At 38.4% G+C, this 53901-nt stretch overlaps 2 protein-coding genes and 1 long non-coding RNA gene across 7 annotated transcripts in view; 2 read left to right on the top strand and 1 right to left on the bottom strand.

Moving 5' to 3' along the window:
• The window catches only part of LOC131975220 (interleukin-8), a 6686-nt gene extending 1743 nt beyond the window's left edge, over positions 1 to 4943 (top strand). The window contains exons 2-4 of the mRNA XM_059337823.1: positions 307 to 424; positions 3365 to 3445; positions 4398 to 4943. Of these exons, the coding sequence (XP_059193806.1) occupies positions 307 to 424; positions 3365 to 3445; positions 4398 to 4458 (260 nt within the window). The 3' untranslated portion in view covers positions 4459 to 4943. The remainder of the gene's footprint in view (positions 1 to 306; positions 425 to 3364; positions 3446 to 4397) is intronic.
• A 10547-nt stretch (positions 4944 to 15490) lies between these two features.
• LOC131975223 (uncharacterized) lies at positions 15491 to 16485 on the top strand. 5 transcript variants are annotated; one of them, XR_009394707.1, is made up of 3 exons: positions 15491 to 15946; positions 16063 to 16300; positions 16409 to 16485. It is a non-coding gene; the product is annotated as an uncharacterized LOC131975223 (long non-coding RNA). The 5 variants fall into 5 exon arrangements; XR_009394706.1 differs by having other exon boundaries at positions 16363 to 16474; XR_009394704.1 differs by lacking the exon at positions 16409 to 16485 and having other exon boundaries at positions 15491 to 15800; positions 15847 to 15946; positions 16063 to 16387.
• cnot6l (CCR4-NOT transcription complex, subunit 6-like) lies at positions 16446 to 52945 on the bottom strand. Its single transcript, XM_059337819.1, has 12 exons — positions 52853 to 52945; positions 43993 to 44114; positions 41981 to 42167; positions 38648 to 38733; positions 37991 to 38080; positions 36916 to 36984; positions 35533 to 35690; positions 33510 to 33664; positions 30952 to 31103; positions 27043 to 27270; positions 23745 to 23947; positions 16446 to 20588 (listed from the first exon to the last, which is right to left on the bottom strand). The coding sequence occupies exons 2-12, from the start codon at positions 44102 to 44104 to the stop codon at positions 20364 to 20366; spliced, it is 1665 nt and encodes a 554-aa protein (XP_059193802.1). The 5' UTR covers positions 44105 to 44114; positions 52853 to 52945; the 3' UTR covers positions 16446 to 20363.
• Between the last annotated feature and the right edge of the window lie 956 nt (positions 52946 to 53901).

Genomic DNA, 53901 nt, shown 5'->3' with positions numbered 1-53901 from the left:
TTAGTTAATGAAACAATCAGGTGTCGTCTGTATAGAATGATAACTTAAGCTCTTTATGTTCCTCACAACTTTTTTAAAGATTAAAACCTCTTTTGTTGTTGTAATAATTGTCACATTTTGTTATTTAAATGTGTTTCATTGTAAAACACATCAACTTTTTTTTACAAGTTGTGTTTTAAAGGTGAAAGTAAACGTTAATGTTCATCCGTCAAAGTTTCTCAGGGCTCATTTGAAGTTGTTAACTTGTTATTAACAGACTGAAATAATGATGAAACTTAATAATGAAGCTTTATAAATGTCCGGCAGCTCGTCCGAGGCAGTCCTGTATGTGCCTGCGGACCCTCTCCAACCCGATCCCTGTCCGGATCATCAAGGACATTAAAGTGGTTCCTATCTCAGGACACTGCCGCCGCGTTGAAATGATGTGAGTATTCAAGAGATTATTGAGCTCTTTCATTACATTCTTCCTCCTTTTTTAGATGTGGATAGAGTCAGGCTTTCCCCTGCTTCTAGTCTTTATGCTAAGCTAACTGGGGGTCATCCCTATGTTCCCCGTTTTCCCCAAAAAGGATCTTACGTTCCCTGCAATCTATCAATCTTTCCGGTAGACTCTCTAAATCAGGGGTCTCAAACTCGCGGCACGCGGGCCAATTGTGGCCCTCGTGATGATATTTTGTGGCCCCCACCTTGATATGAAAGTTTAATGTGAGTTTCATATGAATGGCACTTTACCGTGTTGTGTGTGGAAGGTCCCTTTGGTTACGTTTTTTAGGTAATTTTGTGTCTTTTTTTAGTAATTTTGTGTCTTTTGGTCATTTTGTGTCTTTTTTTGTGTCATTTTGTGTCATTTTAAAATAATTTTGTGTCCTGTTTGTTTCTTTTTTAAGTAATTTAGTTATTTTTCTGTCATTTTGTGTCTCTTTTGGTCATTTTGTGTCTTTTTTTTTTAAATAATTGTGTCTTTTTTGCTAATTATGTGTATTTTTTGTCATTTTGTGTCTTTTGTAAGTAATTTTGTGTCTTTTTCAGTAATTTTGTGTCTTTTTTGTCATTTTGTGGGCTTTTTTTTTGGTAATTTTGTGTCTTTTTTTTGTAATTTTGTGTCTTTTGGTCATTTTGTGTCTTTTTTTGTCTCATTTTGTGTCATTTTAAAATAATTTTGTGTCCTGTTTGTTTCTTTTTTAAGTAATTTAGTTATTTTTCTGTCATTTTGTGTCTCTTTTGGTCATTTTGTGTCTTTTTTAAAAACAATTGTGTCTTTTTTGCTAATTATGTGTATTTTTTGTCATTTTGTGTCTTTTGTAAGTAATTTTGTGTCTTTTTCAGTAATTTTGTGTCTTTTTTGTCATTTTGTGGGCTTTTTTTTGGTAATTTTGTGTCTTTTTTTAATTTATTTATTTAGTAATTTTGTGTCTATTTTTGGTCATTTTGATACTGCCTCCAGCGGCCCCCGGGTAATTTGAGTTTGAGACCCCTGCTCTAAATGATCACAGCAGCTACTTTCTGGTTACTTTGCAGTTCATTTTTTGGCTTTTTAAATCTAGAATTACTCACGTTTGTATATTCCCCCTCATCATATTGTCTTGCATCGAGGCTTAGCCTTTTCCTTTTAGGGTTCGGTTAGGTTTGGATTAAAACGCAGCACTCTTAGAGAGAGCTATAGATAAAACCTTTTTTAGAGGTTCCTTCATGAAGGAGACTTTCTTGAATAAAAGCTCTTAAAAAGGTGTCTCTTATCTAGAAAATAGTTAAAAGAGTGACTTTAAAAGATGGAGGCCGGAGATCCGGGCGGAGGTTGAGGGAGTGATTCATTTCTTTTGGTCAATTAAAATTAATTTAAAATTAAATAATAAAAGTGAAGTTTTTTTCGGGCTGTTCCGGTTAGTTACCCGGAGGAGATCAAAAGGTATAGAAATGGAGTAAAACCAGTTAAAAAAACGTTTTTACCATGTAAAAAATAAATAAATAAATAAATGGGGTAACTATAAAGATATAAAAGAAGTTCAATTAGAATTTTGATAAATACTATATGTTTTAGAGCAGGGGTCTCAAACTTAAATTACCTGGGGGCCGCTGGAGGCAGTATCAAAACGACCCAAAAAACACAGAATAACCAAAAAAGACACAAAATTATTTAAGAAAAGACACAAAATTATTTTAAAAAAGACACAAAATTCTTAAAAAAGACACACAAATTACTTAAAAAAGACACAAAATTATTTTTAAAAAGACCCAAATTGACCCAAAAAAGACACAAAATTATTAAAAAAGACACAAAATTACCATAAAAGACACAAAATTACCAAAAAAGACACAAAATTATTAAAAAAGACACAAAATTACCATAAAAAACACAAAATTATTAAAAAAGACACAAAATGACCAAAAAAAGACACAAAATTACTAAAAAAAGACACAAAATTACCAAAAAAGACACAAAATTATTAAAAAGAAGTAATTAAAGGGACCTTCCACACACAACACGGTAAAGTGTCATTCATATAAAACTCACATTAAACTTTCATATCAAGGTGGGGGCCACAAAATATCATCACGAGGGCCGCAATTGGGCCGCGGGCCGCCAGTTTGAGACCCCTGTTTTAGAGTTAGGGTTAAAATGCAGCACAGGATTATATTACAGATAAAATATTTTAGGGTTATGGTTATGTTGGGCCTATTTGACATGGAATTTGGCAGTAATGGTGGAAAAACTAACAGACTGGGGAACATAGACGCGCTCCCGCTAATCGCTGGTTGGTATTTGTACGCATAAATGCAGTATTTTAATAAACGTACTCTATAAACTTTCCATCATGTCAGAGAAGAGATGAGCAGTTTTGTTTTGAACTGAGCCATGTTGGTTTTAAAAAGGGCTGGTCAGCAATGACTCAACTTGGATTAGCACACAGATAAATGTTTATTAACTAATAGTAGAACTCAGAGCAAAACTGAAAGTACTGTAGTAAAAGTACATCATTGCAGTGAATGGAACATTTAGGCTATTGTACATATTCTACTTCTGTAGTGAGACTTGACTTCCCTCTCACAGGTTTGATCAAACACTGAGTCCAGAGTGACAATGTTATTTATATTTGTTATTGTTTTTATTGTATTCATGCATATTTTATTTTGTGCGGGCAGTACATTTTATATTTTATTTAATTTATTTTTATCCCATTTTTAATTTATTGCATCTTACTGATCTATTGTTTACTACATCTCTTTGTATTGTGTTATGTATTTATTGTTTGTGCAGCACTTTGGAAACCTTGTGTTTGCTAAAATTGTGCTCTATAAATAAAGGGGATTGGATTTGGATTGGATGTTATAATAATAATAATAAAAAGCTTTTCTGTCCCCACAGAGTGACCAGGAGGAACGGTTCCCAGGTTTGTGTCGACCCAGCAGCAAAGTGGATCAACGACCTGCTCAGAAACCTGCAGAAGTAATTACCTTTTATTTTTGGCTTTTGTTTAATTCTTCTTTATTAGATTAACAACAATAACTTCTCAAATGTGAGGATTTTAAATCATTATAAATGATAGATTAGAAAGTATGTTGACAGTGTCGGTGGTGGTCATGGAGACGCGTCATTAGTGTATTTAATTTAGTTTCCACACTTTTGAAACATTTTCAACAGATTCTAGCTGTTTGAAACCTTTAAATATCAACAGAAGTAGACAAAAAGCTGCTCTGTGTGTATTTACTGGTATTTTATTGTGTCTGAAGGAGGAACTGTAACAAACGAAGGGCTTCCTCTTGTCTTGGTCACCAGTTATTGTGATAATGGTAATAAAACTTTACCAGTATTTATATGATATTCTATATTTTCCTGCTCAGAAATCATCCCTGATCACCAGCCAACACGCAGCTCAGGATCTGATTTTGCTCTCTGAATTATTGAGCTCTTTGATTACATTCTTCCTCCTTTTTTAAAATGTGGATATAGTCAGGCTTTCCCTGCTTCTAGTCTTTATGCTAAGCTAACTGCTGGTTGGTATTTGTAAACATAAGTGCATTACTTTAACCCTTTGATGCCCAACATGGTCTAAAGTGACTCGACAGAGTTTTTATCTTCTATATCTTTGCAATAAATTCATTTCATCATTCAGTATTCACGATTTTCCTCAATTAGTTTGTTTTTGATCATCATACATCCTCATTTCATGTTTTCATTTATTTAAAAAAAAAATAACTAAGTTATTGGCCAAACATTTAGCTAAGTGGCTTGCTAAACTAACTACTTAGCTACATTTTTGGCTAAGTATTTATTTCAGTAGCTTGCTAAGCTAACTACTTAGCTAACTTCTTGGCTAAGTAGCTTGTGTCTGTTTTTTGAACTGTGTCTTGCTCCAGTTGTCTAATGGATTCTTGTCCTTCTCTTGTTGTATTTGCAGTAAACAGCAGACCTCCAGCTCGACCACCGTGACCCCGACCGGTTCCACTCTTAACTTCTGATCCCATTTATTAATGTCATCATGGCTTCATTCAAATTGATCAAACTGTGAATTAACTGTTGGCAGGCTGAGCTGCATTCAAATATTGTAATTCAAACAATTGGACTTTCTGGCGTTACCCTTTTGGAAAAATGCTGATAATTCTACAACAATACTGTCTCAGTGCTTCCTTGTACGCCTGAAGAACTGTGATATGATAGTAATAAGCTTTAACGGTGCTGTTTTATGTATAAAATCTGTTATTGGGGAATTCCTTATTGCTGTATGGATACTTAGATTCTGATATAAAATGTTTAATCGTGCCATTTTATTGCCAAAAGGCACACATGTGCTCTGTGAAGTAAATTGATGTATATTTGTGATGTGCTGGTGTTGTATCCACGACGTAAAGAATAAAAGACTCAGACAAAAAGTTAAACAAGGATGAATGTTTATTGCCTACAGCAGTAGTTCTCAACCTTTTTGAGTCGCGACCCCCAATTTAACATGCATGTTGTCCGCGACCCCCACTCACTGAACACAATCTCACACGCACAGTTCAGTTCAAAAATGATCAAAAAAAGACAGAAAATGATCAAAAAAAGGCAGAAAATGATCAAAAAAGGCAGAAAATGACCAAAAAAGACAGAAAATGACCAAAAAAAGACACAAAATGACCAAAAAAGACACAAAATGACCAAAAAAAAGACACAAAATGACCAGAAAAGACACAAAATGACCAAAAAAGGAAACAAAATGACCAAAAAAGACACAAATTGTCCACAAAATGATCAAAAAAAGACACAAAATGATCAAAAAAAGACACCAAATGACCAAAAAAGACACAAAATGACCAAAAAAAGACATTAAGTGACCAAAAAGACTAAAACACATTAACACATGAACACTTTAACACAGTGGAGACAGAGCTGACTTCCAAAATGATTTGGCGACCCCCAGAAATCATCTCGCGACCCCAATTGGGGTCCCGACCCCAAGGTTGAGAACAGCTGTTCTAGAGGAGGTGGAGATGAGACAGAGCTGTTTGGTTTTAACTGCTCATATATTAAACACAGCTGTAGTCTTTGTAGAAGTCCTCTGTTCATTCATGTCAATATGATTCAATATGGGAATAAACTCTATTTCTATGCAGACGATACAGCCCTACAGAGTCTAACTTCAGCAAAGGTTTAAACTGATAAAAACTGCTCTAAAAAGTTTTTTAACATGTTTTAACTGGTCAGCTCAATCTGTTACATGTACTGAAAAAAAAAAAAAAAAACTGTTGTTTTTAGGGTAAAAACCAGCAGCTGTGGTTGCCAGAACTTTACCGTAATAAATACGGTGCAACTTTTTCTAATATTACGGTAAAATGACATCAGCACTGTTGATTTCACCTTTAAGATTGCCATTTTATTCCATTTTTTACTGTATGAATACATTTTTTCCATCAAAAGAAACGCTGTTCTGCCATATAATTGACAAGAAAATACTTTATAAATGAAAATGCATAAAAATTAAAGATTTTACCATTAAATATTACAGTATATTTCTGTTAGAGATATGGTGTTTAGTACATTTAACAGTGAGAAAAAGGATTTTTTACAAAAAATAAATGCTAAAATTACAGTGATGCTTGTATATATATTACATTAAATACATATTACAGAGTATTTTACAGTGGAGTAATATATTTTTCAAAAAACTATAAAAAAATACTGTTTTGGCATATATTTAATTTACAGTGTTTCATTGTTACTGAAACTGAATTAACTCATTTATCATTTTACGTCTTTTACTGTCATGATTTAGCAGATTTTCACCCTAAAATCTACAGACATTTTTTACAGTGTGACGTTCTTCCTCTGAATTAGTTGATTTGATCAAACTTCAGAGAACCAAATACCAGATTTATACACTTTTTCACAGGTTGACTAGTAAAGTGAACTAAAGCGATGCTTATTTTTATTAAAACCTATATCAAAGCATGAAAATGCCTAAATTTAGAAGAGGTCTTTGTCCAAAGTTCATGAAATGTCCTGTTGTCGTTCCTATTTTCAAGATATATATTTGTCATCCTGTTATAACGTTAAATAAGAAAACAAAGGTCATTTAGTGCCTTTTACACTGATAAAAAGGTCTAAAACCAGATCAAACAGTAAATCTAAAGGTCTAAAACCAGATCAAACAGTAAATCTAAAGGTCTAAAACCAGATCAAACAGTAAATCTAAAGGTCTAAAACCAGATCAAACAGTAAATCTAAAGGTCTAAAACCAGATCAAACAGTAAATCTAAAGGTCTAAAACCAGATCAAACAGTAAATCTAAAGGTCTAAAACCAGATCAAACAGTAAATCTAAAGGTCTAAAACCAGATCAAACAGTAAATCTAAAGGTCTAAAACCAGATCAAACAGAAAATCTAAAGGTCTAAAACCAGATCAGACAGTAAATCTAAAGGTCTAAAACCAGATCAAACAGTAAATCTAAAGGTCTAAAACCAGATCAAACAGTAAATCTAAAGGTCTAAAACCAGATCAAACAGTAAATCTAAAGGTCTAAAACCAGATCAAACAGTAAATCTAAAGGTCTAAAACCAGATCAAACAGTAAATCTAAAGGTCTAAAACCAGATCAAACAGTAAATCTAAAGGTCTAAAACCAGATCAAACAGTAAATCTAAAGGTCTAAAACCAGATCAAACAGTAAATCTAAAGGTCTAAAACCAGATCAAACAGTAAATCTGCTGCATGGACAGATAATTTACCTTGACAAGATTTATTAAATTCAGAATTCATTAAATCTAGAAATAATCATGTTGAACACTTAAAATACTAAATGAACTCTTAAAACCAGATAAAGTAAAGCTGCCAGCAGTGATGAACTGGCCCGAGCAGAGTGACCTGATGATTATTTGGTTCTTACCAAGATAAAAAAAAACTTTAGATTTAGAAGTGTTAGATCATTTATCTGGTTTTAAGAGTTCATTTATTATTTTAAGTGTTCAACATGCTTATTTCTAGATGTAATAATCTTAATTTAAGAAATCTCTTGGTTTTATGTTGTTTTATTCTGGTTTTATGCGATTTTATTCTGGATTTGTGTGGTTTTATGTGTTTTTGTTCTGGTTTTAACTGGTTTTATTCTGTTTTTTACATTACATTACATTACATGTCATTTAGCAGATGCTTTTGTCCGAAGCGACTTACAATAAGTGCATTCAACCTGATGGTACTAGACATAGACCACAGGAATCAAGTAAGTTTAAACTGGTTTTATTCTGTTTTTATGTGGTTTTATTCTGGCTTAATACTCTGGTTTTTAGAGTTAATTTATTATTTTAAGTGTTCAACATGCTTATTTCTAGATGTAATAATCTTTATTTAAGAAATCTCTTGGTTTTATGTGATTTTATTCTGGTTTTATGTTGTTTTATTCTGGTTTTAACTGGTTGTATTCTGGTTTTATGCGATTTTATTCTGGATTTATGTGGTTTTATGTGATTTTATTCCGGTTTTATTCTGGATTTGTGTGGTTTTATGTGTTTTTGTTCTGGTTTTAACTGGTTTTATTCAGTTTTTTACATTACATTACATTACATGTCATTTAGCAGACGCTTTTGTCCGAAGCGACTTACAATAAGTGCATTCAACCTGATGGTACTAGACATAGACCACAGGAATCAAGTAAGTTTTAACTGGTTTTATTCTGTTTTTACGTGGTTTTATTCTGGTTTAATACTCTTGTTTTAAGAGTTAATTTATTATTTTAAGTGTTCTACATGCTTATTTCTAGATGTAATAATCTTAATTTAAGAAATCTCTTGGTTTTATGTGATTTTATTCTGGTTTTATGTGATTTTATTCTGGTTTTATGTTGTTTTATTCTGGTTTAACTGGTTGTATTCTGGTTTTATGCGATTTTATTCTGGATTTATGTGGTTTTATGTGATTTTATTCCGGTTTTAACTGGCTTTATTCTGGTTTTGTGTGGTTTTATGTGTTTTTGTTCTGGTTTTAACTGGTTTTATTCTGTTTTTATGTGGTTTTATTCTGGTTTAATACTCTTGTTTTAAGAGTTAATTTCTTATTTTAAGTGTTCAACATGCTTATTTCTAGATTTAATAATCTTAATTCAATAAATCTTGTCAAGGTAAATGATCTGTCCATGCAGCAGATTTACTGTTTGATCTGGTTTTTAACACCTCTTTACAGTGCAGTATCGTTTCTTCCTTTAACGTATAGCGTTATTAATTTGTGGATTGGTGGGGGTTGGCGTGGGAGGTGATTTCCAGCGGGCCTTCATGTCTGTAGAGAACAAAACGTTTCATGTTCCAGCTGCAGTGAGCTGCTGGAACTTTCACAACTAACAGAAGAAAGGACCGGTACGAAGACGAGATGTGTTTTTAGTGTCAGAGGAAGGAAAACCACGCTGCTCTGACACCTACCAGACAAACTTCCATCGTCCTCGCAGGCCAACAGGAACTTCTGTCACATTTATTTATCAGACATGAATGTGGCTCTCCGCCACAAAGATCAACGTTTTCCTTCCAAACAACACTGCACAAAGCCACCTCACAAAAACAAGGAAAACGTACAAAAAATAGCTTTATTTTTGCTTAAAAATAGCAAAATGATCTGCCAATGGAAGAATAAAATGTGTCTTGTCAAGACTTTCCAAAACCAGTAAAAATATCTAATCTAATGAAGCACAAATACCTTAGAATTAGTTTATTCTGACTGATAACAGGTGACTTTTTATTGATTCTAATGAAATACACGTGACCTATTTTATCAATATGTTGAGAAATATTGTTGAATTAATAATCAGTAAATGCTAGAGCCATCATCTGGACATAATGATATGATAGGCATTATATTTATAGAAACCAGCAAAGTCACACTAAATACTAAAAACTATAATTTGTGTCCTTTTTTTGTTCATTTTGTGTCTTTTTTGCCATTTTCTGGTCAATTTGTGTATATTTTTGGTCATTTGGTCTCTTCTTTTGATCATTTTGTGGGTTTTTTTTTGGTCAATTTGTGTCTATTTTTGGTCATTTGGCGTCTTTTGATCATTTTGTGGCTTTTTTTGGTCATTTTCTTGATACAGCTACAAAGATTTTTATCTGGATGTAGAATATTTTTCTTAAATTAAGCAAAAGCCGTGAAATCTTCATATCGAACAAGTGAAACAGTCTAAAATAAAAACAGCTGACTAAGAAGAACTGTCTGATCAGACACAAAATGAGCAGATATCCTCTTGATCTGAGATATTTACTCTGACTAGAGTTCACTCTTTGCAGTGAAACTCTCACTGGCTGCTTCCTCTTGTTGCAGTGGAAGTTGCTTGGACTGAAAACCGATGTGGTGAAGAGTTGCTCGTCTGAAATCTGATAACAGAAACTTAACACGTCGTTACATTCAACAGGCTGAAGTGCAGTTCTTCAAAATCTTCTTGAGAAATAATGTAGCACCTGTTGTTGGCGGCTGAGGATCCTCGCCCACTTTCACTTCACACAAATCAAAAATATCTGCTGAAAGCTGCTGAAAAGGCAGCAACTTTCCAAGGAAATACATAGTTTGTTCCGAGGAAATAACAGCCTTGCATTTTTTGTTTCTGTCACTCTTTGACACACAATTGACCCACGCCTACTGCAACTTATTCTGAAACTATCAAACCAACTGACTGGGGAGGACTTTTTAAAAAGCGTTTTGACACTGAAGTTGCTGCTTTTGGTCCAGTTTGTTTTCCAAATCTTTCATTTTATCATCTGACAGCAAATGAACCAGTGCATTAACCTGTGACAGGCAAATATCCATGATATAACACGCATTGGAAATGTTTCTATCCACTCAAATTGTGCATAATCAATTTTTTCCCCTCCTATCTTTTCCTCCTTTTCCAACACTGCAAACAGCAACTGACAAAAAAATTAGAAATAAAGAACTAGAATGAAGCAAAAACATGCTGGAAACAAGTCAAATTATCTGCCAGTGCAGTAAGTTAATGTCTCTTTGTAAGAATTCTTTAAATAAGTAAAAAATATCTAGAAACTGGAAAAACAATGATGTCTTAAAATAAATCCTAATATACTTATTTTGAGCAATCATGGCTTGAAAAACCTGACTGTAGTAACATTAAAATAAGCAGAAATACTTGAAACTAGCATGTTTTTTCCTCATTTCAGTATCTGTGGGTAGATACTGGTGGTAGAAAATACTTTTTAAATAACATTTAAACTTCATGCAACTAAAACTCTCAACTGGAGCCAATATTTGAGGTAAAAACTCACCATATTCAACAGTTGAAGAGATTGAAAAGCATGAAAAAGCTCACAATGTCAATCCTAAAAACAAGTCTTTACACAAGACTGAAATCCCTGTGAAGAGGGGTTACTCACCCTGTGAAGAGGGGTTACTCACCCTGTGAAGAGGGGTTACTCACCCTGTGAAGAGGGGTTACTGACCCTGTGTAGAGGGGTTATTCACCCTGTGAAGAGGGGTTACTCACCCTGTGTAGAGGGGTTATTCACCCTGTGTAGAGGGGTTACTCACCCTGTGAAGAGGGGTTACTGACCCTGTGTAGAGGGGTTACTCACCCTGTGAAGAGGGGTTACTCACCCTGTGAAGAGGGGTTACTGACCCTGTGAAGAGGGATTATTCACCCTGTGTAGAGGGGTTATTCACCCTGTGTAGAGGGGTTACTCGCCCTGTGAAGAGGGGTTATTCACCCTGTGAAGAGGGGTTACTCACCCTGTGAAGAGGGGTTATTTACCCTGTGTAGAGGGGTTATTCACCCTGTGAAGAGGGGTTATTTACCCTGTGTAGAGGGGTTACTCGCCCTGTGTAGAGGGGTTACTCGCCCTGTGAAGAGGGGTTATTCACCCTGTGAAGAGGGGTTATTTACCCTGTGTAGAGGGGTTATTCACCCTGTGAAGAGGGGTTATTTACCCTGTGTAGAGGGGTTATTTACCCTGTGAAGAGGGGTTATTCACCCTGTGTAGAGGGGTTACTCACCCTGTGAAGAGGGGTTATTCACCCTGTGTAGAGGGGTTACTCGCCCTGTGTAGAGGGGTTATTCACCCTGTGTAGAGGGGTTATTCGCCCTGTGAAGAGGGGTTACTCGCCCTGTGTAGAGGGGTTACTCGCCCTGTGTAGAGGGGTTATTCACCCTGTGTAGAGGGGTTATTCACCCTGTGAAGAGGGGTTACTCGCCCTGTGTAGAGGGGTTATTCACCCTGTGAAGAGGGGTTACTCACCCTGTGTAGAGGGGTTACTCACCCTATGTAGAGGGGTTACTCGCCCTGTGTAGAGGGGTTACTCGCCCTGTGTAGAGGGGTTACTCGCCCTGTGTAGAGGGGTTATTCACCCTGTGAAGAGGGGTTACTCGCCCTGTGTAGAGGGGTTACTCGCCCTGTGTAGAGGGGTTATTCACCCTGTGAAGAGGGGTACTCGCCCTGTGAAGAGGGGTTACTCACCCTGTGTAGAGGGGTTACTCACCCTGTGTAGAGGGGTTACTCACCCTGTGAAGAGGGGTTACTCACCCTGTGTAGAGGGGTTACTCACCCTATGTAGAGGGGTTACTCACCCTGTGAAGAGGGGTTACTCACTTTTTTTTTTTTTTTTTAGGTTTTATCAACTATACAAGACAAAAAAGACATGTTCTTAAAATAAGAACATGAAGCTATGGTTAGTAGGTAAATTATACTCAAAACAAGTTAATTAAGATACTATTGCTAAATATAAGAAGAAACATTTTTTTTGCAGTGAAGGAGGTTCTGTTTTCTGTTCAGCAGAATTACAGAAAAAGAACTCTCCCGATCTTGACATCGTGGCATTGACCGTGGAGGAACACAATCCAGTTTGGAGCAGATCACAACCACACAAAACGCATTGCATTTTCCAAGAGTCCTTAAGAAGACTTATTTGGCATTTCTCTTGTTTCGAATTCCTTCTGAAGCCCGTTATTTACAGGTTAATACACTGGGCAGAAACATTTATGAAGTCCATGCTCCCCAGTTTAGATGTAGCGACCGAGCCTAGTTCAGGGGTCGGCAACCTTTATGGGCAAAAGAGCCACTATTGGCAGAAAAAAGGGGAAAAAGTCAACAATGGAGCCTCAAACCTTATTTCAAGCCTTACAATGACGATAAAACAGCCCACTAAGTCTAAACGAGCCTACCAGCTTTACTAATGGGTCATAATGAGCATTTATCAAGAGGATTTTGTCAGATAGCAGCAAGGACCAAGGAGGGGAGGAGCAAGAATCTAAATTTATCCATCCATCCATTCTTGTCCACTTATCCGGGGCCGGGTCGCGGGGGCAGCAGGCTAAGCAGGGCGTTCCAGACGTCCCTCTCCCAGCCACAACGTCCAGCTCCTCCTGGACCCCGAGGCGTTCCCAGGCCAGGAGAGAGATATAATCCCTCCACCGTGTTCTGGGTCTTCCCCGGGGCCTCCTACCAGTTGGACCTGGACCTCCTCTAACGGGAGGCGCCCGGGAGGATCCTTACCAGATGCCCAAACCTCCTCAGCTGGCTCCTTTAGAGGAGAAGGAGCAGCGGCTCTACTCCGAGCTCCCTCCGGATGTCTGAGCTCCTCCCCCTATCTCTAAGGCTGAGCCCAGCCACCCTACGGAGGAAGCTCATTTCAGCCGCTTGTATCCATGATCTTGTTCTTTGGTCTCTACCCAAAGTTCATGACCATAGGTGAGGGTTGGAACGTAGATGGAGCGGTACGGTCCCTTTTTAAAATGGGGACCACCACCCCGGTCTGCCACTCCACTGGCACTGTCCCAGACCTCCACGAGACACTGAAGAGGCGTGTCAACCATGACAACCCAACAGAGTCCAGAGCCTTCAGCATCTCAGGGAGAATCTCATCCAACCCTGGAGCCTTGCTGCCGGGCAGCTTTTTAACTACCTCGGCAATCTAAATCTAGGGAAACTTAAAACTAGACTTGAAGTTGGCAAAATGTAGTACAGGGATGGGCAACCTAAATGCTGCAGGGGGCCACAATGTTTCATGTTCACCACCACAGGGCCACATATAGGAGCGTGCACTTAACCAGATATGATGAAACTGCAATCTTCAAGTGAGGGTGAGGGCCGTATGTGGCCCCCGGGCCTCCAGTTGCCCATCCCTGATGTAAAGGTTAAGGTGCCGTGCCGTAGATTTTGTAAGCTATGATGCACATTTAAGTTGACCAAAATAAAAAATAAAAAATAAAAAATGTTTTAATATAAGCGGCACATTTTTACAATCGAAGAATGCAAATTGCTTCGGGTCTACACCAATGTTGAATGAAAAATAAAACATAAACAAATAGCCATTTCATTTTGTATAAATGTTTTGTTCCCAGCCACAGGAGACACACACTGAAGAGCCTCATGTTGCTCAGGTTGCCGACCCCTGGACTAGTTAGTGGTCGTCACATTCAACATGTAAAAGCAGATTAAAGACAACAAACCCTTGTCAGATAATCCTCATGTGTCTTATCGGCCACCAAAGATTAAAACCTCATGTTCTGACTGCAGTCTTGTGAAATCAGCTTGAATGAAGTAAACAGTGGCAGAAAATAAAAACAGAACAGAGTCGGATATTGAACAACAGGATTTTTACATTCAGAAATCACATGTGATGATGGCGGTGATAATCCTGTGAGAGATACAGCTTTAAAGAGAAAAACAACACATGAGAGTGTTTATTTCTGTAGTTCTGGTAGAAATGATTAGTCCTCCATATAAAAAAACTGTTTGATTAAAAAAAACAGAAACCAGTCTGAGGGGAGCAACCACTCCTTAGTGATGGATGGATGGATGGATGGGTGGGTGGGTGGATGGATGGTTGGTTCTTGGTTGGTTGGTTGGATGGATGGATGGATGGATGGATGGAAGGATGGGTGGGTGGGTGGGTGGATGGATGGATGCTTGGTTGGTTGGATGGTTGGTGGATGGATGGATGGATGCTTGGTTGGACGGTTGGTGGATGGATGGATGGATGCTTGGATGGATGGATGGATGGATGGCTGGCTGGTTGGTTGGTTGGGTGGATGGAAGGATGGGTGGGTGGATGGATGGATGGCTGGCTGGTTGGTTGGATGGATGGTTGGTTCTTGGTTGGTTGGTTGGATGGATGGATGGATGGATGGATGGATGGATGGATGGATGGATGGATGGATGGTTGGTTCTTGGTTGGGTGGTTGGATGGATGGATGGATGGTTGGTTCTTGGTTGGTTGGTTGGATGAATGGATGGATGAATGGATGGATGGGTGGGTGGATGGATGGATGGATGGATGGATGGTTCTTGGTTGGTTGGATGGATGCTTGGTTGGTTGGTTGGTTGGTTGGTTGGATGGATGGATGGATGGATGGATGGATGGATGATGGATGATGGCGCTGGGCTAATCTCTGAGCGTCTTGGTCTCATGGGCAGTGCTGCTGTTGGAGAAATTGTACAAACTAGGCACGTTGTTTGTAGAAAAAGTATGTGAAGTGAGCTCTACAGAGACAAAGTAACAGGTAATGAAGGGTGGATATTATTGTGGAAAAAAGTAAAAGTGGCTGTGGATTTTGGATGATGTGTGTAAAGAGAGATGTGAAAGAGGGAAGAAATTAATTTTCAGTCAGCACCATCTCAGAGCAACAACAGCTTTGAGCGGATAACTAAAAGAGAAATAAAAGCCATCAAGACAGACTTGCTTTTAAACCTAGAACATTTATCTTCTTTTTCTCAAAAAGTTGTTAATACTGAATTGTACAAAGTACAAATTGAAAGACTGCATGTTTGTTGGAGACAGAAAATGCCCATAGTTCAAAAACAAAGTTGGACAGAGACCAGTTGTGTCTCTAACAGAGTATCAGAGACAGCTGGAGATGGTATTTTTCACATATGAGATCAAAGAAAATAAACACCAGGTACATCTCTGATTTACCCCTTAAACTGGAGAATGGTACATTCCCCTTACAGATGTGAAAGACGCCTCGTCTTCAAAGGCGATTTAATTTATGTACAGCTGGTGTACAAAATCAGAAAACCCTGTGAGGTGAGTTTAGGAGTGAAGTATAGGCCTCAAAATGCTCACAAATATCATCAACCCCATCAGAACTGGAGGTCAAATCATGTGCAAATGAAGCAGAACTGATCCGGTTTAAAGCTTTAAAGGTTTCAGGGTGCTGATACTGGACTGATCCGGTTTAAAGCTTTAAAGGTTTAAAAGTTTCAGGGTGCCGATACTGGACTGATCCGGTTTAAAGCTTTAAAAGTTTCAGGGTGCTGATACTGGACTGATCCGGTTTAAAGCTTTAAAGGTTTAAAAGTTTCAGGGCGCTGATACTGGACTGATCCGGTTTAAAGCTTTAAAGGTTTCAGGGTGCCGATACAGGACTGATCCGGTTTAAAGCTTTAAAGGTTCAAAAGTTTCAGGGTGCTGATACTGGACTGATCCGGTTTAAAGCTTTAAAGGTTTCAGGGTGCCGATACTGGACTGATCCGGTTTAAAGCTTTAAAGGTTTAAAAGTTTCAGGGTGCTGATACTGGACTGATCCGGTTTAAAGCTTTAAAGCTTTAAAGGTTTCAGGGTGCTGATACTGGACTGATCCGGTTTAAAGCTTTACAGCTTTAAAGGTTTCAGGGTGCTGATACTGGACTGATCCGGTTTAAAGCTTTAAAGGTTTCAGGGTGCTGATACTGGACTGATCCGGTTTAAAGCTTTAAAGGTTTCAGGGTGCCGATACTGGACTGATCCGGTTTAAAGCTTTAAAGGTTCAAAAGTTTCAGGGTGCTGATACTGGACTGATCCGGTTTAAAGCTTTAAAGGTTTCAGGGTGCTGATACTGGACTGATCCGGTTTAAAGCTTTAAAGGTTCAAAAGTTTCAGGGTGCTGATACTGGACTGATCCGGTTTAAAGCTTTAAAGCTTTAAAGGTTTCAGGGTTCTGATACTGGACTGATCCGGTTTAAAGCTTTAAAGGTTTCAGGGTGCCGATACTGGACTGATCCGGTTTAAAGCTTTAAAGGTTTCAGGGTGCCGATACTGGACTGATCCGGTTTAAAGCTTTAAAGGTTTCAGGGTGCCATGTTGTGCCGACAGCATTCATCCCAGAATTATGGCTTTTCTTTTCAAATACTGAACAGAGCAAAAGCTTTGACTAATTTCACTAAATTCAAAGAGTTTACTGGACACTACAGTGTGAAATGTGCCGGATCTGTTAAACACTGAGTGCATGTGCAGGTAGCTATTACTATTATATATTATATTATTATTATTATTATATAGAGTCCCTGCAGAGGTAGGGCTGGCTGTCAAACCTCAATATTTACTTTTTCCACCAATCGAGAAGTGTCAAAGTACAGCGACATGTCGGATAAAGTACGAAAACTGGCATGGAAACTGTTTCAACTGAGTCTCTAACCTGATTATTCTAAATTTGAACAAAAGATTTGGCCAATTTAACACGTCATTTTCTTTTTAACCCTTTAACTGCCTGCTCAACCACATGGTAGAGCACATTTAGAGTAACCAATGAGGTTTGTTTTTCTAAATAAATCTGCTGGATGTCTCTGTGTCTTTAAATAGTTAAATGCCTGTTAGCCCCGCCTCCAACCAGGAAATCAGAAACAAGAAAATCACTCCAGACATTTGTTCTGTTTTTAACGAAATTTTGAAAGGTAGGTAAATTTTTTTTACATATCCTCCTGTTAGACACCTTACTGAACAGAATAATGTTAAATGATTCCACAAAAAAACTGTAATGAATGTATAATCATTTTTTAAAAACTATCTCAACCAAACGGTTGATTTGGCGCTTTATGGTTAGCTTAGCGGTATTAAGCTAATGTCATTATAATGAATTATGTGCTATGAAATCATAACTTCATCATTCATTGCTGTAAATATGAAACATTTAATGTTATTCCATCATAAATATGCTGAAATAATTAATTAAGTATGTAGTTTTTGTCACTTTCTGAGACCAGTAAATATGGTAATTATATAGAATAAATATGTGGAAATCATGACTATAACAACTAATTCCATTTTTAACTAAATGAAAAAGCTGGTATAGTAATATTTTTACCATTGTCAGAGAATGTGGTTTGTAATTTTTTTGTTTTTGTTTTACAATTACTAAATGGATACAAAAGGAGGTTAAAGGGTTAAAATGTAACTGACATCTGATGCCAACTATTGAGGAGGGACAAAATAAATGCAAAGATCAGAAAAATAAAGGTGACAAAACAGAAAGATTTGTCTTGTTTGCTCCCCTGTGAATGAATCCTGACTCCACGTCTGGAGCCACTGGTTTAAACAATGGGAGGTCCCCATTGACCCCTATGGGGCCTTTTTCATAAAATAAAAAAAGAACTTCTCAAAATCTTGAAATACATTTTTTATTGGTACTAAAACTGGAGTTTTGATAGCCAGTCCTCGCCTGTTGTTTATCCTATTATTCCCACATTAATATTGAGCCAAATCAAACATGTGCAGTGGTATTTATCAATCAATATTTAGATTGATAAATAGCACTACAGGTGCTAAAAATGTGTATTTTTAATGTTTGGTCTGACTTCCAATTAAACCTACTGACGATGGTTTTAAAAAGTGTCTAAACCAAATTTATCAGAATTCTTTTTGCACCTTTTCACATTTAAACAATTTAGACTAAATTTCCCAAGTTATTATTTTTGGGCAATGGAGCAAAAGTGCAGCAGCAGTTTTATCAAAAAATGTACCAAGACGTGGGACTTGTACAACAACAACAACAACATACATTACCTGTGCTTTATAAAGTCTTTTAAACCAATAGCTTCCTGTTTGGTTTTAGGTCTTAGGACTCTGGGAGTCTTCAGTTTGAGAGGTACTGTTGGATGCATAGCTTCGCCCTGAGGTACACCTAACAGAAAGGGCTTTTACTTCTAATCATCTCACACAAATATAATACAAAGTCCACAGGAGCGTTACAGGCTCAGAGCAGATTCAGAGCGAGCCTTTGGTAAATACATTCAGCTCCTGCTCACCAGTCATTGGCACATTCTGCTCAGGAAGTTGTTGTTTTTCTGGCACCAATAAATAAATATGATCTTAATGTCGACAGAGTGAAAGTCATCGGTTGTGGGGATACTCTTTGGGGAACCAGGACGACACTCTTTAAGACCAGACGTGTTTTAAAGCTAGAAGTATAAACGGATTGTTGGTCAACGTCACGATTTGTTGCCAACATATTCCACGTCTTTTATTCACAGTAGAGCTGAAACAATTATTAGATTAATCAAACAATAACAGATTATTAAATGAATCGTCAACTATTTTGATAATCCAATAATTGGGTTGAGCAGCTTTTTTTTTTTAAGACAATAAGTCCAAATTCTCTGATTTCAGCTCAATATTTCTGGTTTCTTTGTTCCTTTATGACAATAAACTGAATATCTCTTTGGTTTGTGGACAAAACAAGAGATTTGAGGACGTCATCTTGTGGTTTGGGAACACTCATTGATATTTTTATACAGTTTATTCACCAAACAACTAATTGATGTAAGAATCGACTAATCGACTAAGCAAGTCAAAGAGTTTGGATTTTTTTCGGATTTAGGATCATTTTTTAGGATTTCAGCTCCTTTGGCCTGATTATTCTGTGGTAGTTTTCTACTCGTACTGAGCGTTTTCTGAACTTCAGTGAGCATTATGTAAAATATTTAGCAATGATCAAAGAGGGATTATTGAAGAAAAACTTGGTAGAAGTGAACGCAGCAGCTCAGTGACATTCACGCAGCGCTGCAAGGCGACTTACAGGTCGTTACCTGAGTCAGGTGACTTAATCCCAAATTATACGGAAATGTGATGAGAAAAAGTTTGACCTGATAAGTGTCTATGTGAAAGCCTGCTAAAACAATTCATCATCAATATCATCTGTCCTATTTAGTGATTCACAAGTAGCTTACACGACATGATTTCATATTTCATATTTCACACATGAAACGCACCAGTTTAGTCTCACAATGTCCTTAGATTACTTTAAAATCATCCAATCAGTACTTTTTAATCTTTAAAATAGCACCCGTCTTCTCCACATTTAATATTAAAGTATTTTGGTGTTTCCCGGTCGATCATATTTGAAAATATGGACTTGTGTTTACAAAAACTACAGCTGTAAACAAGTCTGTGACATGGTGGTAAACATTCCTAACTCGTAGTGTTTCTCCTTCCATTAAATTAAATTAAATTAAATTAAATACATGTCAGTTCATTTGGGAGTTGAAATCCAGCTAATCACTGCAGTTTGTGTCGTTTCTCTTTTTAAAAAGTGGATATTATTATTATTATTATTATTATTATTATGAGTTAAGGTTTGTTGATCATATCTAAGGCAGAAAAGGAAAACAAGTGACATTGGGGGGTTGCCATGGCAACCTCACTACCCCAAGAGAACAAGTGGCATTGGGGGGTTACTGCGGCAACCTCACTATCCCAAGAGAACAAGTAACATTGGGGGGGTTGCCGCGGCAACCTCACTACCCCCAAGAGAACAAGTGGCATTGGGGGGTTACCGTGGCAACCTCACTACCCCCAAGAGAACAAGTGGCATTGGGGGGTTGCCACGGCAACCTCACTACCCCAAGAGAACAAGTAACATTGGGGGGGTTGCCACGGCAACCTCACTACCCCAAGCCCAACATTTGGTATCAAGCCTTTTTTAAGGGGAGAAAAAAAAAGTATTAAAATAAACATTTACAGTGTGCAAAACAACCAAACAGAAAACGGAGCAACAAAGGGGCGAATACTTCACTCCTTTAGAGTAGGTGTGCCTCAGGGTCGGAGGGTCGGATGGTGTCTGAGTTCTAACATGATGGGTGGACTGTACAGGGTCCTGTATAAAGATGGAGGGCTGAGGAGGGGGACCGGACAGTGTTTTGTCTCTCAGGCTGCACTACCTGTGGACCGGCAGGTGCAGCCCGTTGAGGGGGTTGTTGAGTTGGTGGGCCGAGGGAGGCTGCAGCTCCAGCTGGGCCAGCAGGGAGAAGTGGTCCGAGGGGATGTGGGGGTGGGGGCAGCCGGTGATGCTGTTGTCCACCAGCCACTGGCTGTCCAGGGGTCCCAGCAGGCCCAGGACACTCATGTGGGTCTTAGAGAAGAAGATGTAGTCGATAACGCCCTGCAGACACAAAGACATCACGGCATTCACATCTGGGCCAATGACCTGATCTAACCCAGCGGTTCCCAACCTCTTCTGTGCCACGGCACATATTTTACATTAGAAAAATCACACGGCATACCACCAAACAAAAATGTCAAAAAGACAGTAAAAAACACCCAAAATATGTTTAGAACTCCATGTGTCTGTCACAATTCCAACCCTCCTCCTTTATCTGGCAACAGTGACCCAAAACAGACTGTAAGCCAGCCAGTGGCCACTTCGCACATGCAAGATTCATTTGCAGACTGGATGCTGAGGGGTTAACATCCCCTGCTGTGACTGCAGCTGGGAGAGACTGCTGCGGGAGGACTGGGCCGCTTGTGAGTGCTTTGGGACGTAGTTGGTTTTTACCTTAAAGTCGTACATGTATTTGTTTTTTACCTTAAAGTCGTAAGTGTAGTTGGTTTTTACCTTAAAGTCGTACGTGTAGTTGGTTTTTACCTTAAAGTCGTACGTGTAGTTGGTTTTTACCTTAAAGTCGTAAGTGTAGTTGGTTTTTACCTTAAAGTCGTACGTGTAGTTGGTTTTTACCTTAAAGTCGTAAATGTAGTTGGTTTTTGCCTTAAAGTCGTACATGTATTTGTTTTTTACCGTAAAGTCGTAAGTGTAGTTGGTTTTTACCTTAAAGTCGTACGTGTAGTTGGTTTTTACCTTAAAGTCGTACGTGTAGTTGGTTTTTACCTTAAAGTCGTAAGTGTAGTTGGTTGTTACCTTAAAGTCGTACGTGTAGTTGGTTTTTACCTTAAAGTCGTACGTGTAGTTGGTTTTTACCTTAAAGTCGTAAATGTAGTTGGTTTTTGCCTTAAAGTTGTACGTGTAGTTGGTTTTTGCCTTAAAGTCGTACATGTATTTGTTTTTTACCGTAAAGTCGTAAGTGTAGTTGGTTTTTACCTTAAAGTCGTACATGTAGTTGGTTTTTACCTTAAAGTCGTACGTGTAGTTGGTTTTTACCTTAAAGTCGTAAGTGTAGTTGGTTGTTACCTTAAAGTCGTACGTGTAGTTGGTTTTTACCTTAAAGTCGTACGTGTAGTTGGTTTTTACCTTAAAGTCGTACATGTCTTTGTTTTTTACCTTAAAGTCGTACGTGTAGTTGGTTTTTACCTTAAAGTCGTACGTGTAGTTGGTTTTTACCTTAAAGTCGTACGTGTATTTGTTTTTTACCTTAAAGTCGTACGTGTAGTTGGTTTTTACCTTAAAGTCGTACGTGTAGTTGGATTTTACCTGAAAGTCGTACGTGTAGTTGGTTTTTACCTGAAAGTCGTACGTGTAGTTGGTTTTTGCCTTAAAGTCGTACGTGTAGTTGGTTTTTGCCTTAAAGTTGTACGTGTAGTTGGTTTTTTACCTTAAAGTCGTACGTGTAGTTGGTTTTTACCTTAAAGTCGTAAGTGTAGTTGGTTTTTACCTTAAAGTCGTAAGTGTAGTTGGTTTTTACCTTAAAGTCGTACGTGTAGTTGGTTTTTACCTTAAAGTCGTAAGTGTAGTTGGTTGTTACCTTAAAGTCGTACGTGTAGTTGGTTTTTACCTTAAAGTCGTACGTGTAGTTGGTTTTTACCTTAAAGTCGTAAATGTAGTTGGTTTTTGCCTTAAAGTTGTACGTGTAGTTGGTTTTTACCTTAAAGTCGTACGTGTAGTTGGTTTTTACCTTAAAGTCGTACATGTCTTTGTTTTTTACCTTAAAGTCGTACATGTCTTTGTTTTTTACCTTAAAGTCGTACGTGTAGTTGGTTTTTACCTTAAAGTCGTACGTGTAGTTGGTTTTTACCTTAAAGTCGTACGTGTAGTTGGTTTTTACCTTAAAGTCGTACGTGTATTTGTTTTTTACCTTAAAGTCGTACGTGTAGTTGGTTTTTACCTTAAAGTCGTACGTGTAGTTGGATTTTACCTGAAAGTCGTACGTGTAGTTGGTTTTTACCTGAAAGTCGTACGTGTAGTTGGTTTTTGCCTTAAAGTCGTACGTGTAGTTGGTTTTTGCCTTAAAGTTGTACGTGTAGTTGGTTTTTTACCTTAAAGTCGTACGTGTAGTTGGTTTTTACCTTAAAGTCGTAAGTGTAGTTGGTTTTTACCTTAAAGTCGTAAGTGTAGTTGGTTTTTACCTTAAAGTCGTACGTGTAGTTGGTTTTTACCTTAAAGTCGTAAGTGTAGTTGGTTGTTACCTTAAAGTCGTACGTGTAGTTGGTTTTTACCTTAAAGTCGTACGTGTAGTTGGTTTTTACCTTAAAGTCGTAAATGTAGTTGGTTTTTGCCTTAAAGTTGTACGTGTAGTTGGTTTTTACCTTAAAGTCGTACGTGTAGTTGGTTTTTACCTTAAAGTCGTACATGTCTTTGTTTTTTACCTTAAAGTCGTACATGTCTTTGTTTTTTACCTTAAAGTCGTACGTGTAGTTGGTTTTTACCTTAAAGTCGTACGTGTAGTTGGTTTTTACCTTAAAGTCGTACGTGTATTTGTTTTTTACCTTAAAGTCGTACGTGTAGTTGGTTTTTACCTTAAAGTCGTACGTGTAGTTGGATTTTACCTTAAAGTCGTACGTGTAGTTGGATTTTACCTGAAAGTCGTACGTGTAGTTGGTTTTTACCTGAAAGTCGTACGTGTAGTTGGTTTTTGCCTTAAAGTCGTACGTGTAGTTGGTTTTTGCCTTAAAGTCGTACGTGTAGTTGGTTTTTTACCTTAAAGTCGTACGTGTAGTTGGTTTTTACCTTAAAGTCGTAAGTGTAGTTGGTTTTTACCTTAAAGTCGTAAGTGTAGTTGGTTTTTACCTTAAAGTCGTACGTGTAGTTGGTTTTTACCTTAAAGTCGTACGTGTAGTTGGTTTTTACCTTAAAGTCGTACGTGTAGTTGGTTTTTACCTTAAAGTCGTACGTGTAGTTGGTTTTTACCTTAAAGTCGTACGTGTAGTTGGTTTTTACCTTAAAGTCGTACGTGTAGTTGGTTTTTACCTTAAAGTCGTAAGTGTAGTTGGTTTTTACCTTAAAGTCGTACGTGTAGTTGGTTTTTACCTTAAAGTCGTACGTGTAGTTGGTTTTTACCTTAAAGTCGTACGTGTAGTTGGTTTTTACCTTAAAGTCGTACGTGTAGTTGGTTTTTACCTTAAAGTCGTACGTGTAGTTGGTTTTTACCTTAAAGTCGTACGTGTAGTTGGTGTAAGGCATCAGATTGCTGTCGTAGGCGCTCTTCAGCTGGAAGCTGTGTGTGATGCTCCCGTCTGAGTTGCCGTTCTTGCCGTTGCAGCTGAAGTTGGTCAAACATTCGTTGTAGCGTAGCTCTTTAAAGTCCTTGTGGTTCTCGGCCACTCCTCCGTTGCTCAGGTATTCCACCACACCTGGATCAAACCACACGTCAACTTTCTGTTGTAAAGGTGCAATGTGTTAATCTAGAACATCCCTTTGATTTTATAAAAGCCTAAAGTATTATTTCTTTCATTATGGAGATCAACATACCAATTAGGATTGAAAGGGTTTAACCCATAAGAACCCAGATCTTTTTATCCTTGAAGGAAACTTATGGGGGATATACCACACAGAACACATTTATGATGTTTGAAAAAAAATACTTCCCCTAAATGTCAAAGATCTGTGATGTGACATAAACGTTACATTGGGCGTTTATGAATTTATGTTTATGATATGTCTTATTTTAAAATAAATAAACTCAACAACGTAAGTCGCGAAAAACTGCCCCAAATTTTGCATTGAAGTGAATGGGACGGCCGAAAAAAAATGAGTGAAAAATAACAAAATTTGATATTTTTAAACGTCTACTTTTCCGGCATAATTTCACCTAGAGACTCCATTTAAACTTTAAACAGTAGACACAAGTCTTGTGTATCGGTGTATTAATCCACGTTTCGATAGGTCATATAGTTTTTTATCAATCCCTGTTCAATGACCATGATCATTTTTGGAGAAATTCTGAGATTATAATGGGTGTGTATTGCACGGAATGTTCGTGTCACAGTGTGTGACATCATCGCCAGAGTGTAGAGGGAGAGAAGAAACTGTCAAAAAATAAATTTGAAAACTGCGCTCCAGGCCGCAAATTCCACTCTACAGAAATAATTTATACATAGAAACTTAGGAAAATTAGTCTTCTCCCTCACAATCCTCTGGTAAAGCTGTCAGAGTTATAGTTTGGGCGTAGGACGCACAGATGATCCACCAACACCACCAACAGCCTCATTGGCTCCCATATTAAAAACACAGGGAGATTTCTGAAAAAGGGAGATGTAACAGTTTTTTTAGATCGCTCTAACAAAGCTGTTTTTTATTTTTCTTAAAAAAAAAAACATATGTAGATGTTCAGGAAGAACTCAGGACGCTCAAAGTGAAGTCGGATCAATGATAGGTATTATGGTTTTGCCAAAAATGCTTTCTGTTCAAGGCCAGAAATTAAAGGTCACAGGTTGCTGTATAAATAAATACTTGTAAAGGAATGCTTGTTGTAGGTGTGCTCCTTGTATATTATATAGTATCATAATATATAGTATATAATCATAATCATAATATATAGTATCATAACATTACTAGTATTAATTGTTATAAATCTCTGAAGAATCTCATCATAGTGTACACACTACTTATATAAAGCACTTTGGTCAACCTTGGTTGTGTATAAGGTTCTCTACGAATAAACGTGACCTTGATTAATATCTTTTGTGAATCAGACCTTTGAGACAGGGAAAATAATGCTTGAAGCTCTCAGCAACAGCAAGCCGTTCACATGAGACTTTGCCTGTGGCTGTGAGAGTGAAACGAGGATCCTGAGGAGTGCTGAGGACGGTCCTACTGGAGTTAAAACCAGTTAAAACCAGAATAAAGCCACATAAAACCAGTTAAAAGCAGAATAAAGACGGTTCTACCGGAGTTAAAACAAGCTAAAACCAGAATAAAACCACATAAAACCAGTTAAAAGCAGAATAAAGACGGTCCTACCGGAGTTAAAACCAGTTAAAAGCAGAATAAAGAGGGTCCTCCGGGTTTAAAACCAGTTAAAAGCAGAATAAAGAGGGTCCTACCGGAGTTAAAACCAGTTAAAACCAGAATAAAGACGGTCCTACCGGAGTTAAAACCAGAATAAAGAGGGTCCTACCGGAGTTAAAACCAGTTAAAAGCAGAATAAAGACGGTCCTACCAGAGTTAAAACCAGTTAAAAGCAGAATAAAGACGGTCCTACCGGAGTTAAAACCAGTTAAAAGCAGAATAAAGAGGGTCCTCCGGGTTTAAAACCAGTTAAAAGCAGAATAAAGAGGGTCCTACCGGAGTTAAAACCAGTTAAAAACAGAATAAAGACGGTCCTACCGGAGTTAAAACCAGAATAAAGAGGGTCCTACCGGAGTTAAAACCAGTTAAAAGCAGAATAAAGACGGTCCTACCAGAGTTAAAACCAGTTAAAAGCAGAATAAAGACGGTCCTACCGGAGTTAAAACCAGTTAAAAGCAGAATAAAGACGGTCCTACCGGAGTTAAAACCAGTTAAAAGCAGAATAAAGAGGGTCCTACCGGAGTTAAAACCAGTTAAAAGCAGAATAAAGACGGTCCTACCGGAGTTAAAACCAGTTAAAAGCAGAATAAAGAGGGTCCTACCGGAGTTAAAACCAGTTAAAAGCAGAATAAAGACGGTCCTACCGGAGTTAAAACCAGTTAAAAGCAGAATAAAGACGGTCCTACCGGAGTTAAAACCAGAATAAAGAGGGTCCTACCGGAGTTAAAACCAGTTAAAAGCAGAATAAAGACGGTCCTACCGGAGTTAAAACCAGAATAAAGAGGGTCCTACCGGAGTTAAAACCAGTTAAAAGCAGAATAAAGACGGTCCTACCGGAGTTAAAACCAGTTAAAAGCAGAATAAAGAGGGTCCTACTGGAGTTAAAACCAGTTAAAAGCAGAATAAAGACGGTCCTACCGGAGTTAAAACCAGTTAAAAGCAGAATAAAGAGGGTCCTACTGGAGTTAAAACCAGTTAAAAGCAGAATAAAGACGGTCCTACCGGAGTTAAAACCAGAATAAAGAGGGTCCTACCGGAGTTAAACCAGTTAAAAGCAGAATAAAGAGGGTCCTACCGGAGTTAAAACCAGAATAAAAGGGTCCTACCGGAGTTAAACCAGTTAAAAGCAGAATAAAGAGGGTCCTACCGGAGTTAAACCAGTTAAAAGCAGAATAAAGAGGGTCCTACCGGCGTTAAAACCAGTTAAAAGCAGAATAAAGAGGGTCCTACCAGAGTTAAAACCAGTTAAAAGCAGAATAAAGAGGGTCCTACTGGAGTTAAAACCAGTTAAAAGCAGAATAAAGACGGTCCTACCGGAGTTAAAACCAGTTAAAAGCAGAATAAAAGGGTCCTACCGGAGTTAAACCAGTTAAAAGCAGAATAAAGAGGGTCCTACCGGAGTTAAAACCAGTTAAAAGCAGAATAAAGAGGGTCCTACCGGAGTCGGGCAGCGAGTTGAGGTCAGCACACAGGACGATGGGGATGGAGGACGGGTTGGCGGCGGGCGAACCGGTCGCCGTGGAGCCCGAGGCCCTCTCAGCGATGCTCTTCAGCTCCGACAGGAACATCATGGTCTGGATCAGCTTGACGTCCGAGTACTCGGGGTCCCAGTGCATGTGGGCGTTGGCCACCAGGATCAGCTGCCTCTCCTGAGTTGGCTTCATGCCTGGAGACACAGAACCACAAAACAGGGATTATACCAGGACACACAATACGCACACTGCAAAAAGGTGTTTAAAAACCAGATCAAACAGTAAATCTGAGGGAAATGATCTTGCTGCATGGACAGATAATTTACCTTGACAAGATTTATTAAATTAAGATTATTAAATCTAGAAAAAAGCATGTTGAACACTAAAAATAAGAAATTAACTCTTAAAACAAGAATAAAACTAGAATAAGACCACATAAAACCACATAAAACCAGAATAAAACCAGTTAAAACAGAATAAAACCAGTTAAAACCAAAATGAAACCACATAAAACGAGAATAAAACCAGTTAAAACCAAAATAAAACCAAATAAAACCACAAAAAAAACTGTTAAAACCAGAAAACCACATAAAACCACATAAAACCAGAATAAAACCACATAAAACCAGAATAAAACCAGTTAAAACCAGAATAAAAACATAAAACAAGAATAAAACCAGAATAAAACCGAGAGATTTCTGAAATTAAGATTATTAAATCTAGAAATAAGCACGTTGAACACTTAAAATAAGAAATTAACTCTTAAAACCAGAATAAAACCACATAAAACCAGAATAAAACCACATAAAACCATAATAAAACCAGTTAAAACCAGAATAAAACCAGTTAAAACCAAAATGAAACCACATAAAACGAGAATAAAACCAGTTAAAACCACAATAAAACCAAATAAAATCAGAATAAAACCAAGAGATTTCTTAAATTAAGATTATTAAATCTATAAATAAGCATGTTGAACACTTAAAATAATAAATTAACTCTTAAAACCAGATAAATGATCTAACACTTCTAAATCTAAAGTTTTTTTTAAAATCTTGTTAAGAACCAAATAATCATCAGGTCACTCTGCTCGGGCCAGTTCATCACTGCTGGCAGCTTTCATTTATCTGGTTTAAGAGTTAATTTATTGTTTTAAGTGTTCAACATGCTTATTTCTAGATTTAATAATCTTCATTTAATAAATCTTGTCAAGGTAAATTATCTGTCCATGCAGCAGATTTACTGTTTGATCTGGTTTTAGACACACCTTATTTTTTACAGTGTAATGCTACAATCCAAAACCAATGAAGGACTGAAATCAGGACAAAACCTTAAACACAAGATAAAAACTTTAAAAGAGGCTTGGTAAACCCACCAAAACCCCCTAATAAAAGCTGATCTTGGTCTAATTTTGGCTGCTTTGGTTAGAGAAAAGCACCGAACGCTGATGAAACTTCAGAAACGTGCTGAGACAGAAAAATAAAAGTATTAAAAGGAAGAGGAAGATTTGCAGAACGTGAGTTAAAAACAATTAAATCAACCACAAACAGCAAACAGGGAAGTTTTACTGTATCCGGACGGTCCCTTTATGTAATACATGCAACAATACTGTCCTAAATGTAATAAATTAACAGACAAATACAGACTGAAGCTGTGTATAAATCAGGTTTTTGAAACCAGAGCAGCAGCAGAAATTTCACCCCACAAATCTGCTGACTAATCACTGCTCTCCTTCATTTCTGATTCCTAAATTATGGAAGTTTGTCACTAATAATTAGATCTTTTCCCTCCATTGATGCCTTTTAACCCTGTGGAGTCCAGAATCTCCAAATAATCCAGACTTGTTGCTTCCATCAGACTAGAAAACAAAGCAGCGTGGAGCCCTACTGTACATTTACCTCTAAAGTTCTGGCTGTAAACTCCATGAGGCCAGTTTCAGTTTGATGATGATATACCAAGTAAAACTGGAGACAAGCTCAAATAGATTTAGTATCAAATGATAGAACTGGATGGAACCCTCTTATATGGTAGATTTGACACCTTTGCTCACATTTGACACATTTAACATTCTTTATTGAGCATGATAGTGTTTTGAAAGTTAAAAAAAAGATTAAAAATCACATTTTATGTTGGACTAAAGGACTAAAAAAGACACAAAATGACCAAAAAAGACACAAAATGACCAAAAAGACACAAAATGACCAAAAAGACACAAAATTACCAAAAAAGACACAAAATTACCAAAAAAAAGACAAAATGACCAAAAAAAGACACAAGTGGTGTAGACAGGCAGGATGAAAAGGACTCGATAGAGTGAAAACCCATTTAAAGAACCATCTTTCTCTTCTTTTATTCGATTGATAATGAAGACATGGCCGACCACTCCTCTTTTTATTTGTTAGTATTTTATTTTGTGTGTGTGTTTTGTCTGTCCTCCTGCATCACTCCATTGATTGGCATCAAATGGATTTGATTGATTTCTGACCACAGTCACTAGTGACACCTTGTGGTAAAAACACATGACTGCAGATAAACCTCATGTTTCTAATCAACCTCAGGTTCTCTTCACATGTCCAGGAAATATTACCCAGATTGATAATAAACCTGTGCAGAAGCTATTTAAGGGACACAATTAGTGATAAAATTATTAATCATTGCGTAATTTATCGGCTTTTTAAATGTGAGGAGTTTCTTTCTTTCTCCAGCTTAATGCAACTTTTTGCAGCTGGAAAAAAGATTCTGTCCTTATTCTGTCCCTATAAGAAGAGCCTCCGGCCCCCGCTGCTCGTTAAGAAGAGCCTCCGGCCCCGCTGCTCGTTAAGAAGAGCCTCCGGCCCCCGCGGCTTGTTAAGAAGAGCCTCCGGCCCCCGCTGCTCGTTAAGAAGAGCCTCCGGCCCCCGTGGCTCGTTAAGAAGAGCCTCCGGCACCCGCTGCTCGTTAAGAAGAGCCTCCGGCCCCCGCGGCTTGTTAAGAAGAGCCTCCGGCCCCCGCTGCTCGTTAAGAAGAGCCTCCGGCCCCCGCTGCTGGTTAAGAAGAGCCTCCGGCCCCCGCGGCTCGTTAAGAAGAGCCTCCGGCCCCCGCGGCTCATTAAGAAGAGCCTCCGGCCCCCGCTGCTCGTTAAGAAGAGCCTCCGGCCCCCGTGGCTCGTTAAGAAGAGCCTCCGGCCCCCGCTGCTCGTTAAGAAGAGCCTCCGGCCCCCGCTGCTAGTTAAGAAGAGCCTCCGGCCCCGCGGCTCGTTAAGAAGAGTAAGAACGAGTCTCCAAAAGTCTCCAATAACACCAGAAAAAGTCGCTGGATTTGTCTCCGGCCACTTTTTAAAAAATAGTCTCTAAGGGGGTCTGAAAAGTCTCTAAATATAGCAACAAAGTCACTAAGTTGGCAACACTGCTTCACCAGCTTTTACAAATCTCGCGTGTTGTTGTGGCGTCCAGTACTACGTCACATCCTGTTCTAGTGTTCTATCCAATCAGTAACCAGGCTGTTTTCAGGGGAGAAACACGGCCCCGCCCCCTGGTGGTTGGTGGACTACTGATTGATTAGATATGCAGGAGAGACGCATTTTAAAATGGAAATATCACCGACGATCAGGTTAATTTAATGGTGGCGGCCAAAATCATGATCAGGGTTAAAATGTGATTAATTGTGCAGCCCTAGCTGTAGACGTATGACGGTGTAGGGTTCTATGTGATGATTGTAATATCAGTTGGTTGGTAAATGAACTGGACTACTAAATGTGTTTCTATAAGATTATGGCACAAGGGATAGTAACATCTTGTCCTGTGTATTATCGTATGTTTTAAGAGTTAAATTCAAGCATTTTCAAGGTATCTAAAGCAACAGGAGAAGGGACAGTAACATGAGCTGCTGTTTCTCACCATCAGAGAACAAGTCCTTGTTGACCTCCAGCAGCACGGCCACCCCGATGTTGTCTTTGGTCATCACTCTGTTCAGCATGACCTCTGACCCCTCAGAGTTGGCCATGGCCACCTGGTTGAACTCCACCGTGTGTTTCTGGACCAGAGTGAACCTGCACAAACAGACACAAGAGAAACATGTTAGCCCATTTAAGGCGGGAAAGCATTACTGCATTTCTACCATTAAAGCCTGTTGGGTTCTGTTGTGTTATTCTACCATTAAAACCTGTTGGGTTCTGTTGTGTTATTCTACCATTAAAACCTGTTGGGTTCTGTTGTGTTATTCTACCATTAAAGCCTGTTGGGTTCTGTTGTGTTATTCTACCATTAAAACCTGTTGGGTTCTGTTGTGTTATTCTACCATTAAAGCCTGTTGGGTTCTGTTGTGTTATTCTACCATTAAAACCTGTTGGGTTCTGTTGTGTTATTCTACCATTAAAACCTGTTGGGTTCTGTTGTGTTATTCTACCATTAAAGCCTGTTGGGTTCTGTTGTGTTATTCTACCATTAAAACCTGTTGGGTTCTGTTGTGTTATTCTACCATTAAAACCTGTTGGGTTCTGTTGTGTTATTCTACCATTAAAGCCTGTTGGGTTCTGTTGTGTTATTCTACCATTAAAGCCTGTTGGGTTCTGTTGTGTTATTCTACCATTAAAACCTGTTGGGTTCTGTTGTGTTATTCTACCATTAAAACCTGTTGGGTTCTGTTGTGTTATTCTACCATTAAAACCTGTTGGGTTCTGTTGTGTTATTCTACCATTAAAACCTGTTGGGTTCTGTTGTGTTATTCTACCATTAAAGCCTGTTGGGTTCTGTTGTGTTATTCTACCATTAAAACCTGTTGGGTTCTGTTGTGTTATTCTACCATTAAAACCTGTTGGGTTCTGTTGTGTTATTCTACCATTAAAACCTGTTGGGTTCTGTTGTGTTATTCTACCATTAAAACCTGTTGGGTTCTGTTGTGTTATTCTACCATTAAAACCTGTTGGGTTCTGTTGTGTTATTCTACCATTAAAACCTGTTGGGTTCTGTTGTGTTATTCTACCATTAAAGCCTGTTGGGTTCTGTTGTGTTATTCTACCATTAAAACCTGTTGGGTTCTGTTGTGTTATTCTACCATTAAAACCTGTTGGGTTCTGTTGTGTTATTCTACCATTAAAACCTGTTGGGTTCTGTTGTGTTATTCTACCATTAAAACCTGTTGGGTTCTGTTGTGTTATTCTACCATTAAAGCCTGTTGGGTTCTGTGCTGTTATTCTACCATTAAAACCTGTTGGGTTCTGTTGTGTTATTCTACCATTAAAACCTGTTGGGTTCTGTTGTGTTAATTGTCAATTTGTTAATTGTCAATTTGTGTCTTTTTGGTCATTATACATCTTTTTTGGTCAATTTGTGTCTTTTTGGTCATTATACATCTTTTTTGGTCAATTTGTGTCTTTTTGGTCATTATACATCTTTTTTGTTCATTTTGTGTCTTTTTATTGGTTATGTTACATCTTTTTTTTAGTAATTTTGTGTCTTCTTTTTGGTCAATTTGTGTCTTTTTGGTCATTATACATCTTTTTTGTTCATTTTGTGTCTTTTTTTGGTCAATTTGTGTCTTTTTTTTTTGGTCAATTTGTGTCTTTTTGGTCATACATCTTTTTTGTTCATTTTGTGTCTTTTTTTGGTCAATTTGTGTCTTTTTTTGTTCATTTTGTGTCTTTTTTTGGTCAATTTGTGTCTTTTTTTTTGGTCAATTTGTGTCTTTTTGGTCATTATACATCTTTTTTGTTCATTTTGTGTCTTTTTATTGGTTATGTTACATCTTTTTTTTAGTAATTTTGTGTCTTCTTTTTGGTCAATTTGTGTCTTTTTGGTCATTATACATCTTTTTTGTTCATTTTGTGTCTTTTTTTGGTCAATTTGTGTCTTTTTTTTTGGTCAATTTGTGTCTTTTTGGTCATACATCTTTTTTGTTCATTTTGTGTCTTTTTTTGGTCAATTTGTGTCTTTTTTTGTTCATTTTGTGTCTTTTTTTGGTCAATTTGTGTCTTTTTTTTGTCAATTTGTGTCTTTTATGCTCATTATACATCTTTTTTGTTCATTTTGTGTCTTTTTTTGGTCAATATGTGTCTCTTATGGTCATGATACATCTTTTTTGTTCATTTTGTGTCTTTTTATTGGTTATGTTACATCTTTTTTTTAGTAATTTTGTGTCTTTTTTGTTCATTTTGTGTCTTTTATGGTCATTATACATCTTTTTTGTTCATTTTGTGTCTTTTTATTGGTTATGTTACATCTTTTTTTTAGTAATTTTGTGTCTTTTTTGTTCATTTTGTGTCTTTTATGGTCATTATACATCTTTTTTGTTCATTTTGTGTCTTTTTTTTGGTCAATTTGTGTCTTTTTGGTCATGATACATCTTTTTTGTTGACTTGAAACAGAAACCAGAGAGAAGCTGAAACACACAGCTAGCGTTAGCACAGCTAGCGTTAGCACAGCTAGCGTTAGCACAGCTAGCGTTAGCGAGAACTGACTTGTGGGTCTTGAAGAAGACAGCGCAGCCGTCCACGTGTTTCCTCTCCTGCTCTGAAACCAGTTTGGCTCGAGACTTTGGGCAGAAGTATCCGTCATAGCCGCGCTGCTGCAGAGTCTCCAGGAACAAGGAGTAGTACTGCTCCGTCTCCACCTCCTGCTCACAGAAAACATCATCAGAACAAGGAGGAGTACTGCTCCGTCTCCACCTCCTGCTCACAAATATATATCATCAGAACAAGGAGGAGTACTGCTCCGTCTCCACCTCCTGCTCATAGAAAACATCATCAGAACAAGGAGGAGCACTGCTCCGTCTCCACCTCCTGCTCATAGAAAACATCATCAGAACAAGGAGGAGTACTGCTCCGTCTCCACCTCCTGCTCATAGAAAACATCATCAGAACAAGGAGGAGTACTGCTCCGTCTCCACCTCCTGCTCACAGAAAACATCATCAGAACAAGGAGGAGCACTGCTCCGTCTCCACCTCCTGCTCAGATAAAACATCATCAGAACAAGGAGGAGCACTGCTCCGTCTCCACCTCCTGCTCACAGAAAACATCATCAGAACAAGGAGGAGTACTGCTCCGTCTCCACCTCCTGCTCACAGAAAACATCATCAGAACAAGGAGGAGTACAGCTCCGTCTCCACCTCCTGCTCACAGAAAACATCATCAGAACAAGGAGGAGTACAGCTCCGTCTCCACCTCCTGCTCACAGAAAACATCATCAGAACAAGGAGGAGTACAGCTCCGTCTCCACCTCCTGCTCATATAAAACATCATCAGAACAAGGAGGAGTACAGCTCCGTCTCCACCTCCTGCTCACAGAAAACATCATCAGAACAAGGAGGAGTACAGCTCCGTCTCCACCTCCTGCTCATATAAAACATCATCAGAACAAGGAGGAGTACAGCTCCGTCTCCACCTCCTGCTCATATAAAACATCATCAGAACAAGGAGTAGTACTGCTCCGTCTCCACCTCCTGCTCACAGAAAACATCATCAGAACAAGGAGGAGTACTGCTCCGTCTCCACCTCCTGCTCACAGAAAACATCATCAGAACAAGGAGGAGTACAGCTCCGTCTCCACCTCCTGCTCATATAAAACATCATCAGAACAAGGAGGAGTACAGCTCCGTCTCCACCTCCTGCTCATATAAAACATCATCAGAACAAGGAGGAGTACAGCTCCGTCTCCACCTCCTGCTCACAAATATATATCATCAGAACAAGGAGGAGTACTGCTCCGTCTCCACCTCCTGCTCACAGAAAACATCATCAGAACAAGGAGGAGTACTGCTCCGTCTCCACCTCCTGCTCACAGAAAACATCATCAGAACAAGGAGGAGTACTGCTCCGTCTCCACCTCCTGCTCATATAAAACATCATCAGAACAAGGAGGAGTACTGCTCCGTCTCCACCTCCTGCTCACAGAAAACATCATCAGAACAAGGAGGAGTACTGCTCCGTCTCCACCTCCTGCTCAGAGATATAAAACATCATCAGAACAAGGAGGAGTACTGCTCCGTCTCCACCTCCTGCTCACAGAAAACATCATCAGAACAAGGAGGAGCACTGCTCCGTCTCCACCTCCTGCTCACAGAAAACATCATCAGAACAAGGAGGAGTACTGCTCCGTCTCCACCTCCTGCTCACAGAAAACATCATCAGAACAAGGAGGAGCACTGCTCCGTCTCCACCTCCTGCTCACAGAAAACATCATCAGAACAAGGAGGAGTACTGCTCCGTCTCCACCTCCTGCTCACAGAAAACATCATCAGAACAAGGAGGAGTACTGCTCCGTCTCCACCTCCTGCTCACAGAAAACATCATCAGAACAAGGAGGAGTACTGCTCCGTCTCCACCTCCTGCTCAGATAAAACATCATCAGAACAAGGAGGAGTACTGCTCCGTCTCCACCTCCTGCTCACATAAAAAACACACACGTATTTTTTGTTCATTTTGTTCATTGTTTCTCCTTCTCTAGTAATAACTGGTGATGTTTGAGGTGACGGAGGTGCTGACCTGCAGGCTGATGATGTCGGCGTCACAGCTGGTGATCTCCTCCATGATGCCTTTCTTGCGGTATTCCCAGTTGAGGGCCCAGGACGGACAGTATCCGTAGAGCTGCCGCGTGGCGTACTTATCACACAGCACGTTGTAGCACATGACGGTGAACACAGCTGCAGAAACACACCACCAGGTTAGCAGCTACACCTGGACAGGTACCTTCATTAACACGTTTTGGGGCCTTTATTTGATCGTGCAGAGACAGAGAATGGACTGAATCAACGTAACTGACACTACTGGTCAAAAGTTTTAGAACACACCAACTTTTCCAGAATTTAATTGAAAATGATGCAGTTTAATGTCTCAGTGTACTCTGAAATGAATGCACATTTGCAACATTTAAAATTCTTTATTGAGATTCAAAATCACATTTTATGTTGGACTAAAGGACTAAAAAAAGACACAAAATGACAAAAAAAGACACAAAAAGTCACAAAATGACCAAAAAAAGACACTATAAGTCACAAAATGACTAAAAAAGACACTAAAAGACACAAAATGACAAAAAAGACACTAAAAGTCACAAAATGACCAAAAAAATACACCAATTCACAAAATGACCAAAAAGACACTAAAAGTCACAAAATGACCAAAAAAAGACACCAAAAGTCACAAAATGACTAAAAAAAAGACACCAAAAGTCACAAAATGACAAAAAAAGACACTAAAAGTCACAAAATGACCAAAAAAAGACACAAAATGACCAAAAAAAGACACAAAATGACTTACAAAGACATGAAAAGAATTCAAAAATGGACAAAATAGCCCAAGACTCCATAGAGTTAAGTTGTTAACCCATTTCTTGTCCCCTGAAAAAGGCCTACTTGTATAATTCTGAAATGTACATTATTTTTCAGTTTTGGTTAAGCTTACCTTTTTTTATTTACCTCTGGCAGTTCACCACTTACCTTTGGACCCTTTCAAGCTGTTCATTTGACTTGAACTGCTTGAATTTCAATAAAAAACTGGAAAAATTGGGGTGTTCTAAAACTTTATGGAGTCTTGGGTCATTTTGTGTCTTTTGGTGTCTTTTTTTGGTCATTTTGTGTCTTTTTTTAGTCCTTTAGTTCAACATAAAATGTGATTTTGAATCTTGTTTTTACTTTCAAAACACTATCATGCTCAATAAAGAATTTTAAATGTTGCAAATGTGCATTAATTTCAGAGTACACTGAGACATTAAACTGCATCATTTTCAATTAAATTCTGGAAAAGTTGGTGTGTTCTAAAACTTTTGACCAGTAGTGTATGCCTTTTCACCTAAACACACAATCAGACATGCAGCAGGAGGAATTCTCTCAACACACAACAGGAACTTTTCCCCCCAGGTGAACGTACCTGTTGGACTCATTTGGTCTCGCTCTTTCAGAGTGATCCAGGGTCTCTGGGGGAGCTGCTCTGGGTGAACTGCAGACAAACAAACACAAAGGTTCACTGCTATGATACTCTGCTGCTCAGCTTGACAATAAACCAACAGGTAAACATGCACCAGGTGTGTGGACAGACGTCTTTTTATAGGAAGATTCAACTCAAAAACAACCACAGCCGCTACAAAGTGCTGTACATAAACAAACAGAACAAGAACAATAAATAGTTTCATTGCTTTTTTTAAAAACAATATAAAAAACAATAAATAAAAGCAAACCATAAAACACTAAAATTCTTGTGTTGTGTTGTTTAAAATATGTGTATATTATTATTAAATGTAGGGCTGCACGATTATGGCCAAAATGATAATCACGAATATTTTGATCAATATTGTAATCACCATTACTAATCACGATTATTCATCATGTTAGGGAAAACATCTGTATTTTTATTGCACTACTTTTAAAGTCGTGTCCACTGCTTGTTGTAAACAAACAGGGATCGCTAAGCCGGCCCCGCGGCTCGTTAAAAAGAGCCTCCGGCCCCCGCAGCTCGTTAAAAAGAGCCTCCGGCCCCCCGCGGCTCGTTAAAAAGAGCCTCGGGCCCCCGCGGCTCGTTAAAAAGAGCCTCCGGCCCCCCGCGGCTCGTTAAAAAGAGCCTCCGGCCCCCGCGGCTCGTTAAAAAGAGCCTCGGGCCCCCGCGGCTCGTTAAAAAGAGCCTCCGGCCCCCCGCGGCTCGTTAAAAAGAGCCTCCGGCCCCCGCGGCTCGTTGAAAAGAGCCTCCGGCCCCCGCGGCTCGTTGAAAAGAGCCTCCGGCCCCCGCGGCTCGTTAAAAAGAGCCTCCGGCCCCCGCAGCTCGCTAAGAAGAGCCAGCCCGCCTAAGGCTTCATTTACTTTATTTTATTTGTTTATTCCTTTGTTTGGTTTGGACATATTGGCACCTGGCGAGGAGGAGAATAAAAACTCAGAACCTTATTTTCCGACTAAACCTGGATTTTTTTTTTTTAGAAGAAGAACCCCGCGACAGTTCCCATGAAGCCTTTTACCTGCTAGATTGTCGAGCATGTAGTTCAAAAGCTTCCTGGTTCCGTCCGGCTCCTGGTACAGGTTGAGGATGTCTTGGGACAAAGGGTTTCCTGCAGAACAAACACATATAATCAATATAGAAAAGAGTAAAGTAGGGAGAACTTTTCATTCACCAGCCAACATCTGAAGAAAAGCTCTCAATTGTTAGGAATGTAAAAATACACACTGCAAAAAATGTGTCTAAAAACCAGATAAAAACACTAAATCTGAGGGAAATGATCTTGCTGCATGTACAGAAGCATAGGATCAACATGCTTGTCAAGAAATCTTGTCAAGGTAAATTATCTGTCCATGCAGCAAGATAATTTCCCTCAGATTTACTGTTTGATCTGGTTTTTAGACTAAACACCTTTTTCGCAGTGCAATAATTGCTGCGACAAGAATTGCATCAAAGTAGATAATTAAAAACTGTCAGGATTTAATTTAGAATATATCAATTTATCTCATATGTTGTTGATTGTATTATTGTGTCATGCATAAATAATGACACCATTACTTAGAAAAAAGAGCAGAAACCAGAGTAGCAACATAAATAATACATAACACTAAACAAGTAAACCATTCTGACATTATTTTCAAATCATATTTAATGGCAATATTAGAAACAAAGGCCTCACCTTTTAGCCCCAAGGTTTGTAACTGGAAAAGCCTCCCAAGTTCATAAGGCAGAACTCGTAAAAGATTGTTGTTTAAAAGCAATTCCCTGCAAGAGAAGAAGACATGAAGATCAGGTTTCTGTGTCAAAAAACACGTTCTCTAACTATGAAAAAAAAATACACAAAATGACCAAAAGAAAGACACATAATGACCCAAAAGACACAAATAACACAAAATACACACGTTTTGTGCATGTTTTTAACCCTGTCCTACCTGAGAGAGACCATGTTGCATGTTTTTAACTCTGTCCTACCTGAGAGAGACCATGTTGCATGTTTTTAACTCTGTCCTACCTGAGAGAGACCATGTTGCATGTTTTTAACTCGTTCCTACCTGAGAGAGACCATGTTGCATGTTTTTATCTCGTTCCTACCTGAGAGAGACCATGTTGCATGTTTTTAACTCGTTCCTACCTGAGAGAGACCATGTTGCATGTTTTTAACTCGTTCCTACCTGAGAGAGACCATGTTGCATGTTTTTAACTCGTTCCTACCTGAGAGAGACCATGTTGCATGTTTTTATCTCGTTCCTACCTGAGAGAGACCATGTTGCATGTTTTTAACTCGTTCCTACCTGAGAGAGACCATGTTGCATGTTTTTAACTCGTTCCTACCTGAGAGAGACCATGTTGCATGTTTTTATCTCTGTCCTACCTGAGAGAGACCATGTTGCATGTTTTTAACTCGTTCCTACCTGAGAGAGACCATGTTGCATGTTTTTAACTCGTTCCTACCTGAGAGAGACCATGTTGCATGTTTTTATCTCTGTCCTACCTGAGAGAGACCATGTTGCATGTTTTTAACTCTGTCCTACCTGAGAGAGACCATGTTGCATGTTTTTAACTCGTTCCTACCTGAGAGAGACCATGTTGCATGTTTTTAACTCGTTCCTACCTGAGAGAGACCATGTTGCATGTTTTTATCTCTGTCCTACCTGAGAGAGACCATGTTGCATGTTTTTAACTCGTTCCTACCTGAGAGAGACCATGTTGCATGTTTTTATCTCGTTCCTACCTGAGAGAGACCATGTTGCATGTTTTTAACTCGTTCCTACCTGAGAGAGACCATGTTGCATGTTTTTAACTCGTTCCTAACTGAGAGAGACCATGTTGCATGTTTTTAACTCGTTCCTACCTGAGAGAGACCATGTTGCATGTTTTTAACTCGTTCCTACCTGAGAGAGACCATGTTGCATGTTTTTATCTCTGTCCTACCTGAGAGAGACCATGTTGCATGTTTTTAACTCGTTCCTACCTGAGAGAGACCATGTTGCATGTTTTTAACTCGTTCCTACCTGAGAGAGACCATGTTGCATGTTTTTAACTCGTTCCTACCTGAGAGAGACCATGTTGCATGTTTTTAACTCGTTCCTACCTGAGAGAGACCATGTTGCATGTTTTTAACTTGTTCCTACCTGAGAGAGACCATGTTGCATGTTTTTATCTCTGTCCTACCTGAGAGAGACCATGTTGCATGTTTTTATCTCGTTCCTACCTGAGAGAGACCATGTTGCATGTTTTTAACTCGTTCCTAACTGAGAGAGACCATGTTGCATGTTTTTAACTCGTTCCTACCTGAGAGAGACCATGTTGCATGTTTTTAACTCGTTCCTACCTGAGAGAGACCATGTTGCATGTTTTTAACTCGTTCCTACCTGAGAGAGACCATGTTGCATGTTTTTATCTCTGTCCTACCTGAGAGAGACCATGTTGCATGTTTTTAACTCGTTCCTACCTGAGAGAGACCATGTTGCATGTTTTTAACTCGTTCCTACCTGAGAGAGACCATGTTGCATGTTTTTAACTCGTTCCTACCTGAGAGAGACCATGTTGCATGTTTTTAACTTGTTCCTACCTGAGAGAGACCATGTTGCATGTTTTTAACTCGTTCTTACCTGAGAGAGACCATGTTGCATGTTTTTAACTCGTTCCTACCTGAGAGAGACCATGTTGCATGTTTTTAACTCGTTCCTACCTGAGAGAGACCATGTTGCATGTTTTTAACTCGTTCCTACCTGAGAGAGACCATGTTGCATGTTTTTATCTCTGTCCTACCTGAGAGAGACCATGTTGCATGTTTTTAACTCGTTCCTACCTGAGAGAGACCATGTTGCATGTTTTTAACTCGTTCCTACCTGAGAGAGACCATGTTGCATGTTTTTAACTCGTTCCTACCTGAGAGAGACCATGTTGCATGTTTTTAACTTGTTCCTACCTGAGAGAGACCATGTTGCATGTTTTTAACTCGTTCCTACCTGAGAGAGACCATGTTGCATGTTTTTATCTCGTTCCTACCTGAGAGAGACCATGTTGCATGTTTTTAACTCGTTCCTACCTGAGAGAGACCATGTTGCATGTTTTTAACTCGTTCCTACCTGAGAGAGACCATGTTGCATGTTTTTAACTCGTTCCTACCTGAGAGAGACCATGTTGCATGTTTTTAACTTGTTCCTACCTGAGAGAGACCATGTTGCATGTTTTTATCTCTGTCCTACCTGAGAGAGACCATGTTGCATGTTTTTATCTCGTTCCTACCTGAGAGAGACCATGTTGCATGTTTTTAACTCGTTCCTACCTGAGAGAGACCATGTTGCATGTTTTTAACTCGTTCCTACCTGAGAGAGACCATGTTGCATGTTTTTATCTCTGTCCTACCTGAGAGAGACCATGTTGCATGTTTTTAACTCGTTCCTACCTGAGAGAGACCATGTTGCATGTTTTTATCTCGTTCCTACCTGAGAGAGACCATGTTGCATGTTTTTAACTCGTTCCTACCTGAGAGAGACCATGTTGCATGTTTTTAACTCGTTCCTACCTGAGAGAGACCATGTTGCATGTTTTTAACTCGTTCCTACCTGAGAGAGACCATGTTGCATGTTTTTAACTTGTTCCTACCTGAGAGAGACCATGTTGCATGTTTTTATCTCGTTCCTACCTGAGAGAGACCATGTTGCATGTTTTTAACTCGTTCCTACCTGAGAGAGACCATGTTGCATGTTTTTATCTCGTTCCTACCTGAGAGAGACCATGTTGCATGTTTTTATCTCGTTCCTACCTGAGAGAGACCATGTTGCATGTTTTTATCTCGTTCCTACCTGAGAGAGACCATGTTGCATGTTTTTAACTCTGTCCTACCTGAGAGAGACCATGTTGCATGTTTTTATCTCTGTCCTACCTGAGAGAGACCATGTTGCATGTTTTTATCTCGTTCCTACCTGAGAGAGACCATGTTGCATGTTTTTAACTCTGTCCTACCTGAGAGAGACCATGTTGCATGTTTTTATCTCGTTCCTACCTGAGAGAGACCATGTTGCCCAGTTCGGCCGGCAGGCTGCGGAGCTTATTGGACGACAGGTTCAGGTAGACCAGGTTGGGCAGCTTGGCGATGTCCGGCGGGATGCGGCTCAGGTTGTTGTCGTTGATGTGCAGCGCTGTCAGGTGGGTGAGCGTCCATAACGAGCTGCTCAGGCTCCTTACACGACCTGAGACAACAAACTACAGGGTCAACAAACTACAGGATCAACAAACCAAAGGGTCAACAAACTACAGGATCAAATGATCAACAAACTACGGGATCAAATGATCAACAAACTACAGGAACAACAAACCACAGGGTCAACAAACTACAGAATAAAAGGATCATCAAACTACAGGAACAACAAACCACAGGGTCAACAAAGTACAGGATCAACAAAGTACAGGATCAACAAACTACAGGGTCAACAAAATACAGGATCAACAAAGTACAGGATCAACAAAGAACAGGATCAACAAACTACAGGATCAACAAACTACAGGATCAACAAACTACAGGATCAACAAACTACAGGGTCAACAAATTACAGGATCAAAGGGTCAACAAACTACAGGACCAACAAACCACAGGGTCAACAAACCACAGGGTCGACAAAACACAGGATCAACAAACTACAGGACTAAAGGATCAACAAACTACAGGATCAACAAACTACAGGGTCAAAAACTACAGGATCAAAGGATCAACAAACTACAGGACCAACAAACCACAGGGTCAAAAACTACAGGATCAAAGGATCAACAAACTACAGGATCAACAAACTACAGGGTCAAAAACTACAGGATCAAAGGATCAACAAACTACAGGATCAACAAACTACAGGATCAACAAACTACAGGATCAAAGGATCAACAAACTACAGGACCAACAAACCACAGGGTCAAAAACTACAGGTTCAAAGGGTCAACAAACTACAGGATCAAAGGGTCAACAAACTACAGGACCAACAAACTACAGGATCAACAATCTACAGGACCAACAAACTACAGGATCAACAAACTACAGGATCAACAAACTACAGGATCAAAGGATCAACAAACTACAGGATCAACAAACTACAGGATCAAAGGATCAACAAACTACAGGATCAACAAACTACAGGATCAAAGGATCAACAAACTACAGGATCAACAAACTACAGGATCAAAGGATCAACAAACTACAGGATCAACAAACTACAGGGTCAAAAACTACAGGATCAAAGGATCAACAAACTACAGGATCAACAAACTACAGGATCAAAGGATCAACAAACTACAGGATCAACAAACTACAGGGTCAAAAACTACAGGATCAAAGGATCAACAAACTACAGGATCATCAAACTACAGGATCAACAAACCACAGGATCAAAGGGTCAACAAACCACAGAATCAACATGATCAACAAACTACAGGATCAACATGATCAACAAACTACAGGGTCAACAAACCACAGGATCAACATGATCAACAAACTACAGAATCAACATGATCAACAAACTACAGGACCAACAAACTACAGAATCAACATGATCAACAAACTACAGGACCAACAAACTACAGAATCAACATGATCAACAAACCACAGGATCAACAAACTACAGAATCAACATGATCAACAAACCACAGGATCAACAAACTACAGAATCAACATGATCAACAAACCACAGGATCAACAAACTACAGAATCAACATGATCAACAAACCACAGGATCAACAAACTACAGAATCAACATGATCAACAAACCACAGGATCAACAAACTACAGGATCAACATGATCAACAAACTACAGGACCAACAAACTACAGAATCAACATGATCAACAAACTACAGGACCAACAAACTACAGAATCAACATGATCAACAAACTACAGAATCAACATGATCAACAAACCACAGGATCAACAAACTACAGAATCAACATGAGCAACAAACTACAGGATCAACAGGACCAACAAACTACAGGACCAACAAACTACGGAGCACCAGTCCTGACGGACGGGACTGACCGGAGATCTCGAGCTCGGCCCAGTAAGACTTCTTCCCGTTGGCCGCCTCCTCCGCTGGCATGATGGTGTAACATCTGCGGGGATCTGGAGGATCATATTTTTCCTTTGGCATACCTGTTAATCTGCAACACAGCAACAAACACAGTTATCATTAATAATTAGTCTTTATTAATCATAATAATAATACAAAGAAATTATGAATGAACAAAAGGAGTCCCACGCTGCTAAGACACAGAAAAAAAAGATTTAAACTGGTAAAATAATACCATAATAAAGCTTGGTAATGAAACATAATACGGAAATATGGTTTAAATAAACATTACACCTTTAATAAGATTATTTATCTGGTTTTGGAATAAATGTGACTATTTGGAAAATATGTAAAAAAAAAAAAAAATCACACGAGCCCGAACTCTTTACACATGTGAAACAAAAACTGTAATAGCTAATATTTGTAATAATTATAATAAAAATACAACATCGTGCTGCATTGACACTTGAATTTCTCTTGGAATTAATAAATTATCGGTCTCTCTCTCGCTGGTTGAAATTATTAGTTTGGACTCTAGAATTTTGTAAAACTATAATAAAACTGGAAATAATATCACATAGTGTTGATTTCAGGGAGACAAATCTAGTATTTCTTAGATTACCAGTGTTTCAAAGTTGTCTGGTTGGTTGACTGGTTGCCTGACTGCCTATTTGTCTAGTTGGTTGACTGGTTGCCTGGTTGTCTAGTTGCCTGGTTGAATGGTTGACTGGTTGCCTGGCTGCCTACTTGTCTGGTTGGTTAACTGATTGCCTGACTGCCTAGTTGTCTAGTTGGTTGACTGGTTGCCTGGTTGAATGGTTGACTGGCTGCCTACTTGTCTGGTTGGTTGACTGGTTGCCTAGTTGCCTGGCTGTCTGGTTGACTGGCTGCCTACTTGTCTGGTTGGTTGACTGGTTGCCTAGTTGCCTGGCTGTCTGGTTGTCTGGTTGGTTGACTGGTTGCCTGGTTGTCTAGTTGCCTGGTTGTCTAGTTGCCTGGTTGAATGGTTGACTGGTTGCCTGGCTGCCTACTTGTCTGGTTGGTTAACTGGTTGCCTGACTGCCGAGTTGTCTAGTTGGTTGACTGGTTGCCTGGTTGTCTAGTTGCCTGGTTGAATGGTTGACTGGCTGCCTACTTGTCTGGTTGGTTGACTGGTTGTCTAGTTGCCTGGTTGTCTGGTTGCCTGGTTGGTTGACTGGTTGCCTACTTGTCTGGTTGGTTAACTGGTTGCCTGACTGCCTAGTTGTCTAGTTGGTTGACTGGTTGCCTGGTTGTCTAGTTGCCTGGCTGCCTACTTGTCTGGTTGGTTAACTGGTTGCCTGACTGCCTAGTTGTCTAGTTGGTTGACTGGTTGCCTGGTTGTCTAGTTGCCTGGTTGAATGGTTGACTGGTTGCCTGGCTGCCTACTTGTCTGGTTGGTTAACTGGTTGCCTGACTGCCTAGTTGTCTAGTTGGTTGACTGGTTGCCTGGTTGTCTAGTTGCCTGGTTGACTGGTTGCCTGGCTGCCTACTTGTCTGGTTGGTTAACTGGTTGCCTGACTGCCTAGTTGTCTAGTTGGTTGACTGGTTGCCTGGTTGTCTAGTCGCCTGGTTGAATGGTTGACTGGCTGCCTACTTGTCTGGTTGGTTGACTGGTTGTCTAGTTGCCTGGCTGGTTGGTTGACTGGTTGCCTAGTTGCCTGGCTGTCTGGTCGCCAGATTCAGAAAGTATTCTTAAGAAGAAAATGCTTTTTTAATGCAACTTTTTTTCTTAACTTTGCTCTTCAGACCAAATGTCTGATCTGATCTTTTCTTTAGTTTTTCTCTTAATTTTCTTAAATTTTTTCCTTAAAACTTGAGAACAAACGAGACTCTTGAGGACAAAGTTCTTATATTTCTTCTTATATTTCTTATCTTATTTAATAGAAACCCTCAGAAGTCTGAAAAGGAAAGAAAAGTCTTTCTATTTATTTACTTCAACACATTTGTATCACATAGTGTTGATTTCAGGGAGAAAATCTAGTATTTCTTAGATTACCAGTGTTTCAAAGTTCTACAAAACCAAGAAAAATGTTACAAAAGTTGCAGAAGGTCCAGAATCGAGTCATGTAGCACAAATACAGACATATTATTTATTAAATTCCCTTTTTTTTTAAATGATTGCTGCATAAATGTGTATAAATATCCTGTTTTATACTCCACAGTCCCCAAACTCTTCTCACATGTCAAACTAAAACAGAAATACCTAATTTGCTTCATTTTAAATATAATTAAATTAAATTATCTGTCTCTCTATCTGCTTGAAATTATTAGTTTGGACTCTATGATTATGAAATTCCACCGTCAGTATGATGAGGTGTATAATAAATATTTTATTGACTTTTTCTTTATTTTTGTTAAAGTCAAAGAACCCGAACAGTTCATCCCTCCAAGACAACTTCAAATCTTCATCAACATTGCTTGCAATAAAGTTACAGATATCAACCCAGAGACCTAAAGGAGACTGGTTTTAGGACGTGTAGAACAAATTATTAACAACTTTATTTTTCACCTTTTAAGGCAACTCATGTCCAACATATTGATATGTCATTTTCACATTTTTTTCATTATTATTGGTCAATTTTAGTCAAATATACAAAATTAGGGAATCATTTCAAGAAAAAAAAGTAATAAAACCTGAATATTTTTTTCAATAGTTATAGTGAAATAATAATTTCTTGATGGGAATGCACAGAGTAGGTTATGTCAACTTTTAGTGAAAAGTTGACGCGAGGAGGAGAACGAGTCTCTCCTCACCACAGGAGCTATAAAAAGTTATATATTATAATCATCTTTTTAATTATTATCTTTTTATTTATTATCTTGTTATTTATTATCTTGTTATTTATTCTCTTGTTATTTATTCTCTTGTTATTTATTATCTTGTTATTTATTCTCCTGTTATTTATTATCTTGTTATTTATTATCTTGTTATTTATTCTCTTTTTATTTATTATCTTGTTATTTATTCTCTTGTTATTTATTCTCTTGTTATTTATTATCTTGTTATTTATTCTCCTGTTATTTATTATCTTGTTATTTATTATCTTGTTATTTATTCTCTTGTTATTTATTATCTTGTTATTTATTCTCTTTTTGTTTATTATCTTATTTATTATCTTGTTATTTATTATCTTTTTATTTATTCTCATGTTATTTATTTTCACGTTATTTATTCTCGTTATTTATTCTCGTTATTTATTCTTCAGTTATTTATTCTCATGTTATTTATTCTCTTGTTATTTATTCTCCAGTTATTTATTCTCCAGTTATTTATTCTCATGTTATTTATTCTCTTGTTATTTATTCTCTTGTTATTTATTCTCGTTATTTATTCTTCAGTTATTTATTCTCATGTTATTTATTCTCTTGTTATTTATTCTCTTGTTATTTATTCTCGTTATTTATTCTCTTGTTATTTATTCTCTTGTTATTTATTCCCCAGTTATTTATTATCTTGTTATTTATTCTCATGTTATTTATTCCCATGTTATTTATTCTCCTGTTATTTATTATCATGTTATTTATTCTCTTATTTATTCCCCAGTTATTTATTCTCCAGTTATTTATTCTTCAGTTATTTATTCTCGTTATTTATTCTTCAGTTATTTATTCTCGTTATTTATTCTCATGTTATTTATTCTCATGTTATTTATTCTTCAGTTATTTATTCTCATGTTATTTATTCTCTTGTTATTTATTCTCGTTATTTATTCTCCAGTTATTTATTCTCATGTTATTTATTCTCATGTTATTTATTCTCATGTTATTTATTCTCATGTTATTTATTCTTCAGTTATTTATTCTCATGTTATTTATTCTCATGTTATTTATTCTCATGTTATTTATTCTTCAGTTATTTATTCTCATGTTATTTATTCTCTTGTTATTTATTCTTCAGTTATTTATTCTCTTGTTATTTATTCTCTTGTTATTTATTCTCATGTTATTTATTCTTCAGTTATTTATTCTCATGTTATTTATTCTCATGTTATTTATTCTGTTGTTATTTATTCTCATGTTATTTATTCTTCAGTTATTTATTCTCATGTTATTTATTCTTCAGTTATTTATTCTCATGTTATTTATTCTCTTGTTATTTATTCTCATGTTATTTATTCTTCAGTTATTTATTCTCATGTTATTTATTCTCATGTTATTTATTCTGTTGTTATTTATTCTCATGTTATTTATTCTTCAGTTATTTATTCTCATGTTATTTATTCTTCAGTTATTTATTCTCATGTTATTTATTCTCATGGTATTTATTCTGTTGTTATTTATTCTCATGTTATTTATTCTTCAGTTATTTATTCTCATGTTATTTATTCTCTTGTTATTTATTCTCATGTTATTTATTCTTCAGTTATTTATTCTCTTGTTATTTATTCTTCAGTTATTTATTCTCTTGTTATTTATTCTCATGTTATTTATTCTTCAGTTATTTATTCTCATGTTATTTATTCTCATGTTATTTATTCTCATGTTATTTATTCTCATGTTATTTATTCTTCAGTTATTTATTCTCTTGTTATTTATTCTCTTGTTATTTATTCTCTTGTTATTTATTCTCTTGTTATTTATTCTTCAGTTATTTATTCTCTTGTTATTTATTCTCTTGTTATTTATTCTCATGTTATTTATTCTCATGTTATTTATTCTCTTGTTATTTATTCTCTTGTTATTTATTCTTCAGTTATTTATTCTTCAGTTATTTATTCTTGTTATTTATTCCCCAGTTATTTATTCTCATGTTATTTATTCTTCAGTTATTTATTCTCATGTTATTTATTCTCTTGTTATTTATTCTCATGTTATTTATTCTTCAGTTATTTATTCTCATGTTATTTATTCTCTTGTTATTTATTCTCATGTTATTTATTCTTCAGTTATTTATTCTCATGTTATTTATTCTCATGTTATTTATTCTTCAGTTATTTATTCTCATGTTATTTATTCTCTTGTTATTTATTCTCTTGTTATTTATTCTCTTGTTATTTATTCTCTTGTTATTTATTCTCTTGTTATTTATTCCCCAGTTATTTATTATCTTGTTATTTATTCTCATGTTATTTATTCCCATGTTATTTATTCTCCTGTTATTTATTATCATGTTATTTATTCTCTTGTTATTTATTCTCCAGTTATTTATTATGTTTTTATTTATTCTCCTGTTATTTATTCTCCTGTTATTTATTCTCTTGTTATTTATTCTCTTGTTATTTATTCTCCTGTTATTTATTCTCATGTTATTTATTCTCCTGTTATTTATTATCATGTTATTTATTCTCTTGTTATTTATTCTCCAGTTCTGTATTGTGAGTGGATATGAGCAGCAGCAGGTTGCCTGGGGGTGAACAAGTTGCAGACTTGTTATATAACTTGTTGACAGTCTGCAGGTCAGCTGATAGAAACCAGATCAGACACGTTCCCCCTCAGAGCAACTTTAGATCAGACAACAGACTACTAAACCTCCATTCTAAAAACTATTCATACTACTAATCATTACTAGACGCATTATAACCACTCAACGCAACATATGGAGCAACAGCAACTGCAGCAACAGCTGACAGTCCAAACATAGAAACAGAGCTGTGATGTTAAAAGTGACAGAGAGCACGTAACGCTGCTGGTTGACTGGTTGCCTGTTTCACTGGCTGCCTGGTTGCCTAGTTGCCTGGTTGCCTAGTTGCCTGGCTGCCTAGTTGCCTGGTTGGGGGCCCAGATAACCGAGGACTAAACCTGGATTCTGTTGCTTTAAAAACTTTTTCAACCAGGCAGGAGTTTTAAGTTAACGGAAAATATGTAGCAACGGCAACTACAGCAACAGCTGACAGTCCAAACATAGAAACATAGAACCAGAGCTGTAAGGACAAAAGTGACAGAGGGCATGTAACGCTGCTGGTTGACTGGTTGCCTAGTTGCCTGGTTGGTTGCCTGGTTACGAGACTAACTGAATTTCCCCTCTGGGATAAATAAAGTAATTTTGATTTTGATTTGATTTTTGGTTGGCTGCCTGGTTGCCTGGCTGCCCAGTTGCCGGGCTGTCTGGTTGCCTGGTCGGGGGCCACTACAACTACAGCAACAGCTGGCAGTCCAAACATAGAAATATAGAAACAGAGCAGGAATGACAAAAGTGACAGAGAGCATGTAACGCTGCTGGTTGACTGGTTGCCTAGTTGTCTGGTTGGTTGACTGGTTGCCTGACTGCCTAGTTGTCTGGTTGGTTGACTGGTTGCCTAGTTGTCTGGTTGGTTGGCTGATTGCCTGACTGCCTAGTTGTCTGGTTGGTTAACTGGTTGCCTAGTTGTCTGGTTGGTTGACTGATTGCCTGACTGCCTAGTTGTCTGGTTGGTTAACTGGTTGCCTGACTGCCTAGTTGTCTGGTTGGTTAACTGGTTGCCTAGTTGTCTGGTTGGTTGGCTGATTGCCTGACTGCCTAGTTGTCTGGTTGGTTGACTGGTTGTCTAGTTGCCTGGTTGAATGGTTGACTGGTTGCCTGGCTGCCTACTTCTCTGGTTGGTTGCCTGGTTGTCTAGTTGCCTGGTTGCCAGATTCAGAAAGTATTCTTAAGAAGAAAATGCTTTTTCAGTGCAACTTTTTTTTCTTAACTTTGCTCTTCAGACCAAATGTAACAAGTTTTGTATTCATGAAGAAATTCTGATCTTTTCTCTAGTTTTTCTCTTAATTTTCTTAAATTTTTTCCTTAAAACTTGAGAACAAACGAGACTCTTGAAGACAAAGTTCTTATATTTCTTCTAATATTTAATAGAAACCCTCAGCAGTCTGAAAAGGAAAGAAAAGTCTTTATTATTATTTATTTACTTCAGCACATCTATATGACTTTTATTTGATTTCTTTAATATTTAGTTGAGACATTGTGTTAACAAATATTGTTCATTGAAGTTGGTCGGAGTAGTTTTAGTGTGAATGTTTCACATAAATAATAAATATTATATTAATATTCTGTCAGTTGACATTTAATTAAAATGCCTTTCAGTCAGTGTGACAGTTGGTTTAATCCAGATTACAGAATATAGTTATTAATCATACTATTATTACTATTATTATTTATTTTATATAAGTTACTGAAACCAGCCACTGATCTCAAGTTTAAATGATCTCAAGTTTAAATGATCTCAAGTTTAAATGATCTCAAGTTTAAATGATCTCAAGTTTAAATCATCTCAAGTTTAAATCATCTCAAGTTTAAATCATCTCAAGTTTAAATCATCTCAAGTTTAAATCATCTCAAGTTTAAATCATCTCAAGTTTAAATCATCTCAAGTTTAAATCATCTCAAGTTTAAATCATCTCAAGTTTAAATCTCAGAACTTCTTCAGTGAGAAAACGGTGAAAATCATTTCAGAACGTTCTGAGGAACATCCCAGTTGTCTTCTTAACAATTCTACTGACTTAGGAACAATTTGGTGCAACCCCTGGTTGCCTAGTTGCCTGTTTGACTGGCTGCCGAGCTGCCTGGTTGGTTGACTGGTTGCCCTGTGGCTGCCTGGTTGCCTAGTTGCCCTGTGGTTGCCTAGCTGCCTGGTTGCCCTGTGGTTGCCTGGTTGCCCTGTGGTTGCCTAGTTGCCCTGTGGCTGCCTGGTTACCTAGTTGCCCTGTGGCTGCCTATTTGCCCGGTTGCCCTGTGGCTGCCCTGTGGCTGCCTAGTTGCCCTGGGCTGCCTGGTTAGTTGCCCTGTGGCTGGCTGCCTAGTTGCCTGGTCCCCCTGTGGCTGCCTTGTTGCCTAGTTGCCCTGTGGCTGCTTATTTGCCCAGTTGCCCTGTGGCTGCCTAGTTGCCCTGTGGCTGCCTGGTTAGTTGCCACGTGGCTGCCTAGTTGCCCTGTGGCTGGCTGCCTGGTTGCCTAGTGGCTGCCTGGTTAGTTGCCCTGTGGCTGGCTGCCGAGTTGCCTGTTCCCCCTGTGGCTGCCTGGTTGCCTAGTTGCCCTGTGGCTGCCTGGTTAGTTGCCCTGTGGCTGGTTGCCTAGTTGCCCTGTGGCTGCCGAGTTGCCTGTTCCCCCTGTGGCTGCCTGGTTGCCTAGTTGCCCTGTGGCTGGTTGCCTAGTTGCCCTGTGTCTGGCTGCCTGGTTGCCTAGTTGCCCTGTGTCTGCCTGGTTGCCTAGTTGCCCTGTGTCTGCCTGGTTGCCTAGTTGCCCTGTGGCTGGTTGCCTAGTTGCCCTGTGTCTGCCTGGTTGCCTAGTTGCCCTGTGGCTGGTTGCCTAGTTGCCCTGTGGCTGCCGAGTTGCCTGTTCCCCCTGTGGCTGCCTGGTTGCCTAGTTGCCCTGTGGCTGGTTGCCTAGTTGCCCTGTGTCTGGCTGCCTGGTTGCCTAGTTGCCCTGTGTCTGCCTGGTTGCCTAGTTGCCCTGTGTCTGCCTGGTTGCCTAGTTGCCCTGTGGCTGGTTGCCTAGTTGCCCTGTGTCTGCCTGGTTGCCTAGTTGCCCTGTGGCTGGTTGCCTAGTTGCCCTGTGGCTGGTTGCCTAGTTGCCCTGTGTCTGCCTGGTTGCCTAGTTGCCCTGTGGCTGGTTGCCTAGTTGCCCTGTGTCTGCCTGGTTGCCTCGGGTTAAACATTGCCCAACATTATAACTTTGAGCAGAGTGTAAACTCGGCCGAGGCCTCCCGGGAGGTCGGAGCACCGGGCTGGAGTAGTCTGTGTAGCCGCTGCAGGGCGCACGCTGCCCGGGCTCCGCGGGGCTCCGCGGGGCTCCGCGGGGCTCAGCGGGGCGGAGCGCTGCGGGCAGCCGGAGCTGGAGCCGCGGAGGCGGGTTACATGTGGGAGGAGAACCGGAGGAGAAGAAGAGAGACGGAGTTACCTTCATCCGGAGCGGGAGGACAGGCTCGATACATGCAGACAGCTGGGACCATAGAGGTCTATGAGAACAGGAAACACTACAACAACAACAAACCACACTTCCGCTCGTACCCGTGCTCCGCTCCCGGTGCGCGCCCCCGGACTATAATTCCCCTTCAAACACCTTTTAAAACATTATTATTATTATTATTATTATTATTATTATTTATTATTATTATGTATTTATTCTGCTTGTCGTTTTTTACTTTTTATAATTTTCTTGTTTTTAACTCAAACTCTGTTTTTAGATTGAGTCTTATTAATATTTTATTGTTGTTGTTTTTTAGTCCTTTTGTGTCTTTTTTATTCATTTTGTGTCTTTTTTAAGTAATTTTGTGTCTTTTTTGGTCATTTTGTGTCTTCTGTGGGGGATTTTTGGTCATTTTGAAACACAAAAAAAAATACAAAGAACACGTTAAAAAAAATGCACACAAAATTACAAAAAACACAAATAAAAAACATACAAAAAACACATTTTTCTTTTACAAAAAACACAAGAAACACACCAAACAATTACCAAAAAAAAAAACATAAAAACACAGATAAAAACCAAAAAAAACACACAAAAAAACACAGAAAAAATGACAAAACACACACAAAAAATAGCCCAAAATCACACAAAAAAAAAACAGTAAACAAAAAAAAATATTTCATTAAAAATGCTGAATGCACACTGCAAAATCAGCAAAATCATGTTACTACACTTGGTCGAGGTGTTTTTATTATTTGCTGAAGAAGAGTTGATGCATTAAATGTGACATGAAAACACGCTGACAGATACTGGTGATAGAAAATACTTTAGAAATATCATTTAAATATCATTTAAACTCCATGCAACTAAAACTCTCAACTGGAGCCAATATTTGAGGTAAAAACTCACCATATTCAACAGTTGAAGAGACTGAAAAGCATGAAAAAGCTCACAATGTCAATCCTAAAAACAAGTCTTAAAAATGTGTGCATGAACTAAACATTATCAGGCTTGAATATAATATAATAATAATAATAATC

The sequence above is a fragment of the Centropristis striata genome, chromosome 7 (assembly GCF_030273125.1).
Source record: "Centropristis striata isolate RG_2023a ecotype Rhode Island chromosome 7, C.striata_1.0, whole genome shotgun sequence".
NCBI lineage: Eukaryota > Metazoa > Chordata > Actinopteri > Perciformes > Serranidae > Centropristis > Centropristis striata.
Note: the sequence above shows the minus strand (reverse complement) of the source record. Positions and strands in the feature narration are given on the sequence as shown.

What these genes read in the sequence shown, in the direction of transcription:
- cnot6l (XM_059337819.1), bottom strand. Translation starts at nt 44,104, where the DNA reads ATGCCAAAGGAAAAATATGATCCTCCAGATCCCCGCAGATGTTACACC. An exon ending in GTCTTCTTCAAGACCCACAA is followed by an intron (nt 31,104 to 33,509) that starts GTCAGTTCTCGC and finishes CTGTTTGTGCAG; the next exon opens with GTTCACTCTGGTCCAGAAAC. An exon ending in CAAGGACTTGTTCTCTGATG is followed by an intron (nt 27,271 to 30,951) that starts GTGAGAAACAGC and finishes CTGTGTCTCCAG; the next exon opens with GCATGAAGCCAACTCAGGAG.